At 42.4% G+C, this 72,089-nt stretch overlaps 1 protein-coding gene and 1 pseudogene across 1 annotated transcript; one reads left to right on the top strand and one right to left on the bottom strand.

Annotated features, from left to right (window-relative positions):
* The first annotated feature begins 23,015 nt into the window (after nucleotides 1-23,015).
* LOC145351247 (U6atac minor spliceosomal RNA) lies at nucleotides 23,016-23,130 on the top strand (annotated as a pseudogene).
* Nucleotides 23,131-58,753: 35,623 nt separating this feature from the next.
* Nucleotides 58,754-69,006, bottom strand: pcdh18a (protocadherin 18a). The gene is made up of 4 exons (XM_080194489.1): nucleotides 64,477-69,006; nucleotides 62,107-62,195; nucleotides 61,847-62,013; nucleotides 58,754-60,307 (listed from the first exon to the last, which is right to left on the bottom strand). The coding sequence occupies exons 1-4, from the start codon at nucleotides 67,033-67,035 to the stop codon at nucleotides 59,655-59,657; spliced, it is 3,468 nt and encodes a 1,155-aa protein (XP_080050615.1). The 5' UTR covers nucleotides 67,036-69,006; the 3' UTR covers nucleotides 58,754-59,654.
* Nucleotides 69,007-72,089: the final 3,083 nt, after the last annotated feature.

Here is a 72,089-nt window from a genome sequence, read left to right as displayed (position 1 = left end):
GAGAAGCGAGATGGAAGGTAAGATTTTAGAAGTGGAAAAGTAAAAATAATAACATGAAGTAACAAAAATGGATGAATAAGATGCAAAGAAGAAATGAAATAAAATAAAGGGAGTTGGAGAAGAGCATTCATGCTCTGAAGTTACTGAACTCAAATGTTCAGAAGGCTGCAAATGCCTAATGAGAAGTTGAGGTGCTGTTTCTTTAGTTTACATTGGGCTTCACTGGAACATTGCAGAAAAAAGGAGTTAATTTGGCCTCTCTCCTCTACCTATAACAACATATGTCAAGATTTAGTCATAAGCGTCAGGGGCATGCTAAAGAAGTTTGCAGATGATATGAAAATTGGCCATGTGGTTGACAGTGAGGAAGAAATCTACAAATGCAGGTTGATATTGATGAACTTGTCACGTGGACAGAAAAATGGCAAATGGAATTCAATCCAGAGAATGCAATGTAACGCTTGAAGTGAGCACAAACACAGCAATAGAATATTCAACTGGTGATGAAAATCCTGGCCAATAACTCCTTTTCTACCAGCATGAATAGAATGGGCCAAATTGCCTCCCTTGGTGATGTAAATGTATCTGTTGATGTTTCTAAAGTTAAAATTTGCCCAGAAATAAAATGCATCTTGGAATTATCACTGTGAGCATTTTGTTAATGAAAAAGAAATGAGGATTACGAGTTGAGTAACTATATTAGTACACTGGGTAGGATTTTCCCACTTTTCCTGCTGGCAAGATCATCTGGTCCCACTAACAGTCTACACCTGTTGTGGGTTTCCCTAGCAGAATGGGATGGATTCAATGTTGGGGGGGAGGGGGAGGGGGTGCAGGGACACAGAGAATCCAACCCATTGAATAGTACCAGGAATGTTATCGAAAGTTATAGTGGTTGATATCATCAATTCTGATCTAAAGTTTGTGTTAGTTTACCAATAAATAATACTAAACATCTCATACATATAATATTTTCTATCTTTTGTTGGACATAGAGGGATCTGGCTTTCAGATCCACAGATCCCTGAAAGTGGCAACACTGGTGGATAAGGTAGTCAAGAAGGCATATCGCATGCTTGCCTTCATCACCCAGGACATTGTTTATAAGTTTATTTATTTATTAGTCACAAGTAAGCTTATATTCACACAGTAGTGAACTTACTGTGAAAATCCCCTATTTGCCACACTCCGATGCCTATTCAGATACACTGAAGAAGAATTTTGCTTGGCCAATTCACCTAACCAGCGGTCTTTCGGACTGTGGGAGGAAACTGCAGCACCCAAAGAAAACCCATGTATACACAGGGGAAATGTGCTAACTCCACACAGACTGTGACCCATGCCAGAAATCAAATCCAGGTCCCTGGCACTGTGAGGCAGCAGTGCTAACCATTGAGCCACCGTGCCACCCCATTGAATGTAAAAGTTGGCAAGTTACGTTACAGCTGTATAAATCTTTAGTTTGACCACATTTGGAATATTGCATGCAGCTCTGGTCACCACACTACCAGAAGGATGTGAATACTTTGGAGAGGGTGCAAAGCAGGTTTACCAGGATGTTGCCTGGTCTGGAGTATTTCAGATATAAAGAGAGGTTGAATAAAACACCAATTGTTTTTACTGGAAAGATGGAACCTGAAGGATGACCTGATAGAGGTTACAAAATTATGAGATTATAATAGGATGGATAGGCAGAAGCACTTTCTCAGGGTGAAAAGGTCAATTACAAGAGTGCTCAAGTTGAAGGTGAGAAGGGAAAAATTTAGGGGAGATGTGCGGGGAAAGTTTTTTCACACAGATGTTGGTGGGTGCACTACTGGGAAGGTGGTGGAAGCTGGCATGTTAGTAAAGTTCAGGGCATATTTTGATAGGCACATGAATGGGAGATGAATAGAATGATAGAAACCACATGTAGGCAATAGATGGTGGATCTAAATAAGGATTAAGAATCAACACAGGCTTGGTGGGCTGAAGAGCAAGTTCCTGTGCTGTATTGTTCTTTGGTTTTCTTTTGCAAGAAACATCACTGGTAGGTTGGCCCTTGTTCTATCCCCATTGACATTTTGATTTTTAAACACTGGGATGAAGTACCTTGTGTCCGTCAGTTATATTTTGTGAAACTTAACTTTGGCCCTGACTCATAAAAGCGTCTCTAATTTGTGCTCCACTGGTGGCAAGTTCATTCAGAAGAGCCACTGATTGGCTGATGTGAAAAATGAAAAACAAATGACGTCTTTGTTCCCGAGATTCTTCTGAAATTATTTCAAGGCATAAAAGTCCTTGGACACAATGAAGATTAAGGGGACATTTTTCCAATTAGCTTTGCCAGCATTGGATCAAGCATGCAAAACTCAGGAAATAAGACAAACAGCCCTTAGGCCTAATTCTAACACAGCACAATTTTTCGGTTGGCAGGTTTGAGTGTTAAAAATGCTTCCTCTCAATAAACTCAGAAACCTCTTTAAGGGATAACAGTTAAGCAAATGAATTAAAATACCTGGAAGGTGTAAATTCCAAGTCACCTGACATGGGTGTCCTGCCCACTTTGTAAGCCCATACAGAATGTTAGAAACTGGAACAGCACGTACTGGCATTTGAGAGCCCATTATATAAAGTCTTGCTGCAGGCTTCTAGATTACTTTCAATGTTTTTTTTTAAATGTGATTTTGCCTTCTGCATTTTGTTCTATTTCTGCTTAGTTTTTCCAGCTGTATCTTCATGGGAGTAGCAGTTTTCGCTGCAGTAATCAGAAAACTGAAGATAGAAAATCTTTTTGATGTCCCTCAGAGTTGCGAAGAAGAAGTTAGCTCTGCACACAACACTGAATCTTATCTGATGCACCCTGACCCAAGCAATTGTGTCTTTAGGCCATAGACCATCATCATCTGGATATAGTATCATAGAATAGAACAGCAGAATCCCTACCGTGCGAAGGAGGCCATTCAGCCCATCAAGTCTGCACCAACTCTCCGAAAGAACATCTTAACCAGGCCCACCCCGCCCTGCCTTATCCCCGCAACCCTGCACATTTACCACGGCCAATCCACCGAACCTGCACATCTTTAGGGTATGGGAGGAAGGCAGAGCACCTAGAGGAAACCTTCGCAGACACAGGGAGAACGTGCAAACTCCACATAGACAGTTATCTAAGGCCAAAATTGAACCCGGGTTCCTGGCTCTGTAACACAGCAGTGTTAACCACTGGGCCATCGTGTCACCCTGTTGAGGGGATCTGCCTTCACATATGTACTTCATCAAGGGGTTGAACAGTTATTCCATCTTCTCCAGTCATATCATCAGGTAACACCCAGAATAGATGTAATAGAATGGAGAAGGTCAGCCATTGAAAAGGTCAGCGAGTTTAATGACTTCCTTGAGCTGTTTCCCTTGCCTCCACGCTAGGACCAAAACATCTGACCTTTTCTCAGTATGTAACCTTTCAATGGTCAATTTGGAAAGGCTTTATGTTGACATGGGTTGCCTGAAATAAATTGTACAACTTCCTAAATTTAACCTTGATAAACATAACTGCTTTCCAAAGAAAAAAAATGAAACAGATGCAAACTAAAAGCAGAGAAACAAGTTATAGTATTCAAGATCATGCAATAACCTTGCAATACTGGATCAATATAAGTCAATATAGAATTGCCAGAAAACTTGCCATCCAATTTTTCTGTGCTGTAAAGCAATGAGATTAGAAGAATGTGAAAGCTATTGCCTAGGGCACAAATTTTCTGTTGTTTATAGGTTCAAAGACATGTAAGTAATCTGGAGGACACATGAAAATGACTTCCCAGAGGCACTGGGGGAACGTCTCTCACTGCTCAGTAACACAATAATTGGAAATTCTTTGGTGGAATTGGGAGGAAAGCCATTCCTGGAACAGTTTTCAAAACTCAGACAAAATTTATTTGCAACTTGAAAAAAATCTAGTAAAAAGTACATAAATCTTGGCAGTAATTAAAGGACTGCTGTTAAAAATTTGTGTTTTAACAACTGTATCTTTAAAATGCATTTATTTCCTGAAGCATTTCAGATGGCACACCCTATATGTCACACTTTATAAAAATATATTATCAGCTGCCACAAGTGGAGTTTTTTGATAGGCATGCATTTCAGGAATGCATGTGTAATAGGACACAAGTATTAAATGGTGTTTTGCCCATTAATGGTATGGAACATAGCAACCTTTACATTAGCTGGTGACACATCAACATTCACCTGGCAAAGGACAAGGAAAAAAATGACCTTGGATTCCATGGAGAAGAGATTTGTCTTGGGTGGCAGCCTAAAATAAGTGATAGACATCCATTTTACGCCTTGTGTAATTTTCTTCCTGAAAAAGATAATTGAGCGGGGTGTAAAATAGACTGTTCAATTTATTGTTTATTTAGCAACGTGGCTCACGAGCGAATGTTGGCGATAGGCCATGTCCTTAAGGAGATAGTATGAACAAATTAGAGCCAAACTATTGAAGATCCTGATCCTAAAAGCAAATGACTGTGAATGCTGTAATCTGAAACAAAAGCAGAAAATGCTGGAAATTCTCAACAGGTCTGACAGCATCTGTGGAGAGAGAATAGAGCCAACGTTTCGAGTCTGGATGACCCTGGGTGCTCTGACGATGTTCATTCAGTCATGGCAAGTAGCCAGTTCAGCTTTTTGAAGGCTTAATTACGGGCACTTCTGCAAAGTCGATTGGACTTTGAAGCTGGTACATAGGTCACTCGATGTGTCAGGAGGCTGTCCGTGATAGTTTGGTGCCTTCCCAGTGGCAGACCAGGCACTCAGTTTTCATGCAGGCTAATAGATCCAGATGGGTTCAGGTAAAGCCAATCCAAATGGCAAATCCCAAGGCTGAACACACTTCCCTAATTGACACATTATTGATCAGTGTAAGAAACATAACAGTGAACCACCTTCCTGCACGATCAAAAGGTGTTTATCATGACAAAGTGGTGCTCTTTATTCCAACAACCCTTCAATTCTGTCTCAATGTTCAAATTGTTCAGTAAGACTGGACCTAATGATATGGTCCCGACATGCTTATCAGAATTTTTCTTTCTGAATTCCATTCTGAAGTGGGTTAATGGCCAGTAAAACATTGGGGAAATGCATCAGGACAACATCCCAATGTAACTCAGCTATCAGGGCATTTCACTGTTTGTGGGACAAGATGCAGAGCAACTGCCCAGTGTAAGAAGGCCCCTTAATGTGTGGGCCATGGACTGGGATGTCCCATCTCCTCTGCTGGAGGCTTGTGTTCTCCTATCTGCCTCTGAAGCTGTACAGTCACAGTTATGTCAGGGGTTGTGGGTTTTAAACAAATGAGAAATAATGTGGTTTGCACATGTAGATTCGAACTAACATACAACAGATTTATTGAAAGAGATGTCACCTGCATTATACAGGGTACAAACTGAAACTAAAAGCAGGAGCTTGTGAAACACAAAGCCGATGGTACAATTCAGACCAATATGTCGAGAATAATTATGATCTGAATTCTGTTCTAATTGGTAATTGTTGACTCAGTGTTACAAAAGGAATATAGGAAGGAAGAAAGAGACAGTCCCCTATTAACAGAGCCATGTCCCACTCCCCTGCCCCAACCAACCCCCCAAATGTTTTTTTTAACTGAGTCTTGATGAAGTAGTAAGTGTTTTACATGCTGATTAAACAGCAGATTGGGGTCTTTATTGACAGAAAAGAATTGACAGAGTAGTTAACTCTTGCTGATGATTAAGGAGTCATTTGCGGTATAATCAATGGTCCATTGCATGTTTGCCTTGGCCCACAGGCCAGTAAGATCAATCAAGAGGAGTTAGGTTTTTAGTGCATACAACAAAAAATAATGGCTGCAATGTCAGGGCTATGACAAAATCAAACACGCAGTGTAACCAATATATCACATCTTACACAGCTAGTGAATAAATCAGTGCACTACCGAGCCACGTGCAACAAAAGGGTCTTCGAATCAATCCCTTGAGCCAACTGGTCTCAGTAGGGAGATGGTAATAGGAAGGCCGCAATGCTATATTTCTCAGGCAGACAAATATTAGCCAGATTGTTCAATCTTTAATCTTAGAATCATAGCGTTCCTATAGTACAGAAGGAGGCCATTTGGCCCATTGTGCCTGCACCAACAATAATCCCATCCTATCCCCATAACCCCACATATTTACCCTGCTAAATCCGCAGAAATAAGGATCAGTTTAAAATGACCAATCAACTTAACCCACACATTTTTGGGCTGTGGGAGGAATCCAGAATACCCACGCAGACAGGGGGAGAATGTGCAAACGGACTGTGACCCAAGCTGGGAATCGAACCCCAGTTCCTGGCGCTCTGAGGCAGCAGTGCTAACCACTGTGTCACCTTGCTGCTCTAGCTGGAATGTATGTAAGGACTTGTTTTGCAATGAGGTGATAATAGCTCAAAATCAACTGGGTGCTTTGCTATCCTGTTAAAAACTGACAGAATGCAGCCAGCTCCATTTGGAAAGGAATCTTTTTATGGGCATCTGCCCTTTTTCAGATGATATACCCCTTTTAACATGGAAATCCCGACACTGTAACACATAAAACTTCTGTTGTCATCTTTGTTTTGAACTGGTTGGCGCGTGTATTGAGAGAAATGGAGCTAAAAGGGCCCACCAAATCTAAATCTTGGATTAAACTTGTGGGCTCCAGAGGGGCAGGGATGCAGACAGGATCCACAAAAATAATCTGTGGGCTGTCACCCAGTGACCCCTTCCTTCGTTGATCAAAGTGTATCCTTAAAACCCTGCAATTTACCTTACTGACAGTTGCCTTTGCATGACCTTGAGGCAAGCTGCAATTGGGGTGCCTTCCAAATTTTAATGAGGTCGGGCCTCGTAACGACAGTGGCCTAGCTGTTTTTGAAATGAACAAATGGTCAGTCTGTCAGCCGGTTGTCAAATTCGGTACCTGTTTGGAATGTTTGGAAAGGATAGGTGTTTGGAAGTGCAGAGTTATATCTGCCAATTTAGCAATACCCATGCTGTGGGAATCTAAGGATGGGGTACAGTTGTGTTTTGCACCATATGATATTATCGCTCTAATCACAGATCAAGTTGACTTGCTATTGTTCCAAGCTTGTCTGTTTATACCAAGTCTCACACAGAAGTTGTTTGTGCTATACTAGAAAAAGGGGACTTCAATTGGAGTAAGTTGGATTCCACCTTGGACAGGGATCCAGACGGTGCCAGGATCACTCGAGCTCCAGATCAGCCATCGTTACCTGGATCCCGGATAGGTAGAAGGCCTTGAGACTCATTGTTTGCATTTCTTTCATATTAGTTACTCTTTTTCAATAAACGGTTACAATAGTTTAGAGATTATGGCCAGAATTTTACCATCCCGCCCACCATGGGAATCGGAACAAGCGTGGAAAGGTCCATTGGCTTCGGGTGGGATTTTCCGGTTTTGGAACAAGAGGGGCTGTAAAATCCTGCCCTATAATTCTGTCTCCAATTTAACAATCTCCCTGATCATTAAAAGAATGAAACAAAACCATAGGCTTAGATATAATCTTCACCAGGATGTCGTACTGGCTTTCTCTGCTGAGTGGCATGTAAAGAAAAAATATATACCTTGTGACGAGATAGCAAACGGTTTCCATTTTGCATCAACGTTTTCAGGAGAGAGGGGCTAAAACTCGAGGAAGAATTCTAAGATTTTCTTCTGGATGTTAAACATAAAAAGATTCACAATGTGTTCTCGTTGCTTTTGACATTCAAACGATTTTCTCCCCAGATAACTCCCTCTTCCCAATTGAAAATAATGTCAAGGCTAAATGGCACATGTTGTAATTATTTGCCTACCTTCTGGTGCTCCTTCAGTTCTTAAATGCCACAACTCTGGATCTGTATATATTGATCTGTAAGAACATTAAAATAAATCTTGCTTCTTCTGTTCAAATTCAGGCAGCTATTGGGTCTGTTATTAAAATACAATGTTCAAAAGTTCAAAGTCCTAAATCTGCACCATGTTTTTATATGGCACTTCATCCCTTTCAGTCTAAATAGGTGCAATCAACAGATTAAGCAAAAGAACGTGGCTTAAGTTCAACTTAAGGACATCATCAGTGCAATAGCCCATGGAGAGCAGAACAAGCAACATAAATTTGACAACAAAATCGAAGATGGAGTCATTATATTCCCAGAGGATTAAATTTAACCAATTGAGAAACAATTGAAAAACAATCTGGTTGCACAGTATGTTTGATGTACAGTGCTCAGTATTATGAAGTGATAGGACGTGGGTTCAGGCCAAGCATTGCTTTACGGCATTCACTGGACTGTTAGGAAGATGTCCTTTCTCTGCATGATAGTTGGAAAAATCAGGGGCAAAGCCAATCAGGCTGCAGTGTTGGGACATCACCAAATGGGCAATTATAGAATAACAAGAACGGAGGCAGGATCTCGGCTTGGGGGTGGATTGTGACATCAGGGAGCAGGGCTAAATTATGTGGGATACAAATTCAGGACAGAATGAGTAGGGAAATCCATAAAAATAAATTCAGATGCAAATAATACAGGTTTTAATACTGAATGAAATTTAAATCTAAAATCTAACAAGTGTCAATGTCATGAAGAATTAGAATAAAAACACCACAAAATTAAGGGCGCCTACACTTTTAATGTATTTATTTTATTTGCTGTAATTTTAATTGTTAATTGATTAAATGTAGACTTGGCAAAGTATGGTGTTAATGATTAAAATTGGAGATGTAATTATGATCACATACTAGGGGTGGTGGACCCAATTGTGAAGGTCATTCTGGATTATGGCACTGACCTTGGAAGATGAACATTCTTACCTTCCCTTGAACCAGTGTTAAGGGTCTGATGACACTAAATGTGGTTCACCTGAACCTTTTCCTTTTTACATTGTGGAACCTCTACCTGTGAGTAAATTATAACATCAACCTTCTCCTTATATAATTTACCAAATAATTTACAAACTTGTGCATCAACGTAGCTGAGTTGGTATTAGTCTCTGCTTTTAGTAAGAAGGTAGTTTTGAGTTCCCCATACTGGACACAGGTATGAAAGCCCTTACGTTCAATAGCTCACCTACCTCTTCTGAGTGAATCTGGAATGGACAGCGATGAGAAGTCAGCTGGGGACCCATTCTGCCAGCCACCACTGTGGAATTTTCCACCAGAGGTAGCAGAATCTGAATGAACGGATACAGTCAAATATGGGCAGGCATATTCAAAATGGGCGGTAGTGACAGAGCAACATGAACTGTCACATTTCCATAATCATTACCATAGTAACTCGAGATCCAAGTTAACCGGCATCTGGAAAGAATAAAGAAGAAATTTGCATTTGTGTAAAGCTTTTCACAACCGTTAGTTATCTCAAAGCATTTTACAATTAAATGTTATTGAAATATGGGCAATGTAGGAAACATGGAAGCTCATTTGCACAGAGCAAGGCAAGATCCCACAAAGAACAATATCATAATGACCAGGTTATCTGTTTTAGTACTACTGGTTGAGGGATAAATATTGACCAATACACCAGGGGCAGCTACCCTATTCTTCTTTTAACTGCAATATTTTGGGCAAAATTTTCCTTCCCATCACGGGAATCGTAGCAGCGGGAGACGGACCATACAAAAGTCTGTTGATCTCGTGTGAGAACTTCCAGTCTTGGGGCTAACTTGGTCAGCAAACCGTACCCTCTATGTCCAGTTGAGGAGGGGGTTGGGGGGCGGGGGGTCAGATAAGTCCTCAGCTAATGGTTTGTTCAAAAGTCAGCACCTCCAACAACACAGCACTCCCTCAGTATTGCACTGAAGTCTGGATTACATGCTCAAACCTTTGCAGTGAGGTTTAAACTGACAACCTTCTGATTCAGAAACAAGAATACTGTCACTGAGCTGACCACTGGGCAGGAAGACATTTAATTTCTAAAAGATACCTGATCAGGAACCTGTGAAATTTAACAAGTTAGGATAACGTCAGAGTCTGCAGCGCCTCACTCTATAGGCACTGGTGGTTGTAGTGTACAGTATTCACTTCTCTCCCCTGCAGTAGGAAGCCACATTATATTCCACAAAAAGTTTTAAATGAGACTGACCCAGAAAATGAGTCGGTGTCACCAGCTGCCAAGCTGAAAACCCAAGTAGAAAATTCCACCCTGTAATTGAAGCTGCCACTTCACAGAAGTACTACATTGTTCATGGTGCCATCATCTCACATGAAATATTAAACCAGGGCTCTACCTCTCTGGTTATATTGTTCATTGACATTAACAATCCCACGCATTGTTGAAAGATAAGCAGACAATTCTCCAGGGGTACTTCGCTCAACTGGCATAACCAAAATATATCAATGGCCATTCACCTTATTATTCCTTACGCAGAACTGCTGAGTGCCAAATGGCTGGTGCATTTACCTACACAGCAACAATCACTGCACTTCAACATAATTCATCACATTAAGCACTTGGAGACATTTTGATGGTGCACGGCAATATATAACATGCAAGTACTATTATATGCCATGCTTGAGAATATCCCATTTCTGTTATAGATATGCAACTCATGCCACTTTCCCTATGATGGACAGCCAGCATGGTGAAAAATTTATAATGACTCAGTTGTTCTTCAGGCTTTAGCTAAATTATAGGAAACCGTTTGGAAGGACAAGAAGATATTCGGGAGATCAGAACAGGTTTATTTTAAATCTGAGGCCACTGGGCTCATATCCAGCCCCTATTGATGCAATTATAATCTCTATCAGTTCTAAGGGTCTTATGAAAATGAGTTTTGGGGGTCTCATCTCAGTTCTTTATGGGCAACAGGCCACAGCTCTAAACTATTGATAACTCAACACTAGTTGGCACTAAATTGATAATCTCACACAGAAAAGCCCTCAGGATACTTGGAACGAGAAATGGAAAGTTGTACTTTGCCACAGAGTAAGGGGGGGTTTAGACTACCTAGCTCATGTCTGAGCTAAATTGGGAGTATCCAATGCCGACAGTGAAATGGAAAAAGCGATGGGAATCTTCTAATCTTCCATTATGATGTCATAAATACAAAAATGCCATCCAAACTAACATTTGGAACTGTGAAACATTTGAAAGTTATATCAAAGAAAAAAAGAACTTGCATTTGTATGGCACCTTTCATGACCTTAGGACACCCAAAATCACTTCACAGCCAACTTTGTTGCTTTCCTGAAGGGCAAAGAGGTGCAGACAAAACCAGAATGGGATAAATGATCAGATAATTGATTTTAGTTGGCCAGGATATCCAGGGAGCCCCTGGGCATTGGTGGACTGTCTTAACTATAATATCAGCACGAGGAGGACCAGGACAGGTTGTTGGTGATCTGGGACACCTGAAAACTTGAAGCGCTCGACCATTTCTACTTCATCCCCGTTGATGTAGGTAGGGACATGTCCTCCACTATGCTTCCTGAGGTCAATGACTATCTCATTTGTTTTGTTGACATCGAGGGAGAGATTATTGTCATCACAACCTAGTTCACTAGGTTCTCTAACTATTTCCTGTACTTCATCTCTTCATTGTTTGAGATCCGACCCACGACTGTGGTGTCATCAGCAAACTTGAAAATCAAGTTGAAGGGGAATTTGGCCACACAATCATAGGTGTATAAGGAGTATAATAAGGGCTGAGGACACAGCCTTGTGGGGCACTGGTGTTGAGGATGACCGTGGAGGAAGTGTTGTTGCCTGTCCTTACTGATTACAGTCTGTATGTTAGAAAGTTCAAGATCCAGTCTCAGAAAGAGGAGCTGAGCTCCAGGCCATGAGTTTGGAAATGTGTTTTGTGGGAATGCTGAGCTGTAGTCAATAAATAGGAGTCTGACATAGGCGTCTTTGTTATCTAGGTGTTCCAGGGTTGAGTGCAGGGCCAGGGAGATGGCGCCTGCTGTGGACCTGTTGTAGCAGTAGATGAACTGTAAAGGATCGAGACAATCTGGGAGGCCAGAATTGATTTGTGCCATGACTAACCTTTCAAAGCACTTCGTAATGATGGATGTCAGAATCACCGGATGATCGTCATTAAGGAACGCTGCTTGGCTTTTCTTTGGTACTGGGATGATGCTGGTCTTCTTGAAGCAGGTGGGGACCTCAGATTGTGGTAAAGAGAGTTTGAAGATGTCTGCGAATACCCTCACCAGCTGATCCATGCAGGATCTGAGTGCTCGTCCATGTACCCCATCCGGACCAGTCACTTTCCATGGGTTGACTTTCAAGAAGGCGGCTCTGATATTTGTAATGGTGACTTGGGATACAGGTTCCAGGCTGGAGGGTGTGCTCACACTGACACCTTGCTCAAAACGGGCATAGAATGCATTGAGCTCATCAGAGAGGGGTGCATTAGTGCTGGCGATTTTACATGCCTTGATTTTGTAGCCTGTTATGTTTTGCAGACCTTGCCATAATCAGTGGAAGTCCATGTTGCTAGCCTGGAAATCTAGCTTGGTCGGAAATCAAGGTATAAATTTGCTCCATAATCTCCCTGACTTGATTGTTTCAAGTATGAAAACACCAGCAATTGCAGTCAATGGGAGTGACTATTCTCCAAGGCTATGTATTCATTTGAGATAATCACAGATGTTAATTTCAAGTTCGCAAAGGAGGCTGGACAAGAACGATGAGACACACGTTGCAAAGAAAATACACATAAGGATGAGTCGCGGTGCTTGTAAAGTTTGTGGCTATCATTTGTTCCTTAAACTGGTTAAAAGTCATAAATATATATTACATTGTTTCTAGAATGTCAAAAATGTCAGTCATTGACTTAATACCATACAAACCCAGGAGTTATAAAGAGGAATTTGTACTCATTTAGTGCGTGCTAAAGAAAATACTTGAAGGCCAACTTCTTGAATGGAAATGATGAAAACTGCCTGAAGTATTCAAAAATACGAAGTATATCGTTGATGACCCTGGGCTCACCATCTTAGAAGAAAGCATCAAATTTACACTGGCACCAAACCAAAGGCATTTTATATTGACAGTTTTCATAATGGTTAATGTAATCACTCAAATAGATTACAAATCACAGCAGACAGTTTTCACGGACATGTGGAACAATATGATGCAAAATAGTGTTACCATTGATCTGAACAGAATGCGAATGCATAGGCTGAGAGAGAAACCCACTGTTAAACACAAGTCTGAGGTCCAATAACTATCATTTATTTCGTGCCTTTGAAATATATATAACTAAAGCTTGCAAAGGTGCTTCGCAGCAACATTATCAGACAAAGTTTGTCAGCAAGTCACAGAAGATAAGTTTAGAATGGATGACCAAAAGCTTTGTTGAAGAGGGTGGTTTTGAAGAGCATCTGGAAGGAAGAGAGAAAGAGGGGAAGATGTTTAGGGAGGAACTTCCTGATTTAGGGGCTATGCAGCTAAAAACATGATGGAGTATTTAAAATCAGAGTTTATTCATTTATTACTCACAAGTAGGCTTACGTTAACACTGCAATGAGTTGCTGCGAAAATCCCCTAGTCACCATTCTCCGGCACCTGCTCAGGTACAATAAAGGAGAATTTAGCATGGTCAGTGAACTTAACCACCACGTCTTTTGGACTGTGGGAGGAAACTGGAGTGCTTGGAGGAAACCCACGCAGACACAGGGAGAATGTGCAAACTCCACACCGACAGTGAGCCAAGCCGGGAATTGAACCCAGGCTCCTGACGTTCTGAAGCAGCAGTGCCAACTGTCATGCCACCATGCAAGAGATCAGGATTGGAGTAATTCAGAGTTGTGGAACTAGAGGGGGGTTACAGAAATAGGCAGAAGTAAGACCATGAGGGATTTAAAAACAAAGATGAGAATTTTAAAACTGTGATGTTACCGGACCAGGAGTCAATGTGGGTCAGCGACTACAGGGATGATGGGAGAATGGCATTTGGTGTGCAGCAGACATTTGGATGAGCTTCAGTTTACAGAGGATGGAACTTGGGTGAGCATTGGAATGGTCAAGTTTAGAGGCAACAAGGGCATGCATGAGCGAGGCAAGGATGGTGTTGGGCGATATTACAAAGATAGTCTTTGATCTTGATGATAGTCTAAATATGTGGTTGGTAGCTCAAACTGGGATCAGGTATTATGCCAAGCTTATGAACAATCTAGTTCAGGCTTAGATAGTTAATAGAAAGATGGAGAAGGTTAGTGGCTAGAAAGCAGAGTTTGTAGTCAATACTGAGAACAATAGCACTGATCTTTCGAATATTTAGTTAGAGAACATTTCTGATCATCCAGTATTGGATGCTGGACAAGCAGTCTGACAAGTTAGGGATAATAGAGGGGTCAGCAGAGATGGTAGTGATGCAGAACTGAGTTTTGTCAGTGTACGTATGGAACCTGATGTTATCATTTTACCAAGAGGCAGCATGTAGATGAAAGATAGGGGGAGGCCAAGAAGAGAAATTTAGGGGTCACCAGAAGCTAAAGTTCAGGAGAGGAAAGGCAAACCACTGTAGATTATTCCCTGGATGTAATGGGAGAGATAAGCAAGGAACCAGGTGAGAATCCACCTGGCTGGACGACAGAAGAGAGACTTTGGAGGAGATTGGTGTGGCCAATCATGTCAAAGGCTGCAGACAGGTTGAGGAGAGATAGTTTACCAATCACAGTCACATCGGATGTATTGCGGCAAAAATGAAAATCCGTTTGTAGGAATTTTGGGGAAAATGGGCAGCACTTGGGAGATGACGTTAATGCAGCCACTCTGGAGAGGAAATGGTTGGCGATGGGGGTGGTAGTTTAATAGGATGATAACAAGAATAGAGTTGTCAAGGATAATTTATTGAGGGGGGTGATGACTAGGTTTACTTAAACCAACACAGGGATTGCACCTTGTGCAATGACTTTGGATTATTTGGTAAAATATTCTCCTTCATCTTTATCCATTAAAAATGAAGAATAAATGTCCACCTAGTAGGTTGGTTTGTGATGCTGAAACTTCCTCTGATAATTTAATTAATTCCCAGCCCTTAAAACATCCATGTTTAAAATGAGTGTTTGCTTATATTGGCCAGAAAGCAGTTAGCCTTATCCATTTGTATTAACATCAATTTCAAAGTTGCCCGTTACAGTCCTGTAATGTAGGTGGCTGTTTTATTTTAAGCTTAAAAAGCTGTGCTTACTCACTTGTTTGCAACTCATTAAGGTACACTGCATGCAAGAGCAAACATCAATAAATAAGACTTTGTTAATGCTCTTTCCCTGCAAACATCTGTCGAGCTAGACACATTGAAAATTTCAAAACTGAGTTAGACTTTTCTCAATAACGACACTGAACCAAGGAGTGTAACTGGGTGCCTTTTCTTCCCCCTCCAGGGCTTTTCTGATAAGGCTTCTCTGTAATGCAATATTATGCAGCAAACTATGCACAACTGTGATTCTCAATACTCTAATTTCATTATGTTACATGTGCTTCCAATACCATCCAAAGCCTCTGAAGTCAGAATGGCATGTAACTTGGAAGGGAACTGGTTTTGTCAAGGCATTGCTGCTCCTGTCCTTTGCAATGGTAGAGGTCACAGAGGAAGGAAATGTTGTTGAAATACTTGGAGTATGCGACTATAATGCATTTGAGAGATTGTACGGACTGCATCCAGAGTATCCATGTAGAGGGATGCTAATGGTTAACTCAGTGCCAATAGAATGGTTAATGCATATTCTCTGGTGACATAGATATAATTTGCTATAGCTACAGAGAATAACAATGATTTCTCAGGGACTGTGGAAGACTTTCCTTATTGTCATTCACTACAGATATCCAAATGCTGAAAATTAACAATACTGCAATATACAAGTGTCTAATAGTGTCTAATGTGTGAAACTGAGCTTGTGTAGAATCTCTTTGGCTTAGTTCTTGAAAAATTTGTTGCACTGAGCAGGTAATAAACTTACAAGCATTTTAATATACTCTCCAGACATGTGTGGATTAATTAATAATAAATAATATGTTTTCTCATTCAAAACATCTGGTTAAAGGAATAATATGTAGCTCAAATCAAAAATATAAGGGCTGATCTGGATGGGTACAATGGCAATGACACTCAAGAAGGTCAAGGCAGAGCAGTCTACCTGATAAGTACCCTTACCATTGAATTCAACGTTCACCCCCTTCATCATTGGCACATTGTGGTTGCAGTACAGATGTTCTATCTACAGGATGCACTGAAACTAAAACAAATCACCAAGCATACTTTAACTGGATGTGTATTTCCTACCACCTCTATTGGTGTGAATGGCGGAAACAGCAAAGTCTTAGCAATTCCTTCACCTCCGAACGCCCTTCCAAGTCACCTATCGGCTTGACTTGGACATTTATTGCCATTCCTTCATTGTCAATCGGCCAGTTAAAAGCACCACAACAAGGACTGCGACAATTGAAAGAGAAGACCCACCACCAATTTCTTGGGGCAGCTATTGATGAGCAGTAAATGTGGTAAGCATAATCATTCCTTTCTCCAGAACATTTTTATAGCATCTTTCATTTCACTCAAGCTAGATCAGCTGATTGATCCGAGTAGGGAATGACTTCCATAGTTCAATCACATCTGTTATCAACAGAGCTTTTGCAAGCACTCTGCAAGATTTTTCAAAATATACATATGAACAAAAATACCAAAATAATGGACATCAAAAGAACTGATCTGTGAAGCAAGCACTATTCAGGGACAGAGGCTTTTAGCACTGAAATTAATTGCATGTTAACTGTATTTAATTATGCGCAAATGATGAACGTTAACTGGGGTTACATTCATGCTCCTATAGATAGGTACACAATACAGCTATGGCTGTTGCGTTGGGAGGTGCATGGAATAGGAGGTAAATAAATGCCGATAAAAGTGTGTAAAAGGTTGGTTGCAGTTCTATCATTCACAACCTGACATTCTGGATTAGAACACTTGATACCCTACAACTTTGACTAATACTGTGAAGTCAGGTATAGCTTCTCTTTTTGAGTGCAAATAAAATTAGTGCCAACTTTCAAATCAAGATGGGTTGAATATTTCTTCAAGAATAAAATCTTAGAAAAAGCTGTTAGCAAAATGAACAGCTTATGCATTGTATGACACTATTTTTCTGTTTTGATGGAGACATTAGCCTATGTTTGAAGAGCATAAGGCTTAGGAAATGTAATCTGAACATGTAAAGCATCTTTACATGGGGGTATGTGAAGAAGGGGATGATTTCAAACATGTGGTCTCATTAATGGTTCTGTTAAATGGTGACTGCAGCTTTCTGTTTGAAAAATTTCAAAATCGGGGCAGCATGATAGCACAGTGGTTCGCACTGCTGCTGCACAGTGCCAGGAACCCAGGTTCAATTCTAACCTCGGGTGACTGTTGAGTTTGCATGTTCTCCCCATGGGTTTTCTCCCGTGCTCCAAAGATATGTGGGTTAGGTTGTTTGGCCATGCTAAATTGACCATTGGTGCCAGGGAGGCTAGCAGGGTAAATACATGGATTTCAGGGATAAGATCTGGGTGGGATTGTTGTTGGTGCAGACTCGATGGGCCAGATGGCCGCCTTCTGCACTGTAGGGATTCTACGATAACCAACATTATAATTTCTAGATTAAGATGTTAGCTGGAATCATTCATATACTGATGAGTATGATGTTCCATTTTTCCCTCCATTAAGTTGTCTTCTTTCCCTTCTTTGGGTTCCCTGACATACCAGAGCATTGGCATTCCAAGAGCGTGTATCCATCAGCCTATTACAAAGGCTCTGATAATACAACTTTCAATGCGACCACTAGGAGGTGTGCAGGAGCAACATGGCTTACTTTGCCCTTAGCTAAATAAGAAATGATTTGATATGTATTTTATGTGCACAACCTGTAGTAAATTTGAAGCAAATCCTAATACCACCAAAGAGGATCTGACAACTTAATCAAAGGCCAAACTGTTCTACAGTCCCTCATTAAGTCATTAATGTTTTGAAAATTAGCGGCAGGAATGTAGAATATATCAGTCAACAGTGTCACAAAATTAATTTGAAAGATAATCACACAAACAATTACATGAAAATCAAAATTTAAATCATAATAAAAATATATTCAAATAGGTTACTCTCCATAATTGGAAAACAGTGCAGAGGGAGCCAATTCTGACTGAAAGATTTATGGTTTGATAAAATGGTCCAGTGATCCGAGAACAAGATTGTTTTACTAATGGCAGCATGATGCAAATAGCTGGATAAAAATTAAATCTATCTATTCATTTTAAGATTGACGATATTATGAGCAGAATAGAAATGAGAATGTCTTACTAATTACCTATAAATAAGAACAATCAGATCCAAAGGCTCGTGAGAGATTGATGTAAGAACTGATGATTTATTGAGAAATACTACAAAGAACCTTTTCGTATGATGTATTGAAAAAGAAAGTCTTGTTACACAACACTAACTAGTTACCATTTATTTTCTGCACTGTCAACCCCTGTGAATCCTGCATTTCCAAGCAACAAATTCATCTTCCAGCACATCAACGTTTCTCAGAGGATGAAGGAGAAGGGCAATATTGAAGGATTTCATATTGCGAATGTGTAATCCCTAAATAGATTTCTTTCTTTTGTCTCCACATGGGCTTTGCCATCTCGTACATCGCCACAGCAAAAAGAAGAAATGGTTTATTTTGATCAGATCTCTACCAGCATCACTCCTCAGCTAGATGGTGACCATTAATGACTTCCCCACCAGCTTTCCTCCCACCCATTCCTACGTGTTCAATGTCTGTCCGCAGCAAGGTGACTGTAAATGTGGAAATTAGCAAGCTGCACTGTTTGTGCTCACAGCTCTCTGCTCTACAGGCATTTTGTTGTTTCATGCCATTCCATTGTGACCTTTCTTACCATATTTATATAGCATAGTATCTGAAACACTTTTTGCATTCATGTTGTCTCTTGCTTTTGTTTCAATTTGCTAATTAACATGAGGAAAAGTTTGGATCATTTTACGTTCCTTAACAAAACTGCATCCACAGTATTTTGCCTTTATATGTATGTAAGTTAACTCTCTTGTTTTTAGTTTGACAATCCCTGCAATACAGAAATTGATCCTTAATTTCAAACTTAATTCAACTCCCTAAAGTACAATTCATTCATTATTGATGACAGAGAAACTTTTAATATTTAGCTTCAGTTTGTCGTTCAGATTTTGATTCTTAGGAGATAAGGATTGTGCAATTCCAATCTTACCAGGGCTACGGCTGCCACTCTGTGATAGTAACTGGTCTGACTGTCACCAAGCTAATATATTCTGCCAGTACTATGTGCTGTTCTTGCTTCGAGCTCCACAGTTTATTTAACATTTTAGTTTTCGTTATGTGCAAACCTACCATGCACAAAATGAGCTTAAATTGTCAAACCCTGACCCCATGTTTTCTTTTGAATCCATTTCTTAAGTGCAATGACCATTTTCCTGTCTGTCTTTCAGTTGTTTTTCCTGTTCCTCACTAAGAGGGCAAGTTTAGGCCCAGGATATTGAACCGTGCAGGTGATAGTGAACATAACTGTCCTGCAGTTTCCCTACCAACCCCTGATCATTTTCCCACTTAAGTTACAGCTGAAGAGCATTGGGTGAGGCTGTGAACCACAACTGGCACTTCTACATACTATTAAAATGTGCCATGTTAATCCTACAGCTGTGAACCTCCTGCCATCTATATTTCAGGAACTATGTCAGATAATCAATCATGCAATAGGTTGGATATTTAAATATACTCCATGGAAAAATGGGACACTTTTTTTTGTGTTGGGGATTGTGTGACAAGTTGCGAAGACTCAGGGGCAAGTTGGGAAAGAGTTCCATGCCTTGTGACTGAGAGTGATGTGTCCGAGGAAACAAGGAAAATGCTCCATTGCTTAAAATTTATTTATTAGTGTCACAAGGAAGGCTTATATTAATACTGTAATGAAGTTACTGTGGAAATCCCCACTTGCCACACTCCAGCACCAGTTCAGGTCAATGCATCTAACCAGTATGTCTTTCGGACTGTGGGACGAAACCCGAACACCTGAAGGAAACCCACGCAGACACAGGGAGCACGTGCAGACTCCACACAGACTGTGACCCCTGCCAGGAATCAAGCTCACGCTTGACGCAACAGTGCTAACCACTATGCCACCCACAGATGACGCAATATCTCCTTATCCTACTTAAAATGCAGCTAAGTTCAAAAGACAATACATCTGCTCCATCGAGTGTAATCTTCCTTTTTGTAAACTCTAGCAATTAATGGACGGCACAATGGCACAGTGGTTAGCACTGCTGCCTCACAGCACCAGGACCCCGGGTTCAAATTCCAGCCTCAGGTGGCAGTCTGGAGTTTGCACATTTTCCCCACGTCTGCGTGGGTTTTCTCTGGGTGCTCCATTTTCCTCCTGCACTCCAAAGATGTGCAGGTTAGGTTGATTGACCGTGCTAAATTGCCTCTCAATGTCAGGAGGATTAGTAGGTAATTATGTGAGGCTATGGTGATAGGGCCTGGGTGGGATTGTTATCGGTGCAGGCTCAATGGACCAATTGGCCTACTTCTGCACCATAGAGATTCTACTATTCTATGACGTACATATTGATGTTAATGACTTATTTTCTGGCTCCACAGGGAGATTAATCATTGATATAGATAAGAAAATGTAAAGGTGCAAGTGAGTCATTGCCGGTGGGGGGATGCCCAAAAGCATTTGACATTATTTGAGATATAGAGACTAATTGAGATTAGTTCATTAAATAAGTCCTAAATCTCCTGAATTGTGAGATTCTTAAAACTTAAATTGGCTAATTTATTGAGAAGATTATCTATGTCAAAGGTCTTCTTAGATTCCAAAATACAATTCCCACTAGGCATCCCCTGACAAATACTTGTCACAAAAATCAATAAGTAGTGTGGTGTTTATATGTGTGGAGTGGAATTCATCATTATCTACTGATGAGTGTAAAAAGCATCTTGATATTTTCTTATAAATAACTCTCTTGGATTTTAGCACAGTTTGGGCAGATTGCAATTGCAGGTTGCTTATGGGTCTGAGAAATATCATGCATCTTCCTGTGAAAGAGATTACACTAGGCAGTAACTGGGAAAGCAGTAAGTTCTAACTGAAGGATTTTGTGACATAACGATCCAACAGTCAGAAGATGATAGTTTTGAAAAATGAAAATCAAGTGTCTGGAGTGTCAAAATCAGACATTTTTAATCTGATAATTGGTTAAAAATTTCAGCTCAATTTAATTTAGGAATTTCATACTTCAGTAATTCAATTGCCTTTTCTGCAAATTGCATCAACAGGATGTATTCTAACTAGAAACAAACTTCTGTTACTTATCTTGGCTCATCCTCTGTGATTCAATTGTATGTCTTTGCAAGATGTGTTTTCACCCATGCTTGGCAGACTTCAGCAAATTCTACAAAATAATGGGATTGCTGAGGAGTCCCAGGTAAAGGAGCGACTTGAATTATTTTTGTGGGCCCCAGAGTAGCAGGAATGTATTCCTGGAACATATAAACCTGAACTGGTCATAGAACTCATAGAAACCCTACAGTGCAGAAAGAGACCATTGGGCCCATCGAGTCTGCACCGACCACAATCCTACTCAGGCCCTACCTGAATATCCCTATACATTTACCCGTTAATCCCCCTAACCTACGCATGTCAGGACACTAAGGGGCAACTTTAACATGACCAATCAACCTAACCCGCACATCCTTGGACTGTGGGAGGAAACCAGAGCACCCTGAGGAAGCCCATGCAGACATGAGGAGAATATGCAAACTCCACACAGACAGTGACCCAGACAGCCGGGAATCGAACCTGTGTGCCTGGTGCTGTGAAGCAGCAGTGCTAACCATTGTGCTACCGTGGCACCCATCATGCTGTCTTCCCTGGTATGCTGTCTTCCCTGGGCTATGGAGGCTAAGTCACTGACTATATTTACAAAGGAAATAGAAGGATTTCTAGACTCCAAAGGTGTCAAGAGCCATGGGGAAAGTGTGAGATATCATGTTGAGGTGGAAAATCGACCATGATCATATTGGGTAGTAGAGCAGGATCGAAGGGCTGAATGGCCTCCTCATAGAATCTACAGCACAGAGACAGGCCCTTCAGCCCAAACTGGTCCATGATGACCAAAAAGCCCATCTCAGCTAAACCCATTTGCCTGCACTTGGCCCATATCCCTCTAAACCTTTCCTATCCATGTATCTGTCCAAATGCCTTTTAAATGTTGTCAATGTCCCTACCTCAACCACTTCCTCCGGCAGCTCATTCCGCGTATGTACCATCCTTTGTATAAAAAAGTTGCTCCTCAGATTCCCATTAATTATTTTGCCTTTTAACTGCCACTCCTATTTTCCATATTTCTGTCAAACATTTAGCACCCCCCCGACCCCGGCCCCCTGTGCATCACTCCCCCGCCCTCAAATTGCTATCCCCATACCCTCACTTCCAGGCAACAGCTGGTGCCATTTTAAAAGATTCAAGTTGCTAAATGGTGTCAGTTTGGCATGTATCCGCTGGCCTAGTAGATGTTATGATGAGACACTTCACGGCTGGGATGAATGGCTAAGCATCTTGGTCTACTGGCTGGCTTCCAAAAAGCCTAAACTTCACATATTTAAATGAAAGCATTGTCCCATTACCACATGCAGCTGGGACGGAGGGAGCAGCAACAGCAACTGAATGTCCGCAGCCACTGTGGGGGCCGCTTTCACAGAGTACTTCCCTCTGCATCAGGAAAATGAACACAAACCTCCCAGATTAGGGCACCGCTTGCTAAATTGACCCCAAGATAGTTGATGACGTAAGTAACTGGGTATTAGTAGTTTTCCTGATAGTAGGTTTATTTGTCGTGTTAAAATACTGGAGTAGAAGGAAGATTCAAAAATCGAGTAAAATTGAGGTTAGAAATTAAAGTGGGACAAAATAAAGCAGAAAAATTGGATAAAAGGGCAACTGATGAGTGCAGCTGTCTGATGGGGTGTTTGAAAGGAGAGAAGGTTAGCACTCCCCTTGATAAGGATGGAAGGGGCCCTAGAGGTCTTGCAACAGGCAAAGGATGGGGTGTTTTGAGTAAGAAAACAAATGTTTACCTAAGTGACAAGGGGAAAGCCGTTGTGTATTGAAGAGGTGACTTCAAAGTGAAGAGATGAAAAAATAACTTGCACCTGTATGCTAAAAGCCTGGCCCATAAGGTTTTCTGAATAGCGTAACATCAAAGGAGAAAGTGATAACTGGAGACGGTTAGACAGAGGGGCTGTTACCATCATAGCCACACTCAGCTGTAGAAAGCAGGCTCCCTCAAAAACAAGTTGTTGCTAAAACCTCCTGTTCATAAAAATAAACTAATGGGGAAGAACCCTTAGTTTTTATGAGAAGGCCGTCTTCAGTTCACTACACTGAACTGAAGGCAGCCTTCCCAAACCTGGAAAATTACCTGTGGATGGTAACCATATGCTGGATTTAGCTCAATAACATAATATGGGTTGTTGCTTTGGAAATGGGCGTTTCTCAGAGTTCAGAAAATGTAACTGGTTGGGAAAAGGTTGGTCTCCTCATGCATCTGCTGTCAAAGATGCCTCGGCAAATTGCTTGAAATAGTGACGTGGAACCTCATCTGGACTTATGTTTGGGCTCAGGTTTGATGCTCTGATAGCCTGACCATTCTTCCTGCAGCAGAACACTGGGTCAGTATGATGTCTTGAACTTGGCCATACTGCCAATAGGTGGAAGCATATTGAAGTACGCAATCCCTCATAGTGGAGTTAAGGTCAGGAATGAGAGAGAACTGAAACCTCAGTTCCCTTCCCTTACTGTCCGTTGTCAGTATGTGTGTTTTTTAATGATGACGTGTGTTTCTTTCTTAATCCTGGAGTGTGTGGACAATTTGAATAACCAGCAGCAAGTGTTTGGTGTGTTTAAATAGAGGATTGTTTATTCATAAGAACATCATGTCTTCACCCTGAATATCTAATCCTCCATCAGTCCCTCACCATTCATACACACACACATGTCCTCAAGGAAAAAAGTTAAATTACAACCTGTTCTTTTGTTTTTATGTAATTGGCTCATTTTGGAAAATACACAGTACAGAACTAATGAAAAGGTTTTTTGCTCCTTAAGTTAGGTGAATTCAATAGCCAAAGTTTTGTACCAGGGTAATTACAGCATTCTCTCAATGAGATGGATGTTTTGCAGGTCATGGAATCAGTTACTTGTAATCTTGTTACCAGGAGATCATTTTGCTATACTTGGTGAACTTGAAAAGGAATGATGTCACAGATTGCAGTTTTTAAAGCATGTGTGCTGCTGCCCTTTCTGCTGCTTCTGTTTCCACAATTATTTTATTGTCGTGCAGACAGTGCTAAGGATTTTGCATAGGGACATAGCTGACATGTGGTTTCTCATAGCTGCCTTACAAATATGGTGTTAGGCTTAAGTCGAGTAACCGCAACTTTAATTATTGTTTGCAGATATTCACCTTTGGCCTTTGAAACTATCACCATCTTGCTTTCAGAATGACCCCTTTAAGTCAGGAAATGCTATTTCGGATGGTTTCAGGGAATGGGTAGTGGCACCAATAGTCTTGAAATATGTTCATTTGAGAAAGAGTGTAGCGGCTTTTGAATCCACAGATGAAGAGTCAGGTGACTATCAGGGGTTATAATTTACAACCCATGATTGTTCATTTTATAAATAAAAGTACGTGTAGAAGATTCAATGGTGAGTATGGTTTGAAAAGTTACGAATGTGGCATGTCTTTGCTGGGCATGACAGCCCAGGTTTCCTCCGGGTGCTCTTGTTTCCACTCTCACTCTGAAAGGTGAGCTGGTTAGGTGCATTGGCCATATGAAGAAAATTCTCCCTCTGTGTACCAAACAGGTGTCACAGTGTGGCGATTAGGGGATTTTCACAGTAACTTCATTGCACTGTTAATGTATTGATTTGTAATAAATAAATAAACTTAAATTTAAAATTTAAAGCCAAGGTTGTTGGATCGGTGAGTCGCTCCTTGCCACTCTCAGGCAACTCTTTACAGGAAAATGATGCTGCAAATCTGAGAGTAAGTCATTTTCCTGAGTGTTGCCTCTATTGCAACTGAACAGAGGGCAAGTGAGCGATCAATGGTTACAATAAAATTAAGATTCATAAAATAAAACAAACAAAACATTTCATCTTGGATACAATCCAACATTTTGAAAAGCTGTTTTCCTTCCAGTGGGCAGAAATCTATAAACAGATTTGTTTGGTGCTTTATTGAAAGATTAGAATGCAAAGTCATGCCTGCTTTGATATTATTCTCAACTTTTATTTGATTGAAATGATATAAAATTGTATTAAATGTTGGCTCCTCATTTAACACAGCATATTGCTTGATGGGTTACCCAAGGTAAATGCTGACCTTTGGATTTACAAGGAGATTTCGTTTAAGAATTCTATAGCAACCTTATTAACAGACACTATTATGGTATTACTGAGTTGATCTTGCCCAAGCCTAGTTGAATTTCTATCTCATTTACTGAATGTGTTCATGTTTGCAGCACTTGACCTTTGAATTTAGAATTTGTGTTTGCTAAAAATAGGAGCAGGTACTGACTTTTGCCCACGTTCCTACCTTGGGGCTGTTATCACAGTCCCAATTAAATCATTAACTTGCTTAATACTTTATAAAATATATAATTAGATGCTGTACATGTATTCCGATGCACATATCTATGGTAACTCAGCAATTTCAGTGCCAACATCATTCCCCGATCACAATGATTTTAACACCTAGGATCCACAATCAAAAAGATTGCAAAGTCAAGATGACCTTGATGTTGATTCACTTTACTCGTACATACATCCTCAAAATGTATCTTGTACTTTGCTTGTTACAGAAACAGGAGGGATGTATGATTATTTTCCCCCTTTCCCACCTCTCAACCAATTGTAACAAGAGGTATTTTAGAGGATAAGTGTTTTAATCCCTTGAGTCCTGTTATTTTTTCAGAATAGGCACAAAACAGGTTCTCTTCTAAGTTTAAATCAAGCAAAAGGTAAAACATTTACTTTTCACAATGTCTAAGATGTAATTACAACAAGCACCTTCTCCTCATACACACAAGACACATACACACACAGATGGCTTCTAAAGATGTATCATGCACTTAGATTATTTAAAGTCATGTAACTCAGTATTACTTTATTTTGGCAAGAAGGTTGTTGCAAATGTTGCAGTGGTTAGCACTGCTGCCTCACAATGCCATGGATTCCAGTTTGATTCCCAGCTTGAGTTACTGTCTATGTGGAGTCTGCATTGTCTCCCCATATCTACATTGGTTTCCTTCGGGTGCTCTGGTTTCCTTCCACAGTCCAAAAGACATGCTAGTCAGGTGCATTGGACATGATAAAAAAATTCTCCCTCAGCGTGCCTGAAAAGAGGCCAGAGTGTGGTGAGTTTCGCAGTAACTTCATTGCATTGTTAATGTAAGCCTACTTGTTGCATTAATAAATAAATTTTAAAAACGTTAAAGGAATTAGTCCCTCTCTGTACAGAAACCACAAAATAAATCATTCCCTCGAGTTTTTAAAAAATAATCCCAATCATTCCAATACATTTTCCAGGCTTGTAACACAACTGCAGCAGGTTACTTTTTCCATGAGAGCAGAGACCATACTAATGTAGCCAGCCCTTCATTCAAAATGGAGAGCTATTAGTATATCGAAGACATTATTCATGCAAGTTGGTTAAAGTTGTTTTTCAATCTAAGTTACAATCAGTCCAGAATCAATACTCACAAATTAATTCCAATTTTGCTTTTGGTGATTGATTCAAACCTAATTATAAAATCCATGTTGAAATTTGAGTATCTGCACAAACAGCCAAAACAATGAATTCACCAGAGACTCACTACCCTATCCAAACCCTCAGCAATTCATGATTTAAGACTAGATAGCATTCTTCAAGTAGCAAGGCTCTCATTGACTATTATAATGACTTCTTAATTTCACCATTCTCAACCTGTCCATATAATCTACTGACAAGTCAAGGAGGGAGCCAGAGATGTCAATATTAAAACAGCTATTACCCTCAATGTGGAACCCTAAACTGATGAACAGTTCCACACATCCACAACACAAATAAAGCTCACGTCAAAATGGCTGTGGACGTTTTATCCACAATAAGTTCTGAGGCTTTGAATAATTCAACCAAGCTTGCAATAGAGGAAATTTGATTTGATTTGACTTATTATTGTCACACGTATTAACATACAATGAAAAGTATTGTTCCTTGACAAAACATACTGTTCATAGAGAAGGTGTTGGCCTAGTGGTATTATCGCTAGACTTTTAATCCAGGAACTCAGCTAATGTTCTGAGTTCGAATCCTGCCACAGCAGATGGTGGAATTTGAATTCAATAAAAAAATCTGCTGATGACCACGAAGCCATTGCTGTTGTTGGGAAAACCCATCTGGTTCACCAATGTCCTTTAGGGAAGAAAATTTGTTGTCCTTTCCATAGGTCTACTTCCCACAAGTCAATGCTTCCTACTCATAAAGGGCATGCCAAATTCAGTTCTCAAGGCTCATATGCTCTCCTGTATATTCATTGATATCCAATAGATTCTCATTTCTCAATTAACTCTTAAAGTTTAGTTATTAATGTCACAAGTAGGCTTACATTAACACTGCAATGAAGTCACTGTGAAAATCCCCAAGTCACCACACTGAGGTGCTTGTTCAGGTACACTGAGGGAGAATTTAGCATGGCCAATGCACCTAGCCAGCACGTCTTTCAGACTGTGGGACGCAACTGGAGCACCCAGAGGAAACCCACATAGACATGGGGAGAACATGCAGACTCCACACAGACAGTGGCCCAAGCCAGGAATCAAACATCCCTGGCTCTGTGAAGTAGCAGTGCTAACCACTGTGCCACCATGACCTCTTGTCTACAGATGTGAAGGGGAGGCGATTGCTTATTATCATTACAATACTAATCCAGAAACTCAACTAATTTTCTGGGCACCTGGGCTCGAATCCTGCCACAGAAGATGGTGAATCTGAATTCATTTAAAAAACCTGGAATTAAAAATCTACTGATGACCATGAGATCATTCCCAATTGTCAGAAAACCCCATTTGGTTCACTAATGTCCTTCAGGGAAGGAAATCTGCCATTGTTCCCTAGCATGGCCTACATGTGACTCCTGAGCCACAGCAATGTGGTTGACTCTCAGCTACCCTCAATTCAGAGGGAACTAGGAATAGACAATAAATGCTGGCCAGCCGGTGATACCCATGTCCCACTAATGAATAAAAAAATGTAATTTTGTTGCCCGGTTTACCTTAGCAAACTATGTTATGGACCTTTCATTCTCTAATTTGGCCTTACGTGCAGCCCTTCCTCTATTCTATTCTAGGTATCAGAGCACTCAACTGTCACAGTTCTAGTCTCTACAAAAAACCACCTCCTCCCAAACTCTCCATCTTGCTATTCTTCTTCTTTGAAAGCCCCTTCAAAATATTTCTCTTCAGTTCTGCCTCTTGTTCTGGATAGGGAAGGGAGGCATACGTGAACTCGTTTGTTTTCTCACTATCTGTCTGCAAGCAGAAATGTTGTAATTTTTTGAAGTAGGGTGTGGCGCGCTTCCTCAAACCCTCTGTTTTGAAGGTCAATTTTCAAAGGGACTGACAACAAAATCTCATTCATTCACATATTCAGATCCAGGGGATGGTCTCAACTTCACATAGACACACAGGAACACAATAAGAAGGTAGGAAAGTTAGGGGTAAGTTTTTCACTCAGAGGGTGGTGAGTGAATGGAATCGGCTGCCGTCAGTGGTGGTGGAGGCGAACTCGCTGGGGTCTTTTAAAAGACTTCTGGATAAGTATATGGGGTTTTATGGGATTGGGGGTTATAGATAGGTCAATAGATTGGTAGGTGTTGATGTGATCGGCGCAACTCGTGGGCCGAAGGGCCTGTTTGTGCTGTAGTGTTCTATGTTCTATGTTCTATGAAAGAGGATTTTTACCACTATGAATAACTTAAAAGAGAAGTAAGGAGAGAACCATAGGTATAGTTATCAGTTCACATGATTGCAAGAGTCTAGAATGTGTGCCTTCATTGAGTAACTCCATTCAGGCAGCTTCAGCTAGCTGAAGCAGAAGTTGCAACATACATTGAAAGTTAGTTTTGGCAGAGCAAGATGAGATTGGTAGACAGGGACATGGTCTGTTCTGCAGCCAGTGGCAAGAATATTCCAGAGAGGGAGGCTTAGCCTTGGTGTAGGCTGTTGGTCAGCCTGGAGACCTGCTGTGGTTTCTGCAGACTTAAAAGGAGAGCAAGTTGAGACTTGAGAAATGTAATATTAAGATTTCCCAAAGGACAGAAGTTTAGCTCAGGTGATGTAGCCCATTGTTGAATTAGTTCCAGGGTAAAAGTCAATTTCTGTGCTTCGGGTCAAAGTCTCTTGTTCACCTTAAGAGATAGTTGGTGCCTATTAGTGCCTCTGCAGATATAATGGATCTTCCTTTGTTACAGAACCAGGATGGGGAGACAGATCAATTGCCAGTTTCATTAATTGTAATGTGGCTTCATGATGATAGATTCCATAAGGATGAGGGTTGAGCTTTTGTCCTGTAACTGCTGTTGGTATTACAGTCATAGCTAGAGTGTAGAGAAAGATCAACTTAATGCAAGGTAGATCCATTCAAAGGTCTGTTGGCAGCAGGGAAGGTGTTCTTGAGTTGGTTAGTACTTGTCCTCGGGCTTTTGTATCTTTTTCCCAATGGAAGAAGATGGAAGAGTCTATGTCTGGGGTATGTGGGATCCTTGATTTAGCTGGCTGCTTTTCCGAGGCAGTGGGAAGTGTAGACAGAGTCAATGGATGGAAAGCTGGTTTGTGTGATGGATTGGGCTTTGTTCACAACCTTTTCTAGTTTCTTGAGGTCTAGGACAGAGGAGGCACCATACCAAGCTATGGTACATCCGGAAAGGTTGCTTTCTATGGTGCATCTGTAAAAACTAGTGAGAGTCGTAGTGGACATGCCAAATTTCCTTAGCCTCCTGAGAAATAGAGGCATTGGTGGGCTTTTTTAACTATTGTGTCAGCATGGAGGGACGAAGTTGTTGGTGATCTAGACACCTTGAAACATAAAACTCTCGATCATTTCCACTTAACCTCCATTGACATAGACAGGGCAAGTCCCCCATTACACTTCCTGAAGTCAATGACTATCTCCTTTGCTTTGCTGACATTGACGGAGAGATTATTGTCATCACACCAGTTCACCAGATTCTCTATCTCTTTCTTGTACTCTGTTTCATCATTGGTGGAGATCCAACCCACTATGGGTGGTGTCATCCACAAACTTAAAGAGCGAATTGGAGGGGAATTTGGTCACATAGTCAGAGGGGTATAAGGAGTATAAAGAGGGGCTGAGAACACAGCCTTGTGGGGCACCAGTGTTGAGGATGATCACGGAGGATGTGTTGTTGCCTACTCTTACTGATTGTGGTCTTGGATCCAGTGGCAGAGGGAAGAGCCAAGCCCCATGTTATGGAGTTTGGAGATGAGTTTTGTTGGAATAATGATGTTGAAGGCTGGGCTGTAGCCAATAAATAGGAGTCTGACGTAGGTATCTTTGTTATATAGGTATATTCCAGTATCAATCTCCTCTGCACCCCCTACGGTGCAATCACACCCTTCCTATAATGTGGCAGCCTTTGAGCTGCAGTCGGACTGGATGTTGTGAAGGGGCAGCCACTTTAGGGAAATAGATAATCACAGTGACAGTCCTCAGACATCAAGAGCTGGATCTAATTGCTTCTAAATGAGGAGTTGGGAATCAGAGCTGCAGAGTTGAGTCATGCACTCTGTTCAATTCCCCACTCACTTGGAATTTTAATTTTAAATCATCTTTCTGTGGAAGAATGAACAGTATTCCTGCCCTCTTGTTTTGAATGGTATGAACAATAAGAAATATGAGTAATTCTCATCATTATAATATGTCCTTTTAAACTGTGTGGGTGTATTGGATGCCTGATGTCACTTCCGGCAGAATATTATGCAATGGGTGAGAAGAAATAGACCGAGTGGATCCCTGGCAATGATATTTTTCTTGGTAAGGATGCCAGCCTGGGATGGTATGTTCCGGCTGTCAGCCTTGGGTTGGCGGTAGTGATCGGGGGTTCAAGCCCATTGTAGAGCCCTGACTGATAGCAATGTGAAGTCCCGTGGAAATACTGCATGGTGGAGATGCCACCTTTCAGGTGAGATGCTAAACAGTGACATGGGCTTGGAATTCTGCTGTCCAGAGGCAGGGCAGCAAGCTAAGTGACCACTGAGTGGTGCGGCTGAAAATTGTATCCTCACCGCTGTCCGAGGGCAGGGGCAGGAGTGGGCCCCAAACAGTCCAGCTTCCATGAACAAGCTCCCTTACATCATTGCTGGCTTATTGAGGACCCATCACAGGAATGATTTGCAATTTGGAATGACGTTGGTGAAGTTCAAGAACTGTCGGGATTCACACCAGCTGCATGAAGTTGAAAACATTGGGATGGAAGAGTCTCAACATTAAGCAAAAAAAATGTTTTGCCTTTTTGATAGCTCATCAGAAAATTATGAATATTGCAGCGTGATTTTTATATGTGTTCATTGAGGTGAATCATGACAGTGTTGTGAATGGAAGACTAATTACCCATTAAACGAGGTATTTTTCCACTTTTTACTTGCAATTATTAGACACATTGTGGAAATTACTAGCTTTGGCCGTGATGAGGACAAATTGCTTGCAATTGATTTCATTTTGGATAGTTGCAGGGTGATACCAAGATGATATCAGGGCAGTTGCTTAACCTTGTGTGGAGTTTACAATTTCTCCCTGTGTCTGTGTGGGTTTCCTCCAGGTGCTCCAGTTTCCTCCCACAGTCCAAAGTTGTGTGGATTAGATTAATTGGCCATGCTAAATTGACCCTAGTGTCAGAGGGATTAGCAGGGTAAATATGCAGGGTTATGGGAATGGGGCCTTGGTGGGATTGTAGTCGGTGCAGATGTGATGGGCTGAATGGCCTCCTTCTGTACTGTAGGGATTCTATGGTATGATGGGGTGATATGTATTGCAGCAGTCTAACTTACCAAAAGGAACATATTATTTTCATCAAAAAAATGAACACTAAATCAGATTCTTACTGTTAATTATTCTAAATCCAGCCAACTAACAAGCTGCCAAGTAAAAGATCATTGATGTAACTGTGGTAATGAGCATTTCACAACAATTGACCAAATGACTGCCTACTATAAGAGGGTTTCTATACTTGTTTTTAAAGACCAATTTGGTGCACAATTCTGCATAATGATTATTTTCACTGAATCTTTATGTCTAAGATCCTGAGAATTAAATGAGTAGGCTTCTTACCACCAAGGAAGGGAGGGAGACAGGCCTCTTAAATTTGCCATTCTAGAGTCTCTGGTTGGGATTCTCTGATCTTGCTGCTGTGAATGGAGATTTGGCTGAGCGCTAAATTCTCCATTTTCGCCAGCAGCGAATGGTGAGGTGTCTGACACCTGAAAATTCTGGCTTTTGTTCTTGCCTTAGCTTTTGCTAATAAGGTGGCAGACTCATTTCCAGGCCAATTAAGGCCTCAACCCTTGGAAAAATCCTGCTTGCTGGCAGTGGAAATTGGATCATGACAGGGGAGCAATCCCTTCTATTGATTCCTGCCTACAGTGGGAAAATCTGACTCCTTGTCATCCCACCAGATGTTTCTAATGTCAATAGACATCAAGCCATGAAAGAGTTATTGAAACAGGAGGAAGAAGTTAAATCAAAATATTGAAAAATAGGCTGAGTCTGTATTCAGACAGTTAAAAAAACCTAACTCTGATCTAAAAGTTTCAATGGCAGCATGTATCACTGAGAAGTAATATCTATTCTAGAGCAGCACAGTAACGTAGTGATTAGCACTGCTGCCTCAAAGCATCAGGGACCTAGGTTCAATTCCTGGCTTGGGTCTGTGTGTGTGTGTGTGTGTGTGTGTGTGGGTGGAGTTTGCACATTCTCCCCGTGTCTGCATGGGTTTCCTCCAGTGCTCCAGGCCATGTTAAATTCTCCCTCAGTGTACCTGAACAGGCGCCAGAGTGTGGCGACTAGTGGATTTTCACAGTAACTTCATTGCAGTGTGAATGTGAGCCTACTTGTGACTAATAAATACATTTTTCCTCCCACAGACCAAAGATGCACAGGTTAGGTGGACCGGCCATGCTAAATTGCCTCTTAATATCAGGGGACGATCTAGGGCAAATGATTGGGGGTTACGAGTATAGGGCCTAGGTGGGATTGTTGTAGGTGCAGACTTGATGGGCTGAATTGTCTCCTTCTACACTGTAGGTTTCTATTCATGATTGTTGCTAACTTTCGGGAAAATTAAACAGCACTTGTGTGAAAATCAATGAAGATTTAACTATTTCTATGTTGTTTGTGATAGCATTGTCAACAGGCCCATTTCTAATACTTTAACTTTTTCCCAAGTATGATTTTTAGCTATTAACTGTGCCAAAAAAATCCCTCCGCTTTGGTATTCATATATGACATGATCTCTTATCAAAGATCATATAAATTCTCTTGTCAACCTCATTGCAGACTACACGCCATTTGCAGTTCTATGGTTTTTAGCCATCAAATAAAGCAGGGAAAAAACAAACAGGAAGGCTGACTTTGATGGACAGCTAACATCAGCAAGGCTGAAAATATCAGAACATTAAAATTCTCAAATATTACATGAAGGTTCTGACATTATTTGATTGAATTCCAATAACGTGGATCCTGATGGATTGGCTCGTCATAAATGTAATAACTGAAACTATTTGTTGACAGTGCTCACCAAATAATTTGTTTACTGCTAATCTGCTGTCAAACAGAGGCTATATCAGCCCTTCCCCTGATGTTGAATATTTACACGTCTTGCGCCGTTATCAACTTTAGCACCATTTCACATGTGTCACATTGCCTCTGTCATGCAAACACATTGAGCACAAATCATACTTTGTTTCCAAACGAAAAGAGAGTAAAAAATCAACGATATATGATTTTTTTTAAAAAACCTTGGATTCACTTGGAAGCTGCAACTCAGTCATGGTGTTTATTTTATTGTTGCTATTTGTGTTTTATATATTGGCCGGGATTCTCCCAATTCGTGTGAAAATGGGAATAACTCCCACCGGATTTTTTAGCAGGATTTTCAGATTGAATTTCCGACACTCTGAGCACTGCAGAGTACCTCAGTGAGATTCCCTCTAAAAAGGAAAGGATGGGGCCTAATTCTTTGAGGATCCTGGCAGTATAGCTCTGAACAGGCCACTGTGCATGCGCCGATCTGTCTAAGCTAAAATTGTGCACACTGACCCCACATTGCTGGCCTCCCAATTGCTGGCCAGTCTCATGATCCCCCATCACTGCCTCTCTGTCCCCTCCACCCTCCAATCGCAGACCTCCTGGACCTCTCCAGGCCAGCCTCGATCTCCCTGACCCTTCACCCAGCCAGCCCCAATCTCCCAATCTTACCCTCCAGCCCCGCACCTGACAGACCTGATCCCTCCCATGCCTGGCAGCCCCTACCCATCCAACAGCCACGCCCACTTCACCCGAATAGCCAGCCCTGATCTCCTCTTCCCTCCCTCTTCCTACAATCCTCTGACAATGGGTCCCTATCATTCTCCCCCAATAGGACCCACCCCCAAATAAGTCCCATCCCCTCTGTCCCCACACCCTTGTCACCGCCCATTGGACATTGGGCATTGTTAGTTTGTCCCTTGGGTGGTGCCAGGGTGCCTCACTGGCAGTGCCAGGCTGGCATTGCCCAAATGGCACCCACCTTACCCCAAACCTCCTGGGGTACCCCAGTGGCCTCTCTTCACTCCAGTAGGGTCAGGCCTCCTGTTCCCCATGAATGGGGAGCAGTTGTAAACCCTGCTGGGGTGAACTATTCCTGACAGGGGACAGGGGAAATGCTAGAAGACCCGAAGCCTTCAGTCCTAGGCTCGCTTATAAAATGCTAATCACGATTATAATATTGAAATCAACTCCGCACCGATTTCCAGTGTGGTACTGAGGCCACTGAAAATCCTGATGCCAGAGACACGTGGAGGCCCAGCTGACCAGCGGGAAGCTGGTAAAATAGCCTCTGCTGATGTCTTCCGGCCCATTGTGCTGCTAGAACAATGCAGCAGGTTGGGAGAATCACCCCCATAATCTTTTCAACACAAGAAGCAGAATTTTAGTACAGGATGGATGATATTCCTTCCCTCTGTTGACATTGAGGGTAATATGTAGAATGAGTCAACATCTGGTCGGCACAGCGGTTAGCATTGCTGCCTCATAGCGCCAGGGACCTGTGTTCAATTCTGGTCTCAGGTGACTGTGTGTGTGGAGTTTGCACATTCACCCCATGCTTGCGTGTGTTTCTTCCAAGTGCTCTGGTTTCCTCCCACGCTCAAAAGATGTGCAGGTTAGATTGATTGGCCATGCTAAATTTCCCCTTAGTGTCAGGGGGGCTGGCAGGGTAAACATGTGGGGTTACAGGGATAGGGGTTGGTTGGGATTGTTGGCCTTGATGGGCTAAGTGGCCTCATTCTACACTGCAGTGTATCTATGATTCTGTGGTGATCTTCCCAAATCAATGGAAAGTAGGCATCGGTTCAGGCACGGCACTGTTCAAAGGCAAATTGTTATTCAATTTAGAAGAGAAAATGCTGGATAACTGACAGATAAGCATAAAGCGCCAGTTTATGTTATTGTTTCACTTTTCACAGAGGAAATACATCCTCACTGTTGGAACACAACAGATGAAACTTTATTTAAAAAAAACAGAAGAAGCTGGAAAACCTCAGCAGGTCCAGCAGCACCTGTGGAGAGAAGTTTATCTTAAAATCTTAAGTTTATTTATTTATTAGACACAAGTAGGCTTAATTTAGCACTGCAGTGAAGTTACTGTGAAAATCCCTTAGTCACCGCATTCCTGCACCTGTTTGGGTACACTGAGGGAAAATTTAGCATGGCCTGTGCACCTAACCAGCATATCTTTGGACTGTGGAAGGAAACCCACACAGACACAGAGAGAATGTGCAAATTGCAGACAGACAGTGATCCACGCCAGAAATCGAACCCGGGTCCCTGGAGCTGTGAGGCAGCAGTGCTAACCACTCTGCTACCATGTTGTGTTAATGTTTCAAGCCCAATATGACTCATTTACATTTCTATCGCTCTGAAATACTGAAGAAGAGTCAGATTTCGGGATTGTGCGTGATTATGCCCACAACCCAACTGTCAGTTCGGTGAGATATTGCAAGTCTGCCATTTCCCACAAACTCCATTTCGCATTTGCATGACTTTCACTTTTGTCTATCATTTTTCATCCTAAGTGTCGAGCTTTCCAAAGACTTAGAACATGTAATCCTTTTAATTATAGGCAGCAGGCCGTTAAAAGATGCGCGCTGCTGATATTCTACAAGTCTGCTTTGAATGTACTCCTTGTAGAAGAATCAAACTGAGCCTATACTGTATCTAAATGAGATTCACAAGATAGCTTTGCAACATTCAGCAAAACTAGCTCATTATTTTGCCTCATGCAGTGGTCCAAGTGGTCCTGAATCAATCTTACAAGAGTAGATTTGTGAAGCTCCACTCCAGCGATGGAGCCTCATTAGATGGAAGCACAGCTTGTAGAAATGGCCCTGTGTTGTTTCAGCCCTGTTTCTGACCATTGTATTTGGAGCAAAGCCCAATGCAGACTTGAACAAATAGGCTTGAAGACAAACAGCTCCAGCTTGTATTCCCCAATGCGGGGACCACCGCCAGAGCCTTAGAGTCTCAGGGGTGGCATAGCAGCACAGTGGTTAGCACTGCTGCTTCACTGCCCCAGGGACCTGGGTTCGATTCCCAGCTTGGGTCACTGTCTGTGTGGAGTTTGCACATTCTCCTTGTGTCTGCGTGGGTTTCCTCCGGGTGATCCGGTTTCCTCCCGCAGTCCAAAGATGTGTGGGTTAGGTTGATTGGCCATGCTAAAATTGCCCCTTACTGTCCTGAGATGCATAGGTTAGAGGGATTAGTGGGTAAATATGTAGGGATATGGGGGTAGGGCCTGGGTGGGATTGTGGTCGATTGCAGACTCAATGGGCCAAATGGCCTCTTTCTGCATTGTAGGGTTTCTATGATTCCATCAGTGACTTTACCGGCTTGTCCTACTGGTCGATTGGCGTGATGAGCCAGGAAGATTGGATGAGGGTGACAAACTGGTTTTCTCACCTCTCATGATGTTATTAGTTGCATTCTGCCAGCGTAATCAGTCTCATGCCCAGGAAGGCAGTGAAGAGGGTGGTGCCAGAAGGAGCGGGGTCATGACAGGGAGGCAGAGGGGTACACACTGCATTGGGGATCGGCAGGGAGGCAATGACTATCACCAATAAGAGAAACTCTAACAACTACCCCTTGACATTCAGTGGTGTAACCATCACTGAATCTCCCAACGTCAACATCCTTGGGGCTACCATTGACCAGAAACTCATCTGGACTCACCACATTAACGCAGTATCTACAAGAGCAGGTCAAAGGCTAGGAATACTGCAATGAGCAACTCACCTCCTGACTCCCCAAAGCGTATCCACCATTTTCAGGGCTCAAGTCAAGAGTATGATGGAATATTCCCCACTTGCCGGGATGGATGCAGCTCTGACAACACTCAAGAAGCTTGACACCATCCAGGGCAAAGCAACCTGCATGATTGGCACCATATCCACAAACATTCAATCCCTCTGCCACCGACGCTCAGTAGCAGCAATGTGTACTATCTATAAGATGCACTGCAGCAACTCACCAAAGACAGCACCTTCCAAACCTACAACCACTTCCATCTAGGAGGACAAGGACAGCAGATAAATGGGAAGACCACCGCCTGCAAGTTATCCTCCAAACCGCTCACCATCCTGACTTGGAAATATATCACCATTCCTTCACATTCCCTGGATCAAAATCCTGGAATTCCCTCCCTAATGGCATTGTGGGTCAACCCACAGAACGTGGACTGCAGTGATTCAAGAAGGCAACTCATCACCACCTTCTCAAGGGCAACTAGGGATGGGCAACAAATGCTGGCCAGCCAGTGATGCCCATGTCCCACAAATAAATTTTTAAAATGTAACAACATTAAGAACAAAAGGCAAAGGGCCTGATGTGAGACCGCAGTGGGGTGGGGGGGGCGGGGGGGTCACATTGAAGCAATGAAGGGGCATGAATCGGGACCAGTAATCAGTCAGGTGGAGGGATTAGGCCCACATTCGGGGGAAGGAGGGGTTGGCGGCAATTGGGATGGGAGGATCGATGTCCAGGGGGTTGGGGGTTGAGAGATCTGTCACTCACTTAAGTACAGTGTATTGGGAGACCATGACACATACGCAATAACACCAGTAGCATTCCGCAGCCAGCTTACCGGCATGAAAAAATTCCATCCACTCCCCCCTACTGGCGAGAATCACAGTGTTCCTAATCTTTTTTCCTAAGTGCCATATTATTGTATCTGGGAGCTTGCCCAAAAATGGGTATGATTCTCTCCAGTTTATGCACTTTTCAACAATGAGAGCTTTTTTGTTATGATCGCCCCCTTAGTCTCTTCGTTGTCCCATGCTTACGGGAGAGGTTCTGCAGTTCCCTGGGCCAATTGTCCCTTTTACTATGAACTTGTTTAACTGAAGCAAATCTCTGACTTCCATTTCCATATTATTTTCAAATCTGAAACATAGCTTCTAGCTGGGTATAGCTTCCTTTTATTTCAAAAAAATATACTTTTTATTTAGTTTCTCTTTCCTTGCTCCTGAAGGCTAATTAATTTCTGTTCATTCCAATTTTGAAAAATACCTTTCCAAATCACTTTACTTGCTTGGCTGCACTGGATTTGGTTCCTTCGACTGCCCCTCAGAGCCTGGCAATAGCTCAACAACTCTCACTGAGTCTGTTGGCCCAAAGGTAGCCCTCTTTTTCAATTTTCAATTAAACTCACAGGTAGGCTATGCCATTCAATCGATTCCATCTTGTTGTCAATATTTTATGTTGTATCTCTTATAGCTTGTCAAGAGATTTCAGGCTTTGCCAGGAACGCAAGGTATTTATTGATAAGGAAAGCTTGACTACAGGAGTTTGTGGCTCTTGGCTGCCCTGGAGCAACAACTCCAGTCCTTACATACTCACTACACAGCTACCTGGTAATTCTGCCTGAGGAAGGACTCCACCCTCTGGTGTGATCACTCACTCTCAGTTTCCATTGGTCTCTCAAGTCAAGCGACTCACTTCTGCTGTACTGTCTTAAAGATACACCACATACACAATGGCTATTGCATTATGGGTAGGATTTTCCAGCCATGTTCACCCCAAGACTAGAAAATCCTGCCCGAGATCAACAGACCTTTGCATTGTCCATGTCTCGCCTGCTACAATTACTGTGGCGGGCGGGATGGGAAAATCCCACCCCACACCTCAATGTGGTAGTGATTGAGAGTAGTCCAAGGTATCGTTTTTAAAGGCGTATGCACGTCATATCACAACACCCCTGCAGCAGTGACCATTTCTGGGATTGAGCCAGCCCTGGAGCAGCTACTATCGAAGATGTACTGGAATGGAGGTAAGTCAGCTTGGACTCATCAGGACCAGTAGGCAGGCTCCTTTGAGGAGGCTAAAATCAGTCATAATGGGATGAAAAGACTGGTTCTTGCCACCAGGTAGACATCCTTAGGCATAAAATGGCCGATTAGGATAGCACCCTCTGAGCCTGTAGTGAAGCCACCAAGCAGTCTCTCCACAAGACAAAGTGGCTTTACCAAAAGAAATGGGAAGGGGCCCTTAAATGACCCTTAATTGGCCACTTGAGTACCTAAATTGGCCTAAGAGTGGACAAATTGTCCACCATCTTCTTCACCATTGATGAAATGCCAGTGGCAGTGGGAAAGAAATGGGAATGCCACCCTACAAGTACAAACAATTTTACAACTATCCTTTCCTTACCTACCATCATACTCCTTTGGGCTCTGTAAAATTCTGGCCTGCTTCCCTAACATGGGGATTACACTCCCTCTGAAATGAAAGGCTTCAGTGCAGACTTGTACCCTGGAATGCTGCTATGGTTTACTAAGTAAAACTGCACAACATGCCAGAGTAAATACATTTCCCGTTGCTTTCTGGGCTGGAAGTACAGGTTTACAGCACCATTTTTCTCCCCTTATTGGAACATAACACAATTTTTTTTTCTCTTGCAAGTCCTGGACAATAAGCCACCAATCTCCTAGCAACCATGCTAGCAAAGAGAAAGCGTCCTAAACTAGATAATTATTGACAGTGCAGAACTGCATAATTTCCATTATGTGCACATGAAGGTGTCAATAATACAGCTTAAAATAGAACTGGAAGATTTTTGCAATTCTATTGCATGGAACAGCTACCTACAACATTGGCAAAAGTCTCAGAACCAATAACTTTCTTTCCCTCTCATGTTTTCAAAAGTCTTTGGGGGTGGAGGGGGCAGGGAGGTAAGGATGGCAGCCAATTGATTGGTTGATTAGTAGTTAATGGGAGAAATTTGGTTTGGGTATAAAATGGGCTGCCCAATACCAATTTTACCCCCTGCATATTTCAAGCAGATACTTTATGAAAGTCACTGAATCGGAATTCCATGATATGCAAAGAATCCCAATGAACAATTTAGGCACCAACAGACAAAGTGTGCATCTCAGATGCTCTTTCCAAACAATGGTCCTTAAAATATATACTTTTTCTTTATTCTGTCATGGGATGTGGGCTGGTAAGGCCAGTATTTGTTGCTCATCGATAATTGCCCATGAACTGAGTGACTTACCAGGCCATTTCGGAGGGCAGTTAAGACTCAACCACATTGTTATGGCTCTGGAGTCACATGTAAGCCAGACTAGGTAAGGATAGCAAATTTGCTTCCCTGAAGGACATTAGTGAACCAAATGGATTTTTGCAACATATGATAGTTTCACAGTTTCCATTGCCATGACTAGCTTTCAATTCCAGATTTCTTTTTAATGAATTTAAATTCCACCAGCTACCGTGACGCAATTTTACCCAGGGCATGAGCCTAGACTTCTGGTTTGCTTGTTCAGTGACAGTACTGCTCCAGAACCATTTCCCCACTGAACACTACACTAGAGACAGCACATGTTGGAAATTATATTTGTGGGGCCAAGAGATGAGTGAAGGTCTCGCCTGGTCCCACAAAAAAATTTCCATGAGGGTACCTGACCTTTCACATCCGTCCGAGATTGCCATCTTCCCATCTTGTGTCCTGATATCTGTTTTGGTTTCACAGAAGAAATGCCAAAATTGGCTACACCCACACTAACTGACTGGCTGCTCGTGAGCTTTGGTTTAACAGTTACAGCTCGCCAATCAAATACAAATGAGACCCAACCATTCAAATGCTTGGAGCTTCTCTGGAAGAAAATTCTATTGCCACCTCCCTGACTGACTTCTATCAAGAATAACAATTATCTGAAGTGTTTTTTTTTATCATTTTACAATGTGTTTCTTCATTTTAGCTAGTGCTAAGTTGCACTATCACATTTTTCATGAGCATTGTTTGAATGGCTATTTCCCTTTGTTCCTTTATTTTTAAGAAAAGATCTCAGCGCCTGGATCCTGAACTTCACAGATCATAATCAGTAAGGATAGGCAACAACACCTTCTCCACAATCATCCTGAACACCGGTGCTCCACATACTCCGTATACATTTATGACTGTGCAGCCAAATTCCACTCCGATTCTGTGACAGGCGGTGGGGTAGAATTCTGGCATATAGGACATGTTATGCGTCTCTCTGACGATTGGCTATCTAGTATATCCAGCACTGATGTCTTTAAAGGCATTTTGCACTTGAAAAAGATGTTCACAACCACCTTCACTCAAGTGGATGACTTAAACTGGTTTTCTGAAGTCCTCAGCATTGCAGCTTTGTAGAATTCATAAAGAATGGACCACTTATCCCCTACGTTTATACAAAACACATACCCCTTCCCACAATATTTCATTTCACACTATCAACATTGCCTGTTCCTTCCTATCTCATGCACTTATTTATCCTCTTCATAAGTGTATCTACACCAATTGCCACAACCACCCAAAGTTGTGGCAAGTTCTACATTCTTACGACTCTCCAAGTATCTCGTCCTGAATTCCTTGTTTGACGGCAACTGTCTAATATGGCCTGTCTTGTATGTCTTATGGCCACTAGTTTTGGGCTGCCCACAATTGGAAACATCTTCACTCTTTCCACCCCATTCATCTCCTTCATGATCTTGAGGGGAGGCAGTGGCATTGTCACTGTACTAGTAATCCAGAGACCCAGAGCAAAATCTGGGGACCCAGGTTCAAATCCAACCATGGCAAATGGTGAAATTTGAAATCAATAAAAATCTGAAATTAAAAGTCTAATGAGGATTTTTAGCATTGAAAGCATTGTTGATTGCCATAAAAACCCATCTGATTTTAGGGAAGGAAATCTGCCTGGTCTGGCCTACATTCACAACAATGTAATTGGCTCTCAAATACCCTCTGAAATGGAGTGCAGTTAGGGATGGGCAGTAAATGCTGGCCCAGCCAGCAACATTCACGTCCTGCAAAATGAATAATTAAAGATTCCTCTACCATATCTTAATAATTTGAACCTTCAGTTATACAGATACTCAGCTTGATGCATATGTGGAATATTTCCTTTCTGTGAACTCTTGGTCATCCTTGTATATCATTCTCGCTATTTGGCATGCAATCTTCTGTTACTATTTCACCACATCAACCCTACTGCCTTTCTCTTGACTTAAACTGAAAAGTATTTGGGTAGTCAGCGTGTTCATCTGTCTACCATGCCTTCGTGTGCTGTGGCAGTATCTACAGTCTGTAAACTTGTCCTTATCCCTTTTGTATCTCAGGGTGTGCGGAGCTCTAAGTGAGCTGATTTTGTAACCTTTCATATATGTCTTTAGATTTACATTTTCTGGCTGCACTTTTTAAACCTCATTATGAAATTGTCAACAGGTTCACCCGATTCCTGTCTCAGACCATCTAACTCATAATGATAGGTACAGTTATTTGATTTCAACTGGTGGGTGCATGCTGAATTTTTCAAAAGCTTTGTTTGGGTTTTTGCCATCATCTTCGCTCTGCTCCCAACTATTAAATAAACTTAACCCTTTCCCTCCTGCCCACCAAATGATGCACTGACACTTTCATTAGCACTTTTTATAAAGCTACTCAGTGCCGGTAAGTCTGCACTTTGGTTTAAATCTCTCAAATACCTCGACATCATCAATCCAATTTATGATGGACTGCATTTATTAGTGTGGCAGCCATTTCATTTTCTCTTTCTTTAGCACTAATTTAGGTTGATTTTTCAATCCAATTCAGCATTAAATCCATTTAAAATGTTTGGGGATTTTTTATTCACAGACACTGCTGCCACCATGTTATGTTTTCTGGTTCTCATAAGTTAGAAACAGTCACATTTTAGACACAAACTGCTGAAGCCTCATTATGTGCATTTCTTTCAGCTGTCTTGGCCTAATACATTGTTACTCAGCACAGGACTGCAGTGCAACAAGGAACATAACACCCTGGGTGATATTCTCACGTAACGATTAGTCCTGAACTCTTTATGAATAATAAAACAATGCAACTATATTACAGTAACAATTCAGACAACTTCTATATCAATGACACAGTGACAATGCAGAATCCCAAGCAACTATGAACCGAACTCCAGAATCGAGTGCCAAATGTGAAAAAGTTTTTAAATTTAGTTTCAAGCATAATAATTGCCTCCCACTAATTTCTCACCCAAGTGCATTTCTTGCAATAAAAAGTATTGACTTCTATTCTCACCTCTTGGCCTTCTACAATATTATAATAAAGCTCAATGGAAGCTTGAGGAGCCTCACCTCAACCTGCAGTTAGGCACTTTCTAACAATTTCAAATCATAGCATCTGCTCCAGGTTTATTGATAGCAGTAATTGGCAGTGGATCTGTTGTTATCATTTCAGTCTCCTCAGTGCCTTTGTTTCTTATCCCATTATTCCCCACTTTTGCTTTGCACCATCATTCTTTTCATCATTTCATCACTGCTGTTTTTCACCCCATCAGAGTCCTGCCATTCTGCACCTTAACTGCTTCTGTAATGAATTAAACACTGCTCACCTTTCTCCAGTTCTGATTAAAGTTATGGACTAAAACGTAAACTTTGTGTGTCCTTCCAGGATGCTGCATGAGTATTACAAGCACTTTCTCTTTTGATTTCAGATTGGGCGGCACAGTGGCACAGCAGTTAGCACTGCTGCCTCACAGTGCTAGCGACCCGGGTTCAATTTCAGGCTTAGGTGACTGTCTGTGTGGAGTTTGTATGTTCTCCCCGTGACTGCATGGGGTTTCCTCCGGTGCCCTGGTTTCCTCCCACACTCCAGAGATGTGCAGGTTAGGTGGATTGACCATGCTAAATTGCTCCTTAGTATCAGCGGGACGAGCAGAGTCCAGAAACTCAACTGGACTCACCACATAAATACAATGTTACAAGAGCAGGTCAGAGGCAAGGAATACTGTGCTGAGTAACTCGTCTCCTGACTCCCCAGAGCCTATCCACCATCTTCAAAACAATACTCCCTATTTGCCTGGATGGGTGCAACCCCAACTACACTCAAGAAGCTTGATATCATCCCATCTACAAACATTCAATTTCTCTACCGCCGACACTTAGTAGCAGCAGTGTTACCATCTACAAGATGCGCTACAGCAATTCACCAAAAACCCTTAGGCAGCACCTTCCAAACTCACGACCACTTCTGCCTGAAGAACAAAGGCAGCAGTTATATGGGAACACCACCATCTGCAAGTTCCCCTCCAAGCCACTCACCACCCTGACTTGATATATAACAGAAAGAAATCCCACAACACCAGCTTAAAGTCCAAACAGGTTTATTTGCAGCAAAATTATTTGTTTTTTGCGACAAAGAAACCTGTTTGGACTTTAAGCTGGTGTTGTGGGATTTCTTTCTGTTTTACCCCAGTCCAACACCGGCACCTCCACATCATGACTACCATTGATATATATCGCCATTCCTTTGCAGTTGCTGGGTAAAAATTCTGGAATTCCCTTCCTTACAACATTGTGGATCAACTCACAGCACTGCAGTGATTCAAGAAGGCAGCTCACCACTACCTTCTCAAGGGAAATTAGGGATGGGCAATTAATGCTGGCCAGCCAGCAACATCCATGTCCCACAAATAAATTTAAAAAATGTGGAGTTACGGGGAAAGGGCCTGGGTTGGTTTGTTGTCAGTGCAGGCTTGATTGGCCGAAAGGCCTCCTTTTGCACTGTAGTGATTCTATGATTTCCAACACTTGCAGTGATTTCTTTTGTACGGGCTTGACTACTCCTGTGTGGTGTTTCCCTCATGGCCTCAGCAAAACTGTTGCGAGATGTCAGTTCCTTGCGTTTGGGCACTGAAATGCAACTACCCCACGTCTGGTTGAGTTTTTTAAAGCCCAAATGCAGACTGCTGCACCATGGGTGCTGCAGTGACAGTCTGATTTGTTGGCATAATGGAGGTTTAATTGAAGAGATGTCAAAGAATTAGATGTGTTGACATCCTAAGAGAGACCAACACGTATCATTGCATTATTTTCACTCTCTTGACACAGGGGTTTATCACATCCACCAAGATGTAATGTAACAGACTGTATAAAATAATTCCTTAACAGCCACTGTTTATGTCTGTCCAAGGTGAACACCTGTCATTGCAAGGTACTGCTCAGCACATTGGTGGCAACATCTGACCTTCCGCCAATGATGTCCGAACTTCTTAAAGTCCTGCAAAGCATGTGAGCATAGTCTCCTGTTGTAAGGGCCCAGCTATGCCACTTCTAGAGATACCCTTGCTCTCCAGGGTCAACTGGAGAGTGCTAACACCATGCACGTTAACACCATATAGGCTGTAAAATGTTTGAATAAAGAACTGTACAGTGCAGGAACAGGGCTTACGGTCCACCAAGCCTGCGCCAACACATGATGCCTTTCTAAACAAAAGACCTTTTTCCTATACATGGTCCATATTTCTCTATTCCTCGTCTATTCATGTGTCTGTCAAGATGCCTCTTAAACCTTGTCATTACATCTGCTTCTGCCACCTCCTCTGGCAGCACATTCCTGGCACTTACAACCCTTTGTGTAAAAACCTAGCCTTTCACATCGCCTTTAAACTTTCCCCCTTTTACCTTAAACCTATGTCCCCTAGTAATTGATATTTCTACTCTGGGAAAACAGCTCTAATTATCCATTCTAACCATGCCATTCATGGTAGCCCCCTCAGCCTCCAGTATTCAAGTGAAAATAAAACAAGTTTGTCTAATTTCTCATCATAGCTAATGCCCTAAATATTTTTAAGACGCGGGTTGATGGGTTTTTGATAAGCGAGGGATTAAGGGTTATGGGGAGAGGGCAGGAAAGTGGAACTGAGCCACGACAGATCAGCCATGATCTTATTGAATGGCGGGGCAGGCTCGAAGGGCTAGATGGCCTACTCCTGCTCCTATTTCTTATGTTCTTATGTAAACCAGGTAGCATCCTGGTAAACCTTTTCTGCACCCTGTCCAAAACCTCAACATCCTTCTGGTAGTGTGACGACCAGAACGAATACCATTGGATTCCAACTGTGGCTTAAGGTGCTGAAGATATTAATATTCACTGGTTTTCAATAAAATTTCAAGTGCTTTATGGGTATGTCACTGACATTCGAAGAGCTGTTAATGGGAAAGACTTAGCACTTACCAGCATTAGGTAACCAACAAGATGGTAAACAACATCTTGTCTAACCTGATCTATCCTTAATGTGTGGAAGCATTATGTAATCTTTCTTTGTCAGCTTACTTAAAGAGTGCATTTTTCATTTGTGAGTATTCCCACATCGTCCAAAGAGTGCACATTGTACTGAGATTAGCCACCACCTGATGTTAGGTGTGTTGCCTTGCTGTCCACTGAGGAGGATACAAGATAATGACCAATAGGTCAACTCTACTTTCACCGCCTCCATCCCTCCCCCTGCAGCCTTCAAACGGGAAATTAATATGTCCCATCAATTACTCATAGAATAAATTTCCTGCCTTTGCATTTTTAGATCAGATATCAGATTCATCCATAAGAAATTCTATTCATTCCTGGGACATGGGTGCCACTGGCTGGCCAGCATCTATTGCCCAATCCTAGTTGCCCTTGAGAAGGTGGTGGTGAGCTGCCTTCTTGAATCGCTGCAGTCTACATGCTGTGGATAGATCCATGATGCCCGTAGAGAAGGAATTCCAGGATTTTGACTCAGCAATAAGAAGGAACGGCGATATATTTCCAAGTCAGGATGGTGAGTGGCTTGGAGGGGTGCTTGCAGGTGCTGGTGTTCCCATGTCCTTGCTGCCCTTGTCCTTCTAGATAGAAGCGATCATGTGTTTGGAAGGTGCTGTCTAAGGATCTTTGGTAAATTGCTGCAGTAAGAACATAATTGGCCATTCAGCTCACCAAACGTGTTTGGCTAATCAATATGATCATGGCTAATCAACCTGGGGCCTTACCTCCACATTACCAATATTCACCCATAATCCTTGATTTTCTTGTAGGTCAAAAATGTGTCTAATTTATTTGGAATATATTCAATGACCCAAACACTGTGGAGAATTTCATCAACTAATGGACCCATTGAGACAAAAAACTTCTAGGCTGGAATGTTACCATCGTTCGTGCCAGTGGGATTTTCCCATCCCTCTACAGTGAACTGAGATTTGGCTGGGCACCAAATTCTCCAACCCCGTTGCAGTGGGAGCGTGGTGTGAACAGTCAGTAATATTATGCCCCTTATCTCCATCTTAAATTATCTTAAAACTGTGCCCTCAGTTCTAGATTCGCTCACAAGGAGAAACATCTTCTCAGCATCTACTCTGTCAAATCCCCTCATAGTCTTGTATGTTTCAATAAGGTCACCTTTCCTTCTTGTAAAACTTTAATGAGTATCGGCCCAACCTACTCAACCTTTCCCTCAAATGACAAACCCTTCATCCCAGAAGTCATCCTAGTGAACTTTCTCTGAACTGCTTCCTAACCAAGTACATCTCTCCCTATATACCTCAAACAGCCTTTGGAAAAGCATTCAATATTATGTATATTATTTCCAACCTTTTAAATGTGAACAGGTTTTTCCCTCATACGCAGCCATTTACCTTTAAGTTTCCCCATCAGCAGCCATTTCAGTCCCAGAAGGGATGTGAGTTCAGTGGTTTGATTAACATTTGGTTGACCCCAGAGCTCCTCTGGGCTTGACAATCATCGCATCTGACAGCTACCAATCCCATGTCTATCTCATGGCTTGTCTGTACATAATCTTAAAACTCAATGTTGATATTTTTGCAATAGATTTCTTCACAGATGGAGAGAGAGGGACCAAGCAATACATGTAATATTAAAGACCATTATAAATATATAGTGATAGGTATATGGGAGTAAATAAAGAAGAAAAATAAAGACTTGCATTTATATAGCACCTTTCTTGAACTCAGGATATCCCAAAGCACTTCACAGTCTATGATGTACTTTGTGAAGTATAGTTATTTTTGTAATAGGAGACACAATGGCAACATGGTAATAACTCTGTGTTGGCAGACAAAGGATACAGGGAGGAACCCGTGCTCTTCTTCAAAATATTGAAATGGGACCTTTTACATCCACCCAGGTGGGCAGATGGGCATCTTGGTTTAATAGTTATTCCAAAAGACAGCACCTCCAACAGTGCAGCATGCCTTCAGTACTCCATTGGAGTCCTCGCCAAGATTTTATGTTCAAGTCATTCCAATGGAACTTGGACTATGGGGAAGCGATGGCCTAGTGGCACTATCGCTAGTCTATTAATCCAGGAACTCAGCCAATGTTCTAGCGATCCAGGTTTGAAACCCACCATGGCAGTTGGTGGAATTAGAATTTGATTAAAAATATCTGGAATTAAGAATCTACTGATGACCATGAAACCATTGTTGATTTTCGGAAAAACACATCTGGTTCACTAATGTCCTTCAGGGAAGGAAATCTGCCGTCCCTGCTTGGGCTGGACTACATGTGACACCAGAGCCACAGCAATATGGTTGACTCTCAACCACCCTCCCGGGGCAACTAGGGGTGGACAAGAAATGCAGCCAACCAGCAATGCTAATGAATAAAAAAAAACTTGAAGCTGTAATTATCTGACTCATAGGCTACAGCTTATGTGTATAAATATGTATAAAATATACTTAAATTGAGTGATTCGCATCCTGGGAATGAACTTTGATGTTTGAAATGCTTTCATTGGATAACAACACTGTTTGCACTTGAGTAGCTGCTTGGTCAGACAGTATACACTTCTTTGAATGAGTGAATAAGTTTTTTGTTATACGAGAAGTGGCTTTTGATGGAGATCTTTACTGTCAACCCACCCAGTGTCAGTTATCTATTCTGAAAGTGAAGGACTGATGCAGTTTTATTGAACAACCTTTTACATAAATATAGAATTGCACAGATTGTATTGTGATTATTTTATTGACTATCCTTCACCAGTGCAGATGATTATCTTCCATGAGTCTGAAGATGGTTGCTGGTGTCGATTTGGGAACTACGGATTTTATTGCATGTAGGGATCCATTGTCACGTGGGATGTCTCCAGATGAGGCATGTGTGGTCTCCTGCCATTCCCCAGACTCATCAAAGAGTGCCTGACAATTTTCACACATGACGGTTACATGTTCCTTATCACACCCTCTCTTCAATATCTTTGAATCGGTCATCCTCAGGAAGGGAGGAAGTTTACAGATTGAGAACAGTCACTCACAGCTCATAACGCGTACCTGATTCAAATGAAAAATAATTTAAATCAATCAGACTGGATCGATGGATTCTCTAAATCAAGTTATAAACTGTCCAGGTTGAAACCACTCATCATTATTTTTAAACTTATGCATGATTAAATAGAATTGAAATCCATCAGATCAGATATTAATGGATTTCTTAAATCAAATTGCACACTGCTCAAATTAAAAACACTCATCACTGCACTTAAATACTTGCATGATTTAAATTAAAGTTAATTAAAAATAAATTTGAACAATCAATCAAATCAATACTGCTCCTTAAGTCAATTTGCACAATGTGCAGTAGAAATTATGTACTACCGCAGTGCATTAAATCAATAAATCAATCAATCAATCAGTTAAGTCAGGCCACATTGCATTTCTTCCAGATAGCAGGGAGCTTTCTCTCTTCAGATTCATTCTGAAGGAAGCATTTTCAAACTTTTTTTATGCATCCCTCCCCAGATAATTGATTCCCAGTCAATTCTGTTCCCACCACCAGATCACACTGATCTAAATTTTCTTTAATTCGGAATTTTGCCAGATGACGAAAAAAGTTGCAAATATTACACCCTGTTCAAAACAATAAGCCCATCAACTACTGAAAGTAAGGTGTATTTATTAGTCACAACTAGGCTTACATTAACGCTGCAATGAAGTTACTGTGAAATTCCCCTAGTTGCCACACACTGGTGCCTGTTTGGGTCAATGCACCTAACCGGCACATTCTTCAGACTGTGGGAGGAAACCAAAGCACCCAGAGGAAACCCACACAGACACAAGGGGAACACACAAACTCCACACAGACAATGATCCAAGCTGGGAATCAAAGCCTGGTCCCTGGTGCCGTGAGAGCAGTGCTAACCACTGTGCCACCATGCCGCCCACTACAGACCAGTCAGTTTAATTTTGGTGTTGGAGAAGCTTTTAGAAACAATAATTTGGGATTAAATTATGAGTCATTTGGGCAAATTTGACTAAATTAAGAAAATCCAATATGGATTTATTAATGGTAAATTTAACTAGCTTGCATTTTTGACAAGGTAACCGGGAGAGTAGCTGGTCACATGGATTTCCATTAGGCATTTGATAACGTGTTGCACAACAGACATGTAAGCAAAGTTAGAAAGCAAGGAATAAAAGTGACAAGAGCAACATGGATACAATATTGGCTAAGTGACAGGAAAGAGAGAGTGGTGATGAATGGTTGTTTTTCAGATTATCAGAAGGTTTATAGTGGAGTTCCCAAGGGATCAGTGTTAAGACCCCTGTTCTTCCTGTTATACATAATGAGAGAGACAGTGGTGAACAGGGCACAATTACAAAACTTGCAGGCAGTACAAAATCTGGAAGAATGGCAAACTGCAAGGTGGACAGTGTAGAACTTCCAAAGGACACTGACACGTTGATGAACTGGGTGGACAAGTGGCGGAGGAAATTTAATGGAAAGAAGTGTGAAGTGATTCACTTAGGTAGGAAAATTGGAGAAAGACAGTGCAGCGAGATTTTCTGGCCTCCCAGCTATATGTTTCTCACCGGTGGGAGGTTGTGCATTGTTTACTAGCAGTGCGATACTCTGGTCCCACCACTGTCAATGGGACTTCCCATTCATGTCAACCCATGTCAGCGGGAAGCCCATGGCGGGGCTGTGTTGACGGCAGGACTGGAGAATCCCGTCGGCATGAATGGCTGGAGAATTCCGGCCAATATAAAATAAAGGTTACAATTCTAAAGAGAGGACTTGAGGAGCAGGAACGGAGGAGCCTATGTGTATTTGTGCAGAAACAATTCTCCTTAATAGGCACCATAGACAGCATCTTTCAAACCCAGGACAAATGCAGCAGTCATTTGGGAGCACTGCCACCTGGAAGTTCCCCTCCAAGCCACTCACCTTCCTGACCTGGAAATATATCACTGTCCCTTCACTATCTCTGGGTCAAGTTAAGGTGGGAATTACATAGGTCTTGGTCACAAATTTCCATTCCTCCTTAAGTGTGGGAATGGTTGCAGAAGACTAGAGGTCTGCTGACATTATACTCCTTTTCAAAAAAGGGAAAGTGATAAACGCAGGAACTGCAGACCAGTCAGCCTAATGAAGGTGGTGGGGAAAATGCTTACAGATGAAACCTGGGTCAAAGTTAATTAGCAGTTGGAAAAATATGTGTTACTAAATGAAAGCCAGCACAGATGTGGTATGGAAAATTGTGTTCGGCTAATCTGATTGAGTCCTTCAGTGAAATATAGGAGACCAGAGTTTCACAGAACTTAAGGGCCAATTTGGCCCTTAAGGAAATTTGGCATGTCAGCTATGATTCTCACCAACCTTTACAGATGCACCACAGAAAGCATTTTTCTGATTCTATCACAGCTTGGTATGGCTTCTGCTCTGTCCAAAACTACAAAATACTACAAAGGGTTGTGAATGAAGCCCAGTCCATCATTTAAACCAGCCTCCCAACCTTTGACACTGTCTACACATCCCGCTGCCTTGGAAAAGCAGCCAGCATACTTAAGGATCCCACACACCCAGATGTACTTTCCTCCACCTTCTTCCATCGGGAGAAAGATACAAAAGTCTTAGGAAATGTACCAACCAACTCAAGAACAGTTTCTTCCCTGCTGCTGTCAGACTTTTGAACTGACCTACCTCACATTAAGTTGATCTTTCTTTAAACCCTGGCTATGACTGTAACACTACATTCTGCATTGTCTCCTTTCCTTCTGTATGTATGGTATGCTTTATCTGTATAGAGTGCAAGAAACAATACTTTTCACTGTATACCAATACATGTGATAATAATAAATCAAATCAAATCAAAACCAATAGCTGTGTGGAAACAAAACTGGCGTGAGAAACAAAAAGTCAAAAGTAAGGATGAATGAGTTTCTTTCAGATTGACGTTCCCCAGAGCTGATATTATGACCATTACTCATTTTATTATATACAAATAATCTGGTTTTGTCATTTCAAATTTACAAGTGTAGCAGAACTTAGAAATATAATAAACGATGAGAAGAAAAAGAACAGAATTCTGGAGGACAATTACTATTGAAATGAGCAGACACATGGTAAATGAAATTTAGCACACACTCAGTTGGGATTGGCTCTTCACATTATGCTATCAAATATTACATTTATCTCTCTAAGGCCTGTCCGAATTGCTTTAACACTGCTCCCGCTACAAACAGGCATCTACCACATCTCTTGGGCTGCATGGAACCACCCAAATTATTTCACCTCTGCTCTCTGCCTAAGTAGCGTTATTTTAAATCCGGTTTGACTTCCATAAGCAACCCCAACCCCTACAACATGCATTATTATAACACACTGGGCAAAATTCTCCTGTCCTGCCCGCTACAGGAATCGTAGCGGGTTGGGGGTGGACCACACAAATGTCCATTGCCCTCGGGTTTTGGAACGAGCGCAGCTGAGAATCCCACTCACTGTGTGTGACTATAAGGAGAGTGTGCGACTGTGAGCATGAGTATGTGTGTGTGAGTGAGAGTGTGTGGGAGAGAGAGTGTGTGTGAGGGAGAGAGAGAGTGTGTGTGTGAGCGTGCGTGAAAAAGAGAGAGAGCGTGTGTGTGATGATAGGGAGAGAGAGTGTGTGTATATGAGGAAAGAGAATGCATGCATGAGGGGAGAAAGAGAGTATGTGGGTGTGTGTGTTCGTCTGGCTCACTCCCAGTCTCAGGGTTCTCACTTGCTCTCGCTCCCACACACAGCACATACCCTCACCCACTGTATGAGTGGCTATGAGTCAGTGAATGAACATCCTGAGACCGGCAGTGAGCTGGGCACACATATGCTGACCCGTTCACACTCATCTTTAGTAATTAGTATTTTTAATTATCAATTTATTGCTTTGACATTGTTTTACTTTTGCACAGGTCTGTTTGTCTTTTCCCAACTATCCTTTTAAATTCTTATTTAACGTTTTGCCATAGCTTGTCTTTCTGAAATTTGCTCAGTAGCCCTTTGAGTGAGAGCAAAATGGAAATATGACCACATTTCCCCATGTGATAAGGTTGTGTCAAACATCTTCTAACTCAGCCTTGGGTGGGATTTTACGATCTCACATGTCCCCAAACCTTAAAATCCCGTCCGAGGTTCATGGATCTTTCCATGTCTCTGACCCGATTCCGGCAGCTGGCAGGACGGTAAAGTCCGGCCCATGGCTCAAAATTTTGATAATTTCTGTGTTGTACCGCCACCCCCACCCCCCACCCCCATCCCCAGAGACACTTAAGAGAAAATAAATTTCAACTGAGCCAACTGCTTTTTCTGTAAATTGGAACTTCAAGTTAATGGTGAGAGGATGAAAAAGATTGAATCAAGCTGCATTCTGTTCCAAAGTAGTCAATAGTATCTTTGTCAATGTGATTGCTTACAAAATAAACTGAAGGACAAATATGCATACTCCCTGTGTAAAATGCATCACTTAGTATTTGTGTCTCAGTATTAGACACTATTCCCTTGTTTACTGACACTGCTGTGTATTTAACTATTAAGACACAGGATAGTATCGCCTTTAAAATAGGGCAGCCATCATCCTGTGTTACATAATGCTGACATTTGCAATGCACCATGAGATTCTGGCCACTTCTTTCCGCTTGAATTTACAAAGCATTACATATTGCAGTAATTTAGTTTCCTGGAGGAAAAACAAATGATGTTTTATAGTATGTTGAGTTCAGTGCAGCTGTTATCTTAATAAGTGGAATTGACAGTGTCTGTAGGTCTTGTTTAACTTGGTTAAGTGATGATTAAATCAAACGTGTGCAGCGAAGCTGAACTCGCTTATGTTAAAATACCCTAAGTAAATTTAGTCAGCTTTATTGACAGTAAGTCTTCAGAGATCAATCGCTATTTTTATTTCTCGATGAAGTTGGGGCACAGTTGTTGAATTGCATTTAGAGTAGAAACTATGTGGATTTTTAAAATAAATATAAGATTGGTTGTTTTTTTTAAGTAAAGAAAAACTGGTTCTTTAATATGCTCCATAAGCAAAAGACTGCTGCCTGAATTGCCCAATATTGGAAACATTTTTGAAAGCTTTGTAGCTTTGTTGGCACCATAGCAATAAGAAAAGAGCAGTGTAATTGTAGTATTTGTCACTCCCTTGTTTTTATCTATTGAGATGAGCAGATAATAGGGATAGACATTTTCAACAAACTTCTTCAGATTTTTAGTATGCAAAATATTTATTCAGAAGAAAAGCATAGTGGATGTTATGTCTGCTTGATTGAGATAAGAAATCATAGTTTATAATTACATTGTGTTATAATTACATATCAACTGTTAGTCTCACCCTGATGGGAATGTTGCACAATATGTGTAGGAGAGTAGATAAAAGTTTGAAATACTAAATTGATGGGTGCAAAAATATTAGATCCTTTTTAATAACATCTGGTGATGGCCATAAGAACACCACTCAAGAACATTTAATTTACTATCTAAGGTAAATTTTAATGTTTCATTATATATTTTTGTTCAGTTATCAGCAAAATGTCTTTCTAATAGTTGGAATTCCCAATGGACATTGTGGCCTGCTACATGGCAAAATGCCAAAATGATTCTTTTCTTTCAAGTTCCTTGTTACAATAAAGACTACGCTATTGAAGGACATGGTAGTTAACTTTAATTTGTATTCAGTTATATCCTGCCTTCCTTTCTCCTCACCTGAAGATTCTGCCCATAGATGTGTTCTGGTTCAATGTGGATAGAAAGCCCTGGTTCATGGGACCATTCTCCACGTGTATGACTAGACAGAGATCATCAGCAGTCATCTTGACCATGGAATAAAACCACAACAGACCCCTGGTACAAGCTCATGGCCACATATGAACTTTCCAGCAGGGGTCACCAAATAGCTATTAAAGAAATGAAAACTCAATCAATTTACCATCTACTTATGTCAGGAGACACTTAAGTCCTTTCTAGGAAATTCTGCCATGAATTAGATAACTGACACCACCTTTCCCATTTGTATAACTCAGTGCCACATTATTTGTCGCAGTTATCCATTGAACAATGGAGTCTTTTTTTTAAATACTGGGCGGAATTTTCCATATCCCCGTGGTGTGTTTTGTAGCATTGGAGGTGGCCCAACATTGGTTGTTAGTGTACATGTATTCCCATTGTTTGCACCCTCTGTCACTGGGGAACCCATGACAGAGCAAGTCTTATTTGGTAGGTCAGGAAGATCCTGCTGGCGGTGCGACTGGAAAATTTTGGCCATTATATCTCCGGCCGATGGAAGATAGCGGTGCAAGATATCATCCAATATCTGTCTGCACATATTGGCCCAAAATGATTTCACCGCAAATAAGAAATGTATATGATCAGGCGGACCATTCCTCTGAACTAATTAAATAGCTGGTCTGGAATTTCAAGCAATTCTGCCCTTCCTGACCAGGCATTCCATAAATGCTCATTTCCTCGTCCCTGTCTCTCCTGCTTTCTCTGTACCTCTGCCACTACCCCATCCCCCCACCCCCAACTATTTCTTTTGATTATTCGTCCTTCAATGAATTTCTAAAAAGACATGAACATGATGTGTCATTTTAAGCAGGGGGAGGCAGGGTGATGGGTGTTGATGATGGGCATATGAATGGGTCCCATTTGTCACTTGTTCTTTCCAATCCATCTGAGAAGTTTGAACATAAGAACATAAGAAATAGGAGCAGGAGTAGGCCAACTAGGATGAACTGCGGATGGCCTGGATTGCCAGAAGTGTAAACTTGATGTTGCTAGTGCTGTAATCATTGCAATTCCAGGGCCTGTGATGGTTGTGCATGTGCCCTGCTGCACATTGTCCCCAAAAAAGATGGCAAATGTGCATGCACAGCTTAGGCAGAAAAAAGTCTTTTTAAAATTGCTTCACTGCATCTTTATGCATATACTTTTAAAGATAGTGACATTGACAACAAATCAGCTGCATAACCACTACCATTCCAGTTGGATTCTACTGTTAAAATATATTTACAGACTGTTCAATTTAAAGTGGTGCAATGCATGTGGCTTATTTATAGGCTCCATGATCAATTCTCTGATCTCACCTGCAGCTGAGAATCTCAGGTCCAGCTGCAGTGGAGTTTTGGCTGAACGCCAAATTCTCTGTTTCTATTGGCAGCAGTGATAGGGCAAGGAAGATTGGAGAATTCCAGTCATAAATTACAAAATGGCAGAATATTCTTCATGATTACAATTTTCTCAGCTTCTAAAATCTAGTTTTCATCACCTGAAAATTGGTCATGAGGCTGATCAAATTAACAAAACTGTAATAACAGTTCCAATTTTTAATGCTTTAATACATATCCTTCTTCAGAAACTAAGCCATATGTCCATAATATGATTCCAAATCACAATCCTAATCAAGGTCACTTGACCACGGTGCACAAGTGTCTTTCTTGGCTCAAGCAGTTTTCAACACATCAACTACACCATCTTCTATTGTCCTGAAGAGTGAGACTATGTCTCTAGGTTGCATCCTTACCAGTTCAACTGTATCCAGAGAATCTTGTGCAATGGCTTACCTTTCCACCCAAAAATATTAGCTCTGGTTTCAACACCCCTGGTCCTTCAATTTATGGCAACATCATTTGAAGACACATCAGATTCCACTCAATACTCCTAACTTTTTGCCACCTCTCTTGACCCCTCCATTGCCTTTCTATTGCCAACTTGCTAATACAGTTGTAAACGAGTTGCATATTTTTCCAGTTAAACATTAGGAAGATCTAAGTCATAATCTTGGGTTGTCCCACAAACTACATCTCCTCACTACCACTTCTACCTATGTCTCTAGCAACTGTCTTAAGCCAAACCAAATGGTTTGCAACTTCAGAATCATACCTGATCCCATGATACGTTTATGGTAGGATATCCTACCCAGCACAATGACCAACTCTTACTATTTACAATGACAATGCTTGTCCTGCTCCTACCGCCAGTTGCTAAAACAATCATCTACACTTTCACACACAACTATTTCAGTCCTTTCCCTTTTCACCCTCCATAATAAGTTGATCTAATTCTCTAACGCCCATATCCTAATCTATATCACATCCTGCTTTCCTATCATGCTTGTACGCACTGACCTATATTGACTCTCAGTTCACTCACACCTACAATTTAATATTTTCCTCCTCATGTTGAAATCCTTTCATGACCTTATCTGTCCTTATTTCCATAACCTCCACCAGAACTCTGCACTTATTTAACTTTGGTCTCTGTCACACATCATTTTTCTATCATTGGCAGCCATTTCACTCTCTCCACCCAAGCTCTGGCATTCCTTCGAAAAACTTTTATTATTTAGTACCCTTTAAACCCCCATCTCGGAGACCAAGCTTTTAACCATTACATCACTTATTTTTCTTTGGCGTGGTGTAGCTTTTTATTGGATTATTTCTATGTAGCACTTACTGCCTGTAACAGGAGAATGTCCCTATTGCAAAATAAAGATTGTTGTTCTTGTGGTTTAGTGAATAGAAATCTCAATAATACATATCCACACCCATTAACTCAGAATAAAACCAGTTAAATGCAAGACTGTTCCATATGCAAGACTGTCTCATTTCTAGAACCAATGTAGTGCTCATTTCAATTTAAAAAATATCTGCTCTTTACCATTTAAATTGTTTGAATGCCATAAAAATTAAATACATGTCATTAATGGCAATTTAGTGCTAATTGTAATAAAATCAAAAGTGAATTATGTGACCATCCATATTGGTGAACACCAATTGTACAGCAAGTGCCTCTTTAATGTATCATTATCACAATCTAAAATCTACACTCTTAAATAGTACAAAATGAATAATATGGATCACTTTTGTAAAAAAAATTCCAGGCAAAGTTCCAAATATCAGGTACTGTGTATACACTCAAATTTATCAGGGAATGTATGGGTATCCTTTTCAAGTTACAATACAATATCACAGAATACATTTGTATTCAAAGTTTGTTTTCTGGCAGACATACTAACGTAACCAAAGCTACAGTAAAGTACAGCTGCTGTGGTGTAGACAACCAGTGCAAAACTGGGGTCACCCATGTCAGCATAAATCAATCTCAACTTCTTTAAACTAGGAATGATACTGAGTTGCCCCAGTGTCACCTGACAGGAATATAAAACATTATGCAAAGTGCCCTAGGACACCACAAATGAGGTAAGCAAACAATAACAACTACATACAAAACAGTGACATTATACAAATAACAATTAAATAATGTGTTGAGAGTGTTAATTAGCTCTACACCCTGCGGTGCCCTCTGGTTGTGGAAGACTCTTGAGGACATATTGGAATTGTATAGATTAAAATGTGATGCAAAATAGTGCCATTCTTGTAATCAATTAACTAATTAGCAAGTTAAAATGTATCTTGCTACACCAAGCATTTATTTAAAATTCCTTTTTTAATGAAAAGAATGAAGGTAGAATATAAAAATAAGTTTTATTTGAAAAATATATAAATAGAATACAAAATGTATTTTTAAAATACGAACATAATTACACTTAAATTGGTATACTTAATGTGAAAATATAACTGTATTCAAAGTCAAAGACACATTTACTTGATAAATGCAAATCGCTGGCAATGACTCTCCTGTCTTCCAGTTTCCAGAAAAAAGGAAGAGGAAAAAAAAGTACATAACAAATTTTAGCTCTGCCGGACATCTTGTAAAAGTTTGTTAATTTCTGCTACGAGTTCACTGGCATCGATGAGTTCATGTTTACTCTCACGTTTACTGGGAGCAAGTTGGTTGAGAACGTTATCAAATTCATCTTCTTCATAATTTTCTGGGATTTCCTCCATGGCAGGCAACCATTTAGAGATGGGTGGGGGGTTTATGTGATTAATAGGTGACATACCAACACTGTTCACTGGATTCTGAAAATGGGTGCTTGCTGCCCAAGCTGCCACGCCTTGTGGATAGGGAGCTGGCTTTGCTGCCAAATGTCCTTTTTTATTCTCCAAAGAACTTACACTGCCAACCTCACTGCATTCCGCATAGATGTCCATTTGTGGAGGCAGCAGTCTTTGGAAAACACTGTTCATTTCTGACAAGAGAGACGAAGTCCCCAGATCCTCTGTCTCCTCGTTCTGGGACTCTTTGCCGAAGGTTAAAAAGCTTTTTTTCTTCTCACTGGAATCTGAAGAGTCGCCGTCATCTTCCTGCAACTGCTGCGTATCCTCACCAGGAATAAACATGTTGCTCCTGTAGTCAGCAGAAACACCTGAAGACAAAGGAGGCATCCAGCACTGATCAGAGTGGCCCAGTACTTTGCATTCATCTGTGCACAACTTCATTGCTGCAAAACAAAAACCATCATTCACAAAACAATCCATCGTGGAGACCGCTGGCATCAGAGCATTTGATGTTCTAATCACTTTTCCCACAACTCCATCACTAGTGGGATAGAATGGCATCAGGGCTGTTACTGGACTAATGGTCCAAAGGCCTGGCTTAATCATTCAAAGACATACATTCAAATCATACCAAGACAGCTAATAATTAAATAAAACCTGGAACTTTAAGAACCATCAGTGGTGATCAAAATTATTGTAAAGCCCATTTGATTCACTAAATAATACTCTTCAGGGAATGAAATTTATCATCATCTTTATACGGTCTGACCAATACACGACTCCAGACCGACAGCAATGTGGCTGACTCTGAAATAGCCATTCATTTGTATTCACATTTTCAAAGGTAATTAGGGATAGGTGATAAATGCTGGCCTTTTCAATGAAATTCACATCTCATGAATGAATAAAAAACAAAATTATTTGTAGGTCAGATCAAAATGCAAATTGTTAAGTTTTCTCAGAGGCAGGAATTAGTGTTCAGTTTCCACTAGTAAAAATTGATGAGCTTGTCAATACAGCACAGTAAAATACAATAAAACTGCAAAGCTTATAAACCACAGCACGTTTAATAGCAAGGCTAACAGGAAAATATTGTAACATGCGCTATCAATAATGTTTATTTGTGTGATATAATTTTTGTTCTATTATCATCGTTTTCTTTACTTCATCCAAGCTCTTTCTTGAAGTAATACGAAGCAGCTTTGGAAATTGCAAAATATACTACACACATGGGATCCTTTTTTGAGCAGGCCTCTTGCTTCAACAAAGATTAAAAGTCCATGCACAAAATTTGTATTGGACTCTGCACAAATTACTTATTTGCAGTTGATATTGCTGCTAAAAATCGGGAAATCCAAATTTATCTTGTACATTGAGCAAACTTAGCATTTTGGTTCTTTTGTACCTTTTGGTTAAACATTACATGTGTATTAAATAGGAAATTTAAAAAAAATGCACTCTAGAATTACAACCAGAGTACAGACAGAGAAGTGATTATGCTGTACTCCTAAAGTAGGAGCCAAGCTCAGAGGGAATTTTGCTCACCGACAGGTCTAAACATCAGAATTATCCAACCCATGCTACTCTATTGAGCACAATTTCTAGTTTAGAGGCAGACATCACAGAATCACCGTGAAGTTTCTTCATTTCCAGAGGGTCTGTGTCAAATGAGCTTTGAAAATTTCAATACAACTCTGGGTGGGCTCAAGGCCAAAGCATGAAACAATTACTCAATAACTTACATAATTTGGAAACTAAAATAATCACTCAAATTGGAGTTAATCTTCAGCGAGGATAGAGATTCATCTCGCAGTTAATTTGTTTGTTTTGATCCAAGATTACTTGATGTTGCCACAAGGTGCAAAAAGCAAAACGAAAGCCATTGTCCCCTATCTTTGATCAGCATGACAACCAACCACATCATCAACAACCAACAGTTGTTTTTACTGTGTACGTTAAACAATATTAGGAACATGACTGACCCGGATGAAATCGATGGCTGTCGGTAACAAAGAGGTCACTGAAACCTTCTCCAAGAAGCCTGTCAATGGGAGAATCTCTACCCAAATCGTAGTCACTATCTCCAGCTTCACTGTCACCTCTACCACTGTCCTTCAGGCTGAATTTATCCATATCTTGAAGAGCATACCTACAAAGTGCAAATGATGCATCATTAGAACCATATTATAAGAACATGCATATATGAAAAGACAGGAAAGAAATTCAACAGGTTTCTTTTTACCTGTAACTTCTGGAATATTTGTTCCCTCGAAAATTTGGCCTTGGTTGATACTGGCCTTGATGCAGCATACTCAACAGCTGAGAAACTTGCTAAACATAACAGAGAGAGAGAGAACAACATTTACTCTTTGGAAGCAACAAATATCCAACAGCTACTGCAATAATTTTCTGACACACAGGAGATTAATTTCCACAAGAGTTGTTCCCAATCATCTGCCATGGTTTCAGTGGAAGGATTGTGAAGACTGTAAACACAGCTTACATTATTTTTCCAGGATTTTCGTGGATCTTCACTGAAGGTATAGTGAATCAGTGGAAATTTGTCATTTATAATGTGTGCATTTATTTCTCTGCTCCATTCAAGGACAAAAGCAATGGGCATTATTGTAAGAATATTGTAGATTTTTAAAGCATTTCAGCCACAGTGTTGAATTGTAATGCATTACACCTTGGTAGGGCAGTAACATGTATAAATCAAAAAATATAATTCATTCATACTGAGGAATTCCAATTTACCTCTTAAGAGGTTGGAACCTTTAGCCTTATCAATCCAACAGTAAAATAATTGATTGGGTACTGCAGATATCAACAACTGGTCTAATTTATACAGATGTTGGATATTTAGTTATGGTCAAGTTAGTCAGATGTTTTCAAAAAAACGTCCATTTCAATATGTACATGTTATCTAAAAGACAGACAAGATCCATGGGCATGCTTACTTTATGCAATCTCATCAGGAATTTAGTAGCATTTCAATTACGAAAATTCTTACGTCCCATTACAGATATAGTTTGATAGAATATTGCAAGCTGTTTTACTTAACTGATTTCTGGTTCCAATTTTGAAAAAAAAAATCAGGGGCAAGTTAAATATTGTAATCATAAATCAATTGGGTGATGCACGGAAGTTAAAAACCCAGATTAAGGGAAGATGGATATTTGAGCCTTGCACTTACTACCAAAGGTTTTAAGTACTCAAGTTCCAATCAATGCAATCTCCGTAGCTCAGTGAAAATTATTGTGCATAAATATATACATGTCTTCACTGAATTGTTCAGACACAGAAGTGAGAATATTAATGGTACTTTAAAAATAAACATTTGCATGGGCAATGGGTGATGGAGGTGTAGAACTAGATAAGAAAGAAAAAAGGTATGGTATCGAGCTCTGTGCTCAACTAATTTATTTATTTGAAAACTGTTGAAATGTGTTTTTGTAATCTTCCTAAGGCACTTGAAGGCTGTTCATTCAGTTGTGTTTCTCTGAGGAATGGTCACCTTCTGACACATCACTGAAGTTGCCATTCTTCATTGGGACTAGACAGTGGGTGATAATGGGTGATTTAATCTCATTAGATATCAGACATGCCCTTAGCAAGTGTTTACCAGATACACGCACACCCACGCTTCCAGCACAGTTCACAGGAGGGTAATCAAACGCAAAATTTTACTCCCTTTGAACTTAGATATGCTGAAGCTAATTGGGGCATTCCTACCAAGGATTCCACTTAGATGGACTAATACAGCATAAATAAGGGATTAAGCCAAAAAGTGCCCAGATTCCAACTAACTGAACCATTGAGCAGACCCATATTTCCATACTTTAAAAGTCAAAATGCAATTCCAGAAAACTAAATGAGATACGAACGATACATTGAAAGCTATATTTTAAAGTAGTTTAACATAAAGAAACTAGAGACTAGAATATGGTAGAAGCTAGAGAGAAACTATGACAAACTACTTCACTTGTATACAATCTGTCACTGGCTCAATTAAGAATGGGAGGTCCATCCCATATAACCATATTGTTTGTTTGGAATTACAAACTGGATGAACCATAAAAAAATTAAAATAGCTAATAGCTACTGCAATAATTTTCTGACACACAGGAGTGGTTAGCATTACTGCATCACAGCGCCAGAGACCCGGGTTCGATTCCGGTTTGGGTCACTGTCACTGCGGAGTCTACACCTTCTCTCCACGTGATTTTATTATAGGTGGTCCGGTTTCCTACCAGTTCAAAAAAATGGGCCGGTTAGATACATTGGCTGTGCTAAATTCTCCTTTAGTGTACCCCAACAAGTGCCAGTGTGTGGCGAATGGAGAATTAACTTTGTTGCCGTGTTAATGTAAGCCTACTTGTGACGCTAATAAATAAACTTTAAACAGGCAGCTGAGTGTGGCGACTCGGATTTTTTTTACAGTAACTTCATTGCAATGTTAGCGTCACCAGTAGGTTTACATTAAGTGAACTTTAAACAGGTGCTGGAGTGTGGCGACTAGGGGGTTTTAACAGTAACTTCATTACAGTATTAAAATGCACTAAGAAACTTCATACTTTGAAGAAAGACTCTCAATGTTCAAGATGCTCACCTCAACAGGTGGAGAGGTGTGTGTGAGCTCCAGGGAGAAGTTCTCGGGTAAATGGTTGGAGGACAAGGTGACCAAGCTGTTGAGAGACTGGCGGCTGCGGTTGCTCTGGCGGCTGCTGCACATATGAGGCCGGTCCATCCCCGAGAGGGTGGGCGAGGAGGAAGGGGAGGCCCGGTGTTGGGATCTGAGGGGCAAGGTGCCGGTGGACGTGTGGACCAGGGTGATGTCCCCTTTGTGGATCTGGCGAGAGGGCCGCTTGGGGTGGTGCTGGTAGGTGGACTCTGCCAGGCGGCAGTTGTAGGAGCGGGTGTCTTTCTTGTCCCGGTTGCAGCGGGTGGCAAAGGTGGCCATGATGATGAGCAGGAGGGCACAGATCAGCCCCAGGGAGATGATGATGATCATGGAGTCGTCCAGGGTGCTCTGCTCCTGGGGCTGGGGCGGCTCCTCGGGCAGGAGGAGGACTCTGAAGGCGGCCACCGTGCCGAGGCTGGGCGTCCCTTTATCCTGCAGGGCGACGAGCAGGTCCCAGTGCTGACCGGGGGCCAAGGAGCGGTTGGTGTAGACGTCGCAGGTGCCGGGCTCCACCACGAAGGGGCCGCCGCCGCCCTCCACGATGCTGCAGGTGAACTCGCCGTTGAGGCCGGCGTCTGGGTCCAGGGCGGCGATGGCGGTGATCAGCTGGCGGGGGCCGCCGCCGGCCGCCAGGCTGAGCTGGGCCGAGCCGTTGCGCAGGCGGGGCTGGAGGACGGCGGGCGGGTTGTCGTTCTGGTCGAGCACGGTGAGCAGCACGCTGGCGTTGGCGGCCAGCTGCGGGCGGCCGCCGTCGCGGGCCTGCACGGTGAAGGCGATGGCGTCCACCTCCTCGCGGTCGAAGGCGCGGAGGGCGTACAGGGCGCCGGTGGACGGCTCGATGGTCAGGTAGGTGGTGAGGGCCCCCCGGCCGCCGGGCACGGCCCCCTCCAGCAGGGTGTAGGTGACCCGGCCGTTCTCGGCCTGGTCGGGGTCGGAGGCCGACATGAGGCCCAGGAAGAGGCCGGGCGGGTTGTTCTCGGCCACCGAGAGGCGGCGGCGGGCGGGCGGCGCGAAGCGCGGCGGGTTGTCGTTGCGGTCGCTCAGCCGCACGGTGAGGGAGCGCACGGTGCTGAGGGCCGGGTTGCCCGCGTCGCGGGCCACCAGCTGCAGGCGGTAGCGGGCCTGCAGCTCCCGGTCCAGGCTGCCATTGGTCTGGATGACGAAGTTGTTGGGCCCGGTCTGCTGGAGGTCGAAGGGGCCACCGCCGGCGCCGCCGAGGAGGGCGCAGCTCACCCGGCCGTTGGGGCCCGAGTCGCGGTCCTGGACGCGCACCAGGGCCACGAAGGTGCGGGGCGGGACGCCCTCGGGCACCGAGGCCACCGGGCCAGCCTCCTCCCCTCCCTCCTCCGCCTCCTCATCCTCGCTGAGCGCCTCCTCCGCCGGCCCTCCAGCGCCACCGCCCCCCAGCGGCACCGGCGTGATCGTCACCTCGGGCGCGTTGTCGTTGACATCCAGCACCCGCACCACGATCTTGCAGTGCGCCGGCACCGAGTTGGGGCCCAGGTCCTGGGCCTGCACGTCGATCTCGTAGCTCTGGCTCAGCTCGAAGTCGAGGGGCCGCCGCAGCGTGAGGCGGCCCGTGTCGGCGTCCAGCTCGAAGGTGTCGAGCAGCCGGGCCGACGGGTGGCTGCCGAACGAGTAGCGCACCCGCCCGTTGCTGCCCTGGTCGGGGTCGCTGGCGTTGAGGCGCAGCAGCAGCGAGCCGGCCGGCGTGTCCTCGGGCAGCCGCAGGTTGTAGGCGGACCGCTCGAAGGCCGGGCTGTTGTCGTTGGAGTCGGCCACGCTGATGAGCAGCAGCGCGGTGCCGCTGCGGGCCGGCCGCCCGCCGTCCCAGGCCGTCAGGCGCAGCTGGTAGGCGGCCTGGCGCTCCCGGTCGAGGCGCCGCAGCAGCAGCAGCTCGGCGCTGCGGGCGCCGTCGGTGCCCAGGCGGACCTCCAGCGCGAAGTGCGGCTCCGGGCTGAGCGAGTAGCCGCGCAGCGAGTTGTCGCCCGCGTCCGGGTCGGCGGCGCCGTCCAGCGGGAACCTCGCCCCCACCGCCGCGCTCTCCGAGATCTCCAGCGGGATGCGGGCGCGGGGGAAGCGCGGCGGGTTGTCGTTCACGTCCCGCACCTCCACCTCCACCTGGATCAGCTGCAGCTGCTCGGTGGGCAGGGTGATCACGTCGAAGGTCAGGCGGCAGGGACCGGCCCGCCGGCACAGCCGCTCCCGGTCCAGCCGCGCCGCCACGCTCAGTTCGCCGTCCTCCTCCCGCAGCCGCAGCAGCGAGCCGTTGAGCCGGGGCATCAGCCGGAAGCGCCGGGAGGACGGGTGCAGCTGGCCGGCCAGCGTCTCCGACAGGCGGCCGATCACCGTGCCCACCGGCTGCTCCTCGTCCACCGTGTACTTGGCCGTGATGCCCGCTGCCGCCTGGCACGCCCAGCCGCCTAGCAACAGCCACAGCCAGAAAGCCCGGCGGCGTCTCGCCACCTCTCCCTGTACTCTCCCCATCGCCTCCTTCTCCAGACCCGCCGACGAACTTTGGTTGGCTTGGCTGGTTCTGCAAACTCTTGTGGCACTCTTATAAAAAGTTAATCTCTCGCTTGTCCAGTCCTCCTCTCAGTACAACTCGAGGCACATTTGATGCTTAAATTAAACTCTTGTTGTCGATTCTTCCCCCAATCTCAGTCTCACACACATTTGATGTCTGAATTAAACTCTTGCTTGTCGATTCTATCCCACTCAGTCACACTCTGGGCACATTTGGATTTTGACAGCAAAGACACAAAGCAGCCTTCATGTAAACAAAACAAAGTCTTCCCGCTATCACTTCTTTCCGTCGGGAGAAACAATTCTGTAGAAGAATGTCGCTGTAGTTTAAAATTGAGCAGTGTTGATACGATGAAGGAAAGTGGGGTCTGTTTCCCCCACCCACCCCTTCTTTGTCTTGCAAGACTCAGCTGCACACACTGGTCAGAAAGTTTGAGGGGCTGGCTGATTGCCTGTTGTCAGTTTTTGGGTTTTTTTTGCCTCCCCGGTGCTGCACTCAGTCGCCTTGCCCCCTCACTCACTGCATCTAGCTCAGTTGTCTTCTCTCTTTCTCTGCATCCAGCTCAGTCGTCTTGTCCTCTTTTTCTCTCTCTTTGCATCCAGCTCAGAAGCTTTGTCCCCTTTTCTCTCTGTTTCCAGTTCAGAAGCCTTGTCCCCTTTCTCTGTCTGTATCCGGTTCAGAAGCCTTGTCCCCTTTCTCTGTCTGTATCCAGTTCAGAAGCCTTGTCCCCTTTCTCTCTCTATATATATATCCAGTTCAGAGGTCTTGTCCCCTTTCTCTCTCTGCATCCAGCTCAGAAGCCTTGCCCCCCTCTCTCTGCATCCAGCTCTCTCACACAAAAACTTTTGGCCAACTCGCTCAAACTTTCCCAAAAGGCGCGTGCCGCCAGGCCGGGCCAGCCAATCAAAACCCTCCTCCCCCAAATCCCGGTGGCCAATCACAGCCCCCGCCCACCAGCGAGGGGTGGGGTCCGACCACGCCTATTGGCTCCCGCCCGCCAGCTCGCAACAATGTCAGAGAATTGGGCTACTTTCCATTGACAACTTTTGTCTCTCCCTTTTGTACCACAGGACCCAACATCAGCATAAACTGCCCTTCTTTAATTTTAATCCCCTCCCCATCCTGGCTACTACTTTTTCTTCACCTACGGTCCCTTCATCGAACTGTAAATCTTCTCTTTCTCTGTAATATTCCATTCTAAGTTACTTATTTTGCTGGTTATTTCCTACTCCTCTTACCATCAATTTCCACTCGATCTCACTGGCTCTGTGGATACTGAGCGACTTGGAGTCCCCTTTCTACGACCAGCCCACTGGCAAATCTATTTTCCACCTTTCCCCCCCCCCCTAACTTCATTACGTTTTCCTGAAGACATGCCATTTATTCAGTTTTCCCCTCTTAATTACTAATCTTTCCCAGATCATATCCAAAGGCTTGTTTCTGAATGCGCGTTTGTTTTCGAGTTTCTTTCGATTAGTCAGTAAACCTGTCCGGGGCAAGGAGGGAGAGAAACAAAAAATCTCCAGCAGTCATCTGGCTCGGAATAGAGCTCTTTGCTTCTATTTCTACTCCTCGTGAAGACTGGCAAATTATTTTTTAAATCCCAATTGTCATTTTTGTTTTGCAAAAATGGAACAAACTGTAACTGTCGTTCAAAAAACCGTGTCCCTATGAAATGGATTGCACGCCGTGTTGCTGTGTCTCATTTGCCATTCACGTGCACCGAGTTCTCCAGCATAAACGCTTACACGAAAATCTGCCACGGTGTACATCGATTAAATCTGGCTTGCAATCTAAACACCTGCAATTGTGACAAAATAATCTTTATTGCAACAAAAAGAAACTAAAGTTTCATCAACCATCTGCATTAGCTTGTTTTGCGCTTTTTATTATTTGGTATAATCCCCTTTTCTCTGCTTTCTATGGTTCTCCAAACCTCAACTGTCCTTCGTTCTCTCCGAGTTGGTCTCTTTTTTGTGTGGGTTACGCTGGGAAAGGGAGGGAGGGGGTGGGTTTAAAGTCACTAAGGAGATTCCAGACAGACGTGAGAGCGAAGCACAGACTCTCGGCTTTCTCCTGCGCGCAAATGCCTTTTAAAAGCTATTACTGATCCTCCATACAAGCAGCGTGGTGTGGAAAATCACGGATAAAAGAAGGGTGCCTCATGAATGTATTTAGTAATAGGTCACGCCGGTGGGCATTCTACCCCCATGAATACTGTTTTACAACTTAGCGGCCTTTTCATAACTTATCTGCGAATTAGCATCCTATATGAGGAGAAAAAGCAAACACGAGCAACTGCAGCTTTGGGAGCCCTCGGCCATCTGGCACAAATCTCCAACAATCGACCCAATAATTACATCAATTCAGCTTTAGCGGTGGGGGAAAAAAAATCTCCCTCCATAAACACCGATAAGGGCAGGTTACCTCCGCTCAAAGAGATTCCAGCCATCAGATAATTCTATTAGTTTCACGCTCTGTTTCGAAAGACTCTGATAGTTCTCAGAAAAATTGGCTTTCTGTGTAAGTTCACGTGCAAAGACCCATTTTAACAGGATGAAATGCACGGTTTCAAAATAGTTTGAGGATACTTGGAAAAAGTTCGGGTGAAGTCAACTCATCACTATCAGAAGCAGACAGACCTGAAAACTTTGGCTTTGGTTAAAACGACAAAAAATCCAATTTGCATCTGCTTATTTGTATTCGAAGCTCGTAGAGTTTTCGTAAATATATAAATATTATATTTGCGTGCTGCTTCTTTAAGAAGAAATATAGTTTTAAAAATACTCTTTATTTCGAAAACTTTCAAGTGACAAGTTTTAAAGTGTAGTCCGTAAACTTTGGAAATCGAATCTACTAAAACCACGTACTTTTTGTTGCCATTTTCTGGATTCTGGGAAACAATGTTTAGGCTTACCGATACAATGATGAATACAGGGCAGGTTTAGCCCCACGGAACTTTTTTTTAAATGGAAGCCCTTGGGTGACAATGGAAACCAGAATGTCACACGTGCAGCCATCAGGACTTAGTGTTTGACCACGAATTCTTTATTGTGTGTGCATTGAGGCACGCGTGTGGGGTGTTGCTAACTTCACTCTTGGTCAGCCATGGGGCCCTGCCCTCCAACGTGCTGCCTCCAGTGCAGTGATAGGCAACCCAGCCTAGTGAGTGGGCCGCAGTAGTGGCCCTCCTTCATCCCAGTGAGCCGTAGGATTGAAATTGGGCTTGTTCGCTAACTTACCTATGGATAACATTGAATACACGCCAAATATTTCGCGATAAATTATAGAATAATAGAAGGCTACAGCACTGAAAACGTGGCCAATGGCATCTACGCAGTCAAAGACAAACTATCTAACTATTCTAATTTTATTTCCAGCACTTGGCCATGCACACCTAAGTACTTCTTAAATGTTATGAGGGTCTCTGCCTCCACTACCCTTTTAGACAGTGAATTCCAGACTCCTACCACCTTTTGGGTAAACAAGTTTTTTTTCTCACGTCCCCTCTGAACTTCCTTCCCTTTTCCTTAAGTCTGTGCCCGCTAGTGTTTGATCCCTCCATCGAGGGAAAGGTTTCTTCCTGTCTATCTATGCCCCTCATAATTTTATACATCTCAATCATGCCCTCTCCCCCTCCCCTCTCCTTTGCTCCAAGGAAAACAACCCCAGTCTATTCAACCTCTGTTCTTAACCAAAACTTTCCAGGCTAGGCAACATATTGATAAATTTTCTCTGCACCCTTTTCAATGCGACCACATCCCCCTTTATAATGTGATTCCAGAACTGCACGTAATTAAAAGAATACTTAATTATTCATATATTAATAGAAATGTTATCAGCTTGAAATAGGGAAAATGAAGTAAATAATTATGCTTTGATTGGGTGCATGGCTCTCACAGTCAGTGTGTGTTTTTAAGTTTATTTATTAGTACCACAAGTAGACTTCCATTAACACTGCAATGAACCCCAAGTCACCACACTCTGGTGCCTGTTCAGATACACTGAGGGAGAATTTAGCATAGCCAAAGCACCTTACCAGCACATCTTTCAGACTGTGGGAAGGAAACTGGAGCATCCGAAGGAAACCTACACAAACACAAGGAGAACGTATAGACTTTGCACAGACAGTGATTCAAGCTGGGAATCGAACCCAAGTCTCTGACACTGTGAGGCAGCTAACCACTGTGCCACCATGCCACCCATATGTGCAATCAATATGCAGCTTACTTCAGGTTCCCTTCCTTTCCATATGTATCACTTCAGTCATACCAGTAGGAAAAATAAATGCAAATGGAAATCAGGAATGTGGCAACCCGGCGTGTGGGCAGTGATCAACAAAATGTCTTGCGGGCTGCAATCAGAACCATGATGGGCCACGTTTGGCCACCAGGCCTCAAGTTACCACTGCTCTAGTGCATCTATTGAGAAACAGCAACTTACATTGTGCTGAGGACATTGAATCTCCCAACACAGCTTGCATTTACATCCCAAACCTTTAATGTTCCAAAACAAAAGCCCCCCATTGGAATTTCATCAAACTATTCTGACACTGAGCCACATCATGAGATAGCAGGACAAGTTACCTAAAGTGTGACTCCAAGGAATGTCCTAGAGGAAGGCCAGTCAAGATGAGGTTGAATTTTAGGGAGGGAATTCCAAGCTTAGGATCTAGGAAGCTGAAGGCACCACAGCTAAATGAAATCTGGGATGTACAAAAGGCCAGAATCGGAGGAAAGTAGGTGTACATTTTCTCTCTGTCCATCGGACGCTCAATGATCAATGACAGATTGTTATAAATGACATCTCAGCTACAGAGCTTTTCCAGTGCCAATAACTGGATTCTTCCAATGTCCAACAACTCGCTCGTTTTCACCATATGGGCAGCACAGTGATACAGTGGTTAGCACTGCTGACTCACAGCACCAGGGTCCTGAGTTCGAATCCCAGCTTGGGTCACTGTCTGTGTGGAATTTACACATTCTCCCTGTGTCTGTGTGGGTTTCCTCCAGGT

Source organism: Carcharhinus amblyrhynchos, chromosome 1, assembly GCF_965287045.1.
Source record: "Carcharhinus amblyrhynchos chromosome 1, sCarAmb.v2.hapA, whole genome shotgun sequence".
Classification (NCBI taxonomy): Eukaryota; Metazoa; Chordata; class Chondrichthyes; order Carcharhiniformes; family Carcharhinidae; genus Carcharhinus; species Carcharhinus amblyrhynchos.
Note: the sequence above shows the minus strand (reverse complement) of the source record. Positions and strands in the feature narration are given on the sequence as shown.

Excerpts from the sequence above, each read along its gene's own strand:
- pcdh18a (XM_080194489.1), bottom strand. The coding sequence starts at position 67,035 with ATGGGGAGAGTACAGGGAGAGGTGGCGAGACGCCGCCGGGCTTTCTGG. Across the intron at positions 62,014-62,106 it reads AAATATTCCAGAAGTTACAG|GTATGCTCTTCAAGATATGG; the intron begins GTAAAAAGAAAC and ends TGCACTTTGTAG. Across the intron at positions 60,308-61,846 it reads CAGCCATCGATTTCATCCGG|CAATGAAGTTGTGCACAGAT; the intron begins GTCAGTCATGTT and ends TTTGTTTTGCAG.